At 37.1% G+C, this 72,089-nt stretch overlaps 5 protein-coding genes and 1 long non-coding RNA gene across 10 annotated transcripts; 2 read left to right on the forward strand and 4 right to left on the reverse strand.

Annotated features, from left to right (window-relative positions):
* Positions 1-7,213: 7,213 nt before the first annotated feature.
* On the reverse strand, positions 7,214-10,725 carry LOC126601124 (uncharacterized). Its single transcript, XR_007615687.1, has 6 exons — positions 10,402-10,725; positions 9,148-10,314; positions 8,946-9,068; positions 8,485-8,867; positions 7,472-8,206; positions 7,214-7,375 (listed from the first exon to the last, which is right to left on the reverse strand). It is a non-coding gene; the product is annotated as an uncharacterized LOC126601124 (long non-coding RNA).
* A 4,223-nt stretch (positions 10,726-14,948) lies between these two features.
* LOC126602081 (uncharacterized) lies at positions 14,949-18,373 on the reverse strand. Of its 4 annotated transcripts, XM_050268897.1 has the most exons (3): positions 18,116-18,373; positions 17,008-17,078; positions 14,949-16,108 (listed from the first exon to the last, which is right to left on the reverse strand). In XM_050268897.1, the coding sequence occupies exon 3, from the start codon at positions 15,922-15,924 to the stop codon at positions 15,079-15,081; it is 846 nt and encodes a 281-aa protein (XP_050124854.1). In that variant the 5' UTR covers positions 15,925-16,108; positions 17,008-17,078; positions 18,116-18,373; the 3' UTR covers positions 14,949-15,078. The 4 variants fall into 4 exon arrangements, with proteins under 4 accessions (XP_050124854.1, XP_050124851.1, XP_050124852.1 ...); XM_050268894.1 differs by lacking the exon at positions 17,008-17,078; XM_050268895.1 differs by lacking the exon at positions 17,008-17,078 and having other exon boundaries at positions 14,949-16,152.
* A 5,678-nt stretch (positions 18,374-24,051) lies between these two features.
* On the reverse strand, positions 24,052-25,942 carry LOC126605668 (60S ribosomal protein L30-like). Its single transcript, XM_050273086.1, has 4 exons — positions 25,712-25,942; positions 25,484-25,585; positions 24,400-24,468; positions 24,052-24,306 (listed from the first exon to the last, which is right to left on the reverse strand). Exons 1-4 carry the CDS (start codon positions 25,836-25,838, stop codon positions 24,266-24,268), a joined length of 339 nt encoding a protein of 112 aa, XP_050129043.1. The 5' UTR covers positions 25,839-25,942; the 3' UTR covers positions 24,052-24,265.
* A 17,296-nt stretch (positions 25,943-43,238) lies between these two features.
* Positions 43,239-48,059, forward strand: LOC126601130 (aspartic proteinase-like protein 1). 2 transcript variants are annotated; one of them, XM_050267792.1, is made up of 10 exons: positions 43,239-43,681; positions 43,805-43,943; positions 44,553-44,794; positions 44,951-45,178; positions 45,298-45,436; positions 45,525-45,595; positions 45,687-45,786; positions 46,639-46,699; positions 46,787-46,858; positions 47,608-48,059. In XM_050267792.1, the coding sequence occupies exons 1-10, from the start codon at positions 43,380-43,382 to the stop codon at positions 47,835-47,837; spliced, it is 1,584 nt and encodes a 527-aa protein (XP_050123749.1). In that variant the 5' UTR covers positions 43,239-43,379; the 3' UTR covers positions 47,838-48,059. The 2 variants fall into 2 exon arrangements, with proteins under 2 accessions (XP_050123749.1, XP_050123750.1); XM_050267793.1 differs by lacking the exon at positions 43,239-43,681 and having other exon boundaries at positions 44,519-44,794.
* A 16,546-nt stretch (positions 48,060-64,605) lies between these two features.
* LOC126602163 (uncharacterized) lies at positions 64,606-65,412 on the reverse strand. Its single transcript, XM_050268994.1, has one exon. The coding sequence runs from the start codon at positions 65,271-65,273 to the stop codon at positions 64,764-64,766; it is 510 nt and encodes a 169-aa protein (XP_050124951.1). The 5' UTR covers positions 65,274-65,412; the 3' UTR covers positions 64,606-64,763.
* A 4,526-nt stretch (positions 65,413-69,938) lies between these two features.
* Positions 69,939-71,223, forward strand: LOC126601633 (heavy metal-associated isoprenylated plant protein 24-like). Its single transcript, XM_050268367.1, has 2 exons — positions 69,939-70,463; positions 70,784-71,223. The coding sequence occupies exons 1-2, from the start codon at positions 70,307-70,309 to the stop codon at positions 71,080-71,082; spliced, it is 456 nt and encodes a 151-aa protein (XP_050124324.1). The 5' UTR covers positions 69,939-70,306; the 3' UTR covers positions 71,083-71,223.
* The last annotated feature ends 866 nt before the right edge of the window (positions 71,224-72,089 follow it).

Raw genomic sequence — 72,089 nt, forward strand, 5'->3', positions numbered from 1 at the left:
TAAAGAAGTATCACCTTGGATAGTAGACGTGAAACAAACTATCACTCAAACAATGTGATTAAGAGTATTGTATTAGAGAATAACCGTATTGCATTGTAATTGTAACTAGATAGATTCTCCAACCACTTCTACTTAGCTTGGGTAGCCATGACATACTGCTAGGTGTCACTCATGGTTTGTGGAAGCCCTGAAGATTAGCAAACACTAATCTTCATCAAAGGGAGAATTGAAATGTAGTTTCAATTCACAATCGATCATTAAAAGTAACAATCGCCCACTACCTCGCTAATTGGAACCTGATGGATTGTACACTGAGTAAGGATGAAAATGAAGAAATATAAATGAGATGGTTAAGAAATTAAATGGTTTAATTAAGAATGATCAAGATTGATTAATTAGTTAATTAATTATACGAAAGGTTCGTATTGGGCTTTCAAGTTAGTTTCGAGTATCGGGGCATAAAAGGTTTTTGGTCCACAAGACCTATTATGTTTAAGTTGTATGAAAACTAAAACAAAATGGGCAAATAGCTCAATAACTAAAGGATGGCCGGCTATAGGGTGAGTGGTAGTGAACTTAGCATAATTGCAAGTTGGCACTCAAATTTGAGGTGCTATAAAGGGAACTTTATAGCTTTACCACATAAAGGGAACTTTATATCTTCCTTCCTCTAAGTCATCCATTTCATCTTCACACCTCATCCTTGGTGTAGAGACTTAGAGACACCAAACTTTTGGTGTTCTTGGAGTTCTTCTCCTCAAATCCTCAAGTAGTAAAGGAGAAGCAAAGAAGCAACCATCCAAGGAGCAAAGGAGGTGACTTGAAGGCCCTCCACTTGGGTGAATCCCTTGTGTAAACAAGGATGAGCTTTAAGGGTAATGGAACTCAAAATCTCTATTCTTTTTAATTTGTTAAATGGTCTTTTGGTTCACCATTCACTAGGCTTTGAAAGTCATGGGTTTTAGAATTGTTTTTTAATGCATGCCTACTTTAAAGTGTTATTAGTTTTCTTATGTGTTCAAATGTTCTCACTTGTTCTTAGCTAGGACAAATTTGTTCCTTCATAAAGGACGAGTTTCCATTGCCCAGCATAGATATCATAATTGATTCAACCTCAGGGTAAGATTTAATGTCGTTCATGGATGGCTTCAGTGGGTACAACCAAATCAAGATGTCTACCAAAGATGCTGAGAAGACGGCTTTTCGCACACCATTTGGAAACTTTTACTACATATTTATGCCATTCAGACTCAAAAACGCTGATGCCACCTATCAGTGAGCAATTACAGCAGTCTTTCATGACATGATGGGGAAGAAGGTGGAAGACTATGTGGATGACCTCATTGTGAAATCCAAGACCAGGGAAGGGCAATGGGAAGTGCTAAAGAAAGTGCTGAGGAGATGCTGAGGAGATGCTGAGCATATGGGTTGAAGATGAACTCTAAGAAATGCGCCTTTAGTGTTTCCTCAAGCAAGTTTTTGGTATTCCTAGTACATCAGTATGGCATCGATGTAGATCCAGACAAGGTGTGCACCATTGGAACTCTCATGCCCCTAACTACCGTAAAGGAGCTGAAAAGCTTGATGGGGAAGTTGTCCTATATTCGCTTCATCCCAGGATTAGTAGCAGCAACATGAGCCTTCGCCCTGTTGCTCAAGAAATGGAAGGAATTAGTGTGGACCAAGGAATGCGGTGAAGTATATCAATGTGTCCAATAGCTAGTCACTAACCTTCCTACCATGAAGGCACCAGTCCTAGGCATTCCGCTCAAACTCTACATAGCCGCAACAAGCACTCTTGTAGTAGCCTTGCTTACTCAGGACAATCCACCTAAGGAAGAAGCACCAATCTACTACGTCAGCTAATAGCTAAAAGGTGCCAAAACCCATTATGAGAAGACGGAATGCCTTTGGCTAGCTCTCATCTATGCATCACAGCGACTACACCACTATTTCCTAGCCCACAAGTAGCACCTTATGGTAAAATCTGACCCGGTAAGGTATTTGTTCACTAGACCCATACTATCTGGTCGTTTAGCATATTGATTGCTCCAACTTCCGAGTTCGATATTATATGTGTGATGCCTAAGGTTATCAAAGGCCAAGCTGTGATAGACATGATAACATTATTCCCTGAAGAAGAAGAGGCCACCATCTCTAAGGAAGGTTTTGGCGTATTGCTAGAGATAGTTGTCATCGCTGTGAAATATGAGCCATGGGTCATGCATTTTGATGGTTCTTCCACAACCACAGGATGATGGGCTAGCATTGTACTTGTCAATCCATAGTGCCAAGCTACTGCTTTAGCCTTCAAGCTAAGTTTTCCATGTACAAACAATGTAGCTAAGTATGAGGCTTTCATCATGAGTCTTTCCACAAGCAGGGAAATGGGCACAAAGAAGATATGAGTTGAAAGGGACTCGAATTTGGTCCTTAGCCAGGTCCAACGAAGCTTCGCGGTGAAGGAATTAACCTTGGCACCATACCGTACTATGGCTGAGAAACTTATGGCAAGCTTCAAGCAAGTAGTGTCGGAACACATTCTCAGCACAACCAACAGATATGCGGATGCTCTAGCCACACATAGCTCTAAGATTACGTTTGTCGAAGAACAACCCAACATTGATGTAATCAAAAGGGATGCCCCAGCCATTGACGCACCATTCCCGGAGAAAGCTCCAAAAGGTGATGATTAAAGGGAAACTATCAAAATGAAACTTTCCAAGCCGAGCAGAGAGCTCAACATCAAATGCCTTAAGGAGTACATCAATGTTAATGGGAAACTCTACAAGCGTCTGCCCAGAGGATTGTTAACTTGATGCAGAGTCGACCAAGTTATGAGTCTTTACTGTCAACTTCCAAAAAAATACAAAAAAAAAAAAGCTACTAGTGGCCAGAGATAAAGCAACAAGCCACATGCATCCAAGCCGACTATTCAAAATGTAGTAGAACGTTTTCCCCATGAGAGACATTTGCAGTTTCCATCATTGATGACTGAAGGTCTCCATACCTGACCTTCTTCATCGATGAGACACTACCAAGCAATGTCAAGGATGCATGCAAATTAAAAGGGACAGCCAAGAGGTACTTCGTGGATGGGGCAACTCTATGCCGGAAAAGATTTAATAGGGAACCATTGAGATGCCTTGGGTTATCCAAGTCATCATAAGTCATGCAAGAAGTACAAGCTGGAGAATGCAGTGAGCATTCAGGAAGGAAGAAACTGCATAAGCAGCTATTAAGCCTAGGATACTATTGGCCAACTATGAGGGAAGACATGCAGAACATGGTCAAGCAATGTCATGCATGCCAAGTTCATGGAAACTTAGTCCACAAGTCTTCAATGCTAGTGCAAGGTAAAGTTTACTGGGGAAGTATTAAATTAAAGTCATTCATGTGTGCTGATTTCCTTATGATTAACTTAACAATTTCGATACTGGTTTCACCGTACTTATAATCCATCTGCGCACTCCATAACCATTCCATACTTGAAGGCTTGATTTGATATGAACAATCAACCTAACTTCTGAAGGCCACATATAGATCCTAGTAGCCACTGAGTACTTCACAAAATGGGTAGAAGCAATTCCTCTTAAGAATGCAACATAAGCAATAGTATCCAACTTCATCAAGGAATGCATCGTTTGCCAATTTGGGATACCTTACAAAATAGAAAGCAATAATGGCACACCTTTTGTGAACAAACAAGTAAGTGCCACACTTGATGGTTATGAGATCAAGCATCGTCACTCCACGCCATACTATCCTTAGGGAAAGGGTCAAGTTGAAGCCACAAACAAGACACTGTTGACAATCTTAAGAAAAATGGTACATAGCTACTCTGGGGGCTTGAGCACGCATCTTCCAGACGTCCTATGGGCTTATCACACATCTCTAAGGAACGTTACGGGTTTCTCTCCCTACTCCTTGGTGTATGGGTCCGAAGCTATTTCCTCTATGCAAATGATTATGCCTATGGCAAGAGTTTCAACATTCAACAACATTGAATGGGATGTTACAGCATGCACAAGCTAGAGTGTAAAGACCTTGAGTTACTCGAGGAAAAAGGGCAGAATCAACTAGGAAAGCAGCCCTATATCACCAGTAAGTTACCAAAGCCTACAACCGCACAGTCAAGCCATACAACCTCAAGGAAGGAGATCTCGTCCTCAGGATAGCCGAGCACATAAGAAGACAGATCTCAGGATCTTCAAAGTCCGTCCAATACTAGGAATGACCTTTTGTGATTAAGGAAGCATATAGAAACAGTTACTACTACTTGACTTCGGTTAAGGAAGGTATGATAACGGAACTGCTAGAACGTTCACGTTCATTTTAGAAGAACAAGCTCATTCTATGCAATGGTCATTTTGCTTACTCTATGAGGCCTTGTAAAGCCATGCAACGATTGATGTACCCCAAATTTTAATGAAATGAAAGAGCATTTTGTCAAAATCTTTGGTATATTCGTTTCTTTACATTGGCAAGGGTAGCTAGATGGATTTCTTCTAAGCAAGCTATAGCAGTAATCATGCCAAGGTTATAATAAAAGCCCATGCCAAGCCTATCAATGCCATGCAAGCTGCTTAATGGTTCAATGCTCATGCAACATGCCAAGCTAACACACCATGCAAAACCATTGAGTTAAGCAAATAAAGCTTTTTCAAAGCTATACTTATGCAACATGCCAAGCCTATCAATGCCATGCAAGCTACTCAATGGTTCAATGCCCATGCAAACATGCCAAGCCAACACACCATGCAAAACCATTGAGTTAAGCAAATAATGCTTTTTCAAAGCTATACTTATTCAACATGCCAAAGCCTATCAATGCCATGCAAGCTACTCAATGGTTCAATGCTCATGAAAACATGCCAAGCCAACATGCCATGCAAAACCATTGAGTCAAGCAAATAAAGCTTTTTCAAAGCCATACTTATACAACATGCCAAAGCCTATCAATGTCATGCAAGCTGCTCAATGGTTCAATGCTCATTGATGAGTCAATATTATATTATATATTTTACCTTGTTCTTAGTATAATTTGGTAATTATTTTGGTACAATTTTGATAATTTGCTTTATATTTTCAACATAGGACATTTGACTTCTTCCCAAGCGAAACGTAATCAAACAGACGAATTTTGGAGTGATTCAAATTGGAGGACGTTCGTGTGTTCCTTAGCTTGTTCTTGTCAAAATTAGCTTGTTCATGTTAAAATTTCAACAATTTCTACCAAGCGGTTATTTTCTGGCGATTAAATAAAGAAGCAATACACGTTGTTGGAAAGTGATGTTTTTGGGCTTCATTGCGATTTTTGAGCCCAAGATGACCTCTTATGGGTTCGTGGCCTTCTAGAGAAGTGTTCAGAATAGTAAAAGCTTTAAATCCAGCTTTTTGGGCCAGTTTTGGAGTTGATATGGGTCCAAAAAGTAGCTATGCAGAATTTTGGACGAATTTACCAAGTCTGTTTAGGATTATGTTTCCTAATTTATTTCAATTTATTTGGTTTCCTAGTCTTATTCTAAGATCTTTTACTAGGAGGATTTATTTAGGCCTGGTTTGGTACTAAGGTGATTCTGAAAAAAGCTGGTATCAAAAAAAGCTGGGAGCTGTTTTTGTGTTTGGTAAACATTCAGCTTCAGCTTTTTTTTCACAGTTTTGGGTGAAAAAAAGACAAAAACAAGAAGCAGCAAAACCCAGCTTTGAAAAATCGACTTTTTTTTTATATCTGTTTTACATAAAAGTTTACCAAACACTATAATACTGCTTTTTTTTTTCAAAAGCATTTTTACAAAAAAGTTTACCAAACACTCTGCTGCTTTATTTCATAGCTACTTATTCTCACAGCACAGCAGAAACAGCTTTTTTCAAAGCACAGCACAAAACCAGCCCTTAAATTAGTATAAATAAGCCTTCTTGCCGACCTTAGATTTCTTCTTCATGCAATTTTTGGGAGAAGATTTTAGGAAAAGCTTAGAGATTCCAAGACTTATATTTTCAAGGTGTTTTCATTCTTTTTCTATTTCAATAAAGACTATGTGATTTTTATTATGAATATGCGTAACTAATCCTCTTTGCTAGGGTGAGGCCATGATCTTTAGCAAGAATATGTAGTCTCTCCTTAATTTGCTTATGAATTTATGCATGCAAGTTTTGGATTGTTAATCACCGGTTTAAACTATCTATTTGTCGTAGTGATTCATGACCATTAGGATATTTAGTAAAGTAATTTGAGGCAATTTTGGTGTAAGGATGTCCCTAAAATTGACTATGGCTTCTTATGGTAACTTCTTAGGATGGACAACGCATCTTAAGGGTTATATGGTTTTTCAAAAGGTTTTCACAAAACTTAATGAGTCTTGCATGTTCACATTCGATCTGGATGCCACGAACGGGTTGCATGTTAGATATACGTTCTATGTTGGAGGTTCCAAGTAGGATATATTTTAGGAAAACCTAACTTTCAAAATATACATTCGTAATTCATAAGTAATTAAAAGAACTACATAGGATTGTTAGGGTGACGACGGAACCCTAGTACTTTCTCAGTTTGAATTCTAAAAATTGTTTCCTTTTTCCTTCTTTAAAATTGCATATCTTAGTTAACATTTTTAATCAATTTCATTTTTCTTAATTTAGGTCATTAAATAAGATTTTTGTTTTCAAATAATTAACCAAGATTTTTGTTTTGCATAAATTGTTTTAAATAATCCATGTGGAAACAACCTTGCTTAAGCTGTTTATACTACAACTACCTTGTTCTCTTGCAAGTATTTTGTGTGTTTTTATCCCTACTTTTGCTGGTGGTAAAAATCCTATCACTCATGCAAACATGCTAAGCAACAATCCATGCAAAACCATTGAGTCAAGTGACTAAAGCTTTTCAAAGCTATACTTATGCATCATGTCGAAACCTATCAATGCAAAACTAAAGTTGAGCAAGCCAAACTTTCCTGACTTGCTCTGCTTCCATATGGAAGCTACGACATCTTTTCCATCTTTCCTTAGGGAAACTCACTGGCAAAGTGCCAAGTGGAAAGATCAGCTATTTCCCCCAAAAAAGTAAGCAAAAGCTCAAGCCTATGTCTCAAAGCCTAAACATAATTTTGTACAGCAAATTCTTATGCACATGAAGTAGAAGAAAGCCAATGTCATTGCAAGGTTAAATACATCACAAGCATCATGCTAAATTTAATGTCAGCAGCCAAAGCCAAAGGCATAAGAAAAACGCAAAGCAAAGCAACCTCATGGCCATTGTTCGAAAAGTAATAAGTTAGCTATCCAAATGGAGATCACAAATAAAAAGTAAAGGTGGAGTGAGGAATGCAATCTTCTTCATAGCCTGCTACAAATACATCTTAAGGTTCATGCTCTACCAAGAAATAGAAGTCGAGGATTAAGAAAAATGCAAATAGCTATGCAAAGTGTGTAATTGTGGGAAGATGAGGAGTTAAGCTCAGAGTACCACATTTCAGAGGAACTGCTAAAGGTGTCAGCATGCAATTGATCCGCTGCGAGTTGAAGGCAAGCTGTTATTTCCTTGAAGCTCCCGCGGACCAACTTCTTCAACTTAAGCTTCTCAACCTCTAGTTCCTTACGCTGTAGTTCGAGAACACGCATCAATTTGTTGACTTTGATGAATTGCTTCAAGACACCCTTCTCTTTTTCAAGCCAAAGTCCAAACATGGTATCACGCAGCTCTCCCAGCCTCTAGACTAAAAAACCCATCGGCACATCCAAAGTAGCTACATCACTAATCATATCTTGCTAACATAGCAGCTTATGCTCAATGTGTTATAATATGGAAGTATGCTCCATACCGTAAAGTAGGGTCTCAAGTCTTCAATGATCATCTCATGCATAAAGGGAAATAAACCTATCAAGCTTACATTTGCATCATCGACACGCTCAAAGAACTTGCCAAACGCCTCAACTAGTCCAGAACGAACCTTTACACCCTTAAAGTCGACTCAGAAAGAGAAAGCCCCGCCAGAAGGAATCAGCTCCTTAATCGAACTTAGCATCCTGGCTTCTTTGGCAATACTATGCTTAAGCTTCCTAAGGGCCTCATGCCACAATGCACATTCTTCAACCGAAGCCGACTCCTCAAAGGAAAGAACCTCCTCAATAAGAGCTGTAGGCTCGGGAAAAATGCAACTTTGGGCTTAAACATCTTCTGTAGCATTTGCAACACCATCATTCACTTACAAGGAAAACAAGAAAATATGCACAAGTAAGGAAATATATCAACAAGCAGAGACACAAAGTAGCACAACCCACAGAAGCTACCCAAGGCAGAATTCCAACAAATCAACATGTTTATAATGCACATGCAAAAACATGAAGAAAACATTTTAGGTGAAGTTTAGCTACTTCCTACTTGCACAAGTAAGCTTAAGAAAAATTTAAAGACTTAAGGAGAAGGTTGACAGTAGCAAATTCACGCAAGGGCAAGCATCAACGAAGAACAAGGAAACATACCTTTGTATCTTCCGCTTCCACCTAAACATCATCATTTAAAAATCCATTGACTTCAGCAAGATCAACATCTTCTGCTGCTTTACAGTCATCCTTGCCACTTAGTTATCTGCCATTCTCTTCACCCTCTATATCCTTCCCTAAGGAAGCCTGGGGATGTCTTCCACTCCCAAGGTCAAAATCAGCACTTGTATTGCTGTTTTCCTCATCAGCCAAGCCTTTGTCAATGCCTCATCAACGTTAGTTTCCCCAGTGCTCTGCTTTTCCTCACTTGCAGTAGTAATATCAAGGAACTTAAGAGGGTTAAGAGTGCTGGAAGACGCAAATGCTCGGGCATTCTTAGTCTTACAAGCAAGGCCTGCAAAAGCTACTTCCTTGGTAGGAGTCTTAGTTGTAACAAAGTTATAATTAGCATACAACCACAAAGTGAGAGGAGCAAGAAACAAGGGAACAAGATCTATTACCAGTCTTTGGCTTCGTTACGGAACCTTCACTCTTCAATTTTTTGGGATAAGGGAAAGAGTCGTGCTTGTTACTAGGTTGATCGTCATTCACCACCCGAGGCCTAAAATGTTTCACTGCATCATCTGAGGCACAACATATAAAACACTAAGGAAAAGCATGCAAAGGTGAAAGTAGTAAGAAAAGTCAAGCCAAGAAATATACCCGAAGCCATTTTCTTCCCTTAACCTACAGGTTTTCCTTCACCAACTCCTGATGCCCTACTTTTCTTAGTGCTTCGGGAAAAATCACCCGAAGCATTGCTTTCCTCTACTGTAGTAGGGCATTAGAGCTTTGAACCAGAAGCAGCAATTATAGGTTTTAACACTAGCCTGGATGGTTGACAACGCTATAAGACAATCACGGCTGCTTGTCACCATGAAACTTGGCGATAGCAAAGAAATTCTTTAACCAATAAGTGGCATAGCCATTAGAGATGCCACCTACCCAAGTCCGGTTGGTAATGTACTAGAAATGAAGAAAACATTCTATATGTGCATACACAGAACTCTAAAACAAATTATTGAAAGAGACCTGAATTTCAACACGGAAATATATATGCACCCCTTGGTCAAAACCCAGTTAACGTTGCACCTAGAAATGAGAGTAAACTGTACTCATTTTTTCTCTATCTTTCCCCTGGAAATGGATTGAAGGATCCAGCAAAGTCAATTATTTTTTGGTAAGCGAAGGGAAATCTAGATTCTCAGATAGATGAATTGATGTCACACTTGAATCCTCACCACAAACAACATCTTTAAAAAAAACCTTCAGGGACACGTAGGGACGGAAAATAAAGCTCTTCACATCATCTAAAGCTTGACAAACCGAAATGAGCTTCTCAGGAAAATAAGAGCATGCGTTAAATAACGTAGCGGCTCTTCACTACGCCAGAGGGGTAGAGAGTTATCTTCAGACCCTTAATGCGCTCCCATAAGAAAATTTGCAAGAAACTAACACAGAGGAAACTTTTCAATGAGGCACTACTCGTGACCTGCTCCTTCAGAGTGTGAAACTGATCTAACTCATGATAAAGAAGCTCGAGAAACAACGAAGCCAACAAAACCATGTGGCCACGTGCAATCGCCATGGCCCAAGGAATCACTTGGCCACTGAAAGTATCCTTGCTATCATAGAAGACAAAGCAGTCTAGCCATAAACACAACATGGCCTCGAACCTGCAGTTTAGCTTTTGTTTATTCTGCCAAAAGTGTTTGATCCATTCGTTGAAGCGAAAAACCTTGCTCGGAGAAGTAGAAGCACCCTTCTTCAAAACATAAAAAATGTCGATGTCTACAGAATGAATGACGTAATAGAATGGATCCACATTACCTGCAATTAGAAGATGCATAATATTAGCAACATCCTCCAGAGGGGTAAACCATCCCCAAGCACAAACAAAGGTATGAGTCTCTATACCTAACCACATAGCAAAGAAATTCAGGCTCGAGGTGAACAACTTGCTTCTTGGTCATGAAAACAGTGTCCAAAACCTTGGCAGCACAATGGTTCGCAAAGCTAAGCTCAATATCCACCCAATATGCCCAGCCAATGGCCTCACCACAAGAGAACTCGAAGTGGATTAGTATGGCGAGAAACAACCCACTCTCGATGCAGCACCGAGAAATACATCTGGGATCAATAGGAGGGACCGAGTCGAAGGAAGGCTCTTCCTTCTTGAATACCTTACTTTGAGAACCAAGAGGAAAAGGCGGCTTGCCTCGTCGAAGTCTGTCCTCAGAAATGAATGACCCATCAACTGCAGTTAAACACTTTGGTGATTCCACAACCACATATATGGAAAGCAAGCGTCAAACCATAAATATCACAAACTAGTACATCATGCAAGAAGAAACATGCAGGTATACAAGGCAAAACACGATAAAGAATTTACCCTAGGAAAGTAAACAAACACGCATTGGGAAAGCAAAAGTCTAGGACTTTAACATGGGACTATTTTCCCTACATGAAATCACTCAAAACACATGCATCTTTCCCTACACATGCCATGTTATCAAAGCTTTAAAAGATCTAGCCAAGGAAAGTATGTTATACGTGTACCCAAGCAAAAATAAATTATATATGCAGTCAAGCTAATCATGCCAAGCAGATCAATGCAATCAATCAAACGATCTCACTCAAGCATGTATCAACACACAAGCAAGCTAAGCTCGATGACAATTGCACAGTATACATGAAAAGTAGGAAAGAAATCGCAAAGAGCAAACGTACATGATTTTGATGCAGCAAGACTACCCAAGAAGTGGAGTTCGATTTCCTAAAAGAATGACTCACACCCCTTATGCGTCCATGAAGAAACCCCGAAATCTTCTAAACACATAATCAAATAGGATAGATGCATTGGCTAATTTCATCACCATGGCAAACAAAGAAGATGAAAGGGAAAAGAAAATTTCAAATGATGGTCAAGGGAAGAATTTCTTTACCTGAAGAAAACCTTGTAGTGGAGCACAGAGAAGCATGAATGGGATGGCACAATCCAACGCAAAAAACAAAGAAGAATTTGGAGAGAAAAGCAGTTATGAAAAATTTGAACAAGGAATGAAAATTAAAGAATGAGAGAATGAGCAAGGACAAGTTAAATACGTGTCCTAGGGAGAAGAGCAGTTTGTAATGGTTACCAAGTGGAGGCAGGGGAATACCCAGAGTTTCTCTATATGATTGGATGTGCACGGGAAGCAAGGGAGCACAACAACAAGGAGTAATCAGTTGCCTCGCGGAAAGAGGAAGAGTCCCATCAGGAAGCTCACGTTCAAAAATATAATCCCTTGGGCCTGGGGTTGATCATTCAGCCCACTCAAAGTTTCTCATTGCCCACATAATCAAGGGGGATACCCAAAAATGTCACACACCAACCCAAACAAGTCTCAAGGCCCAATTGTCATGCAAAGCCTACATTCAAGCCCAAACACATGCCAAGGCACGGGATCGACAAGGAACATATTTACAAACATGACATGCCACGGTGATTAAGCCGAATATTCACACCATGCTCATGCCTATCCATTACGCCATGCTTCCTTAGCCACAATTCATGCTAAGCCCAAGTCACATATTTGAGGCTTGTCAAGTGGATTATGGTGTGGATGGTTACGGAAGGTTATCGGGCCTACGTGGAATTGGGGTCATAGAAGACTTTGGGCTGCTTGGGAGCCCAAAGATCCAAGCCCATACATTTTGTATTTCAAGCATGCATCATTAAGAGAGAATTAGCCTAGTTTATCCCTTTCTCTGGCAAGCCAACTCCCTTAGTTAGAATTAAACTATATTGTTGCATTAAATGGATGCTAAGCCTAGCAAGTCAGGCATTTAATGTTGACCTTCCTTTCCCAGCCTGCACAGATAACCAACGCACGAAAGCCATGAGGCGTGCTACCAGAAGTAGCGTCTACGGAAGACCAAGCCACAAAGGGAATAATATGGGGGCTAGGCAGAAATGAGAGAAAGACCAAGCCACATAGGGAGATTCCTTTGAAACCTAGAGAATAACCTTTCACTTACATAAGAGGGGAGAAGCCATCACAGAAATAGGGGATGAGAAGAACACAGAGGAAGAGATAGAGAAAACGTAGTGAGAGAGAACCACATAGGAAGAAGCCCATAAAGTTCCACTTAGCCCAGAAGCATACTCCAAGCCCCAAGCATCACCATCCATGCAACCTTAGTAATTTCCATAGCTTTGCATTAAATATCCCAGCCATTAGAAACCTTACTATCACCTTACGAAAGCCCAGATTATCCAACAAGGAATGTCATGCAACCATGCAAATCCCTTCTCTCTCATGTAAAATGATAATCTTCTAGCTTCCACACCACGCTTCACTTGAACAAGTTATTATCTTGATCATTCATGCTAACTCTTTCAAGATATCCTGGCACTTGATATGAATCTGTGCCAAAGGAGACAAGAGGACGTTCTCAAAGCCCAAGTCCACCTCGACCTAAAAGTCCCCCAACATAGGTAATATATAAATATATAGGAATAAGACATGTGGCCAAAAGATAGGTAGGTAGAAATTAACTTCAACACATGTCCTATTCGGTGGCATCTAAGTGTTTTCTCACATCTAATAATGCACAACATGGTGTTGTCGCATCAAAATACTACTTTTTACCATATATTTGTATTATCTTTCTAACAAAATTGGAATCCACGTTATTAATAAACTCTTCCTCTATTGGAAAGATGGTATAAATACTAGTACAAATATGTAATTACTATAGCATTACTCCTTTGCATGCAAATCATGGCCACATCCTGCTAAATATTCGAATGCAAAGACAACTCAAGTTAAAGATAGGAATAGGTTTATTGATGTATATATATGTATGTACTCATATAAAAATATTGAAAATTAGTTGATGAATTGGCTTGTCAACATGCACTGATTGGGATACCATGTCACAACACCTCGAATATATGTCTCCTGATTTAAAATGTTTTTGGAGAAGTGAAAAAAAAGGGCGTCATGAGAAGAAGGTTTTCTGTGAAAGATGAGGAAGTTCCATACATTCTAAGGGAAGACGGACCTAGCCCCACTAATTTTATCCCCTAGATTGTAGGCTACTAAGAATAATATTGTTTCAATATCATAACTAGTTATAATAGTACGATAGTATTCGCTTTTTAATTTTTAATTAATTATGCTTATTGAATAAGAACATGTGGCACTATGTGAATGGTCAAGAATCTTATAAAAATTTGAGTAGATATTATTAGTGGATAATAAAGCAATAATGACACGTAAAGAATAAGGCAACAAAAAATAAAAAAATATTTGTGAAAAGTAGTTGTCCTTGCCCTTTGATGGAGTGCACGACAATAAATATAGTTCCTATGTTAAATTTGATGTTTTGTGGCTTCTCATCTTTCAAAGCTATGTTTTATTAGGTGCCTAGTATCTATAACAATCTTTTCATTAAGTATTTATCTTTCCATTGTAATGTAATCTCTTTATTTAAATGACTACTTCCGTGGGTCATCATATTAGTAATATATGTATTTAGAATGGAGTTATCCATTCTCAAGCCAAAAACGCTCTTCTGTTTGACTCTATAGACCTCGGGTGCCCCAAAGCTTCTCTTTAAATTAATTCCTTTATTTTCTAAAAAAGTGTTATTTATCTTCTCGTTTTCTTGTGTCATAAACGTGAAAGGAAAAGAGAAAGCGTACAGATACTTTTATATACATGGACACTTTTGAGAATGCGTTATATTTTACAAGAGTGTTTGCCTTTGCCATCCTTATCCCTTGTGAATGAATGTGTTGATGAAGTTTTCTACAATCAAATTAGTACCTCCATTATATATTGAAAGTCTTTTTTTTTTTTAGGAAACGATATTATTTACATTAAGGGGTGAAGAAGTGGACTAAGCCTTACACTGAGCTAACCATAATAATATAATTCAAATTCACCTTTGGTGATAATTGAACCTAACAACTCTCCCTTACACGTAAAGAGGAATACTACTAGGTTGTAATACTAAATAGCTAAATCGAAAGTTTTATGAAATCAAAGAAAGATATTGTTGAATAAAGAAAATATTTTAATTTATATAAATCCTACTGCTATGCAAAACAAATACTAAAATGAAAATAAAGTTATTCCCCAATCGACTATCATTGCCTAAGTGTCAAACATTTACAAATCCATTTCTCATTCCTAAAATGGCCACAGACTACTGAAACAGAAAAAAAAATTGGATGCATTTTTAACAGTTTTCTTATACCTAGCTAATCTGAATAATATACGAGTTGATTAGTAAAACGCATCTAGTTCTAGTGTTCATGTCATTTATGAAAAATAAAACACGAAAACTGACACATCCTCAACATAGTCTCTACAGACAAGAATTACTAACAAAATCAATAAAAATGCAAAAAAATTTCCCTCCACATCAGTCCTACGTGCAATAAACCTACAGATCATGACAACCCGTGAAAATTTCACAAGACAAATAAAGACTTAATAAAGACTAGTAGTAACAACAATATTAAGCATGGACACATGAGTCACATGACATGATATAAAGAAATATAAAATAAAAGTGACATTAGTGTTGTATCATCAAAATCTAACTGTGAACATGCCTGATGGTTGACCGCACTGGCACTCCAAATATGCAGGGTGAACCTGTTCCCACGCTATTGAAACTAAAGCACTTCCCGGCTGAAGCTGCTGATGCCCCAGTCCCACTATTTTTTTTATCTTCAACCACATCATCCTCGTCATCATCTTCACAACCATTGTTGTCGTCGCGGCCACCATCACCAACATCATTATCATCATCATTCCCATTATGATTCTCGTTCTCATTCATGTTCTCGTTCTCATTCCCATTCCCATTCCCATAGCAAGCAAATGGGGAAATCAAAATCTCATCATCAAGCGGTATAAGCTGCAAAGTGAGCCTGCCATTTGACCTATGAGCCCTGAAGTACTCATGATGCCTAACCTTCTCCTCCGTGAGAATCAATCTCCCATCATCTGTGCAATGCCTCTTCAACACCCAAGGCATACGAGAGGGCAAGTTCTCAGTGCGTGCCAACAAAGGTATAGGAGGTGGAAACTCCTTATTCTTCAATGCCCATTTTTGCTCCCTCCTACTCCTTACCCTCTGACCAAAATTACCATCATGCCCATCACCACCACTACCGGTCACCTTCGGTAGCAGTTGATGATCCTCACCGTCCTTAAGCACGTCAGTCGAGCTCTCCATTCCAATGTAATCTCCACTCAAAAGAGAAGAGGAAGTTGGGGATAGCAAGTCGGAGAGCGTCATGGAGCAAGTTTTATGAGATGGGTTTTTTTTGGGGTCTAGGATTAAGGCCTTGAAACCAAATCCTAGGCGGGTTGGAGTTTGGTTTTGGCATGGGCGAGGCTCATTGGGGATCTGCATGGTGTTATTATACAAGTGCATTATGTGAGACAGATACGGACAGTGTGGCAGAGCCCTCTCAGGCTGATTTGTTTAAATGATGGTTTGGAAATTACAGAGATGTGTATATTGGATAGAGAGAGCCAGCTAATATTTGTGACATAAATATTTGGGTTTATTCAGGAAGCAAAATCTGATAAAATTGATGTGTTGCACTGTGACTTGCCTGGACAATTTCAGAACAAGAAACCAAAAGAAAATTTGTTAAGCCTGCATGTGTAAATATTTGGTAAATATTGCTAATAAGTAATAGCTGAAATAAGTAAAACCTAGAAATGATACAACAAAATAGAGGGTTGTCAAGAAAATTTTAAAAATTGTATTGTATTGTATGAAGAAAAAAAAATTAATTGCCAAACTGTGAATTTGAACAAGGCACATTCGAATTTTGCTATTTATAGACCGAGTATTTAATTATTTTTTGAAAGTTCAATGCATAACACGTCAGATTGTTAATCTAATATTATACATTCAAATTCATCAAAAATGCATGCCATGTTAGATTGTTTATCAGACTGTAGATTCAAATTCATTTGAAATTCAATGCATGACACGTTAGATTGTTAATCTAAACCGTACATTCAAAATTTATTTAAACATTCATATTCATTTGAAATTCAATGTATAACACATCATATTCTTCGTCTAAAATGTACAATCAGATTCATTTGAACATTCATTGACAATTAATATTACACGTTTTATTCTTAGTCTTCACTGCTCTTTTTACTCAAAAATAATAATAACTTTGAATTTAGTCTTACACATGGTCTGTGGATTGCAACACGTGCAATTTTGATGGCATATATGGATATATGTATGTATGAGTAATGCTAAGTAGACTAAATTTGTAAATTAAATGATGTGTCACCAATAAGAAATAAACACGTTAATCAACACTTAAGTATCCCTAGCATAATCCATGTCATTTAGTTTACAAAATTTAGTTTACAATTTTGGTCTTCCTAGCATTAGCGTGCTTATTTTCTATTGGTGACATATTATTTGGTTTGCAAAGTTGGTTTAAAATTTTGGTCTTCCTAACATTATCTTGATTGAAATTACCTAATCATGTCATGGCTCATGATCAACGGCCCAAAATGCATGACTGTATGCCATCCAACGACAAGCGTATTCTATAAAATTAGAAAACAAAACACTAAATTGGTTGTTCAAAAAAAATAAATAAATAAATTGGGAGGGAGTAGAATTCGCTCCCCCCCCCCTATTTCCATCCTCTTCTTTTTCCTCCTCTCACATATTGCTTTTTTTTGTCTTCTTTTGGCTATTAAAAATTAACACAAAACGTTGAAGTGACTTAACCGTAATCATTGAAAGATGAGGAGAGAGAAGGGAAGAGAAACTAAGAGGATAGAGAATCCTACTCGAATTGGTAGAAGCAAAAAACACAAAAGGAAACGTATTTGCGTCCGAAGAACTCGAGAGAGAAATTATGCAGGTAAACAAATCAGCATGCAAACCTGCAAAGCATCCCTACTTTCTGTTTTTTAATTTTATTGTTTGCTTCAACCATAATTTGCAAATCATTAAACATAATAAATAAATAAACTAATATCATATTAAATGTGAGACCATGATTTTGTGATGGAGGTGATGAATTTTGACAATTTTGTTTGTATTACCGATTAGCAACTAAAGGAGATGGTAATAATATTAAGATGAAATAATGTCACTTTTAAACATTAAGAAGCAGATATTAATTCCAGGAAAAAAAAACACACTGAATTCAGGCAATGTGAAAGAATAAAAAAATGACCCAGAAAAGGAAATTAACCCAACAGATAAAGCCGATATTAAAAAGATTAATTACAAGGAAATCGATTAGAGAGCTGCCAATTCAACGAATTCATATCCAAATGCACATCTATAAGCTGAATGAAAAGTTAATGTTGGCATGAACAAAGAACAAAACATTCAAGAATAAGCACACAATGCAACTAAAAAAAAAAAAAAAGAATTCGGAGTTAACAATTTTGATAAATCAAGAGTTCGATTCCTTCGTATCACATTAAAGGATAAACATATAACTGTAGAAAAATGATTCTCAATTAATGATGACGATAAGTCAAGAGCTCGATTCCATCTAATCATAAGAGAATGATAACGAATACGAAAAACTTACAGGATGAAAGAGGATTAACGAAAAACTTACAGGATGAAAGAGGATTAAGGTGTAGATGATAAGTAGGGTTGTTGTTTGTGTAGTCACAACAGGGATGTTGATAGAGGTGGTGGAGAAGACGAGGGTACGAAGCCACACAACTCATAATGATCAAAGAAAGAGAGAGTGGCCCTGTCACCAAGAGAAATTCTTTTGTTTGTGTAATAGAGACTTTTACTTAAATTTGGGATTCAAAAAACACAAAAACAAATAAAAGTGCCGTTGTTTTTGGCTGTCTTTTTAAATGTAACGGGAGTGTGTGTCTGTTAGCCTTGTCTATCCTGTCCGTCTGTGAGATGGAGGATTTGTGTGATGAGTTATAAAAATAGGCAAGTGTGTTCTAGGGATTAGCGTGATAACCGAGTATGACTCGGCGCAGTACTTGAGATGTCCAGACATTTTGGGAATTTTATTCCACACAAGTTTATATGCTTTTTTTGTTCAACTTATTATGCCCTATCGGCTTTAGAGTTTTAAAACGAGATTTTTTTAGTATGCATCCATGTATAGTACACATTGATAGTTTTATTGGTTCGAATTTTTACCGTATATTTAATCATTCATTGATCCGTTACATGTAATACATTGAAACCATAGTGGAAGTTTTGGATTTTAACATTAAAAATATTTCTAGAATTTACTAAAATGTTCCCAAAACTCATCTGTCTATGAAAAAATTGGCATTGGCAGCACCAATGTATTTTATGTGAACATGCCAAATTCGGAGATAATTATGACTTCAATATTCTTGGTTTTTCGACTAATTTTTATGTGTTGAGGATTAAATTTCAATTTCCATAAAACAAACAACAACAAAACCTTTTCCCACTAAGTGAGATCGGCTATATGAATCCTAGAACGCCATTGCGTTCAGTTCTGTGTCATATCCTCCGTTAGATCCAAGTACTCTAAGTCTTTTCTTAGAGTCTCTTCTAAAGTTTTCCTAGGTTTTCCTCTACCCCTTCGGCCCTGAACCTTTGTCATGTAGTCGCATCTTCTAACCAGAGCGTCAATAGGCCTTCTTTGCACATGTCCAAACCACCGTAACCGATTTTCTCTCATCTTTCCTTCAATTTCGGCTACTCCTACTTTACCTCAAATATCCTCATTCATAATCTTATCCTTTCTCGTGTATTGGTTCTAGGGTTCAACTATTGTGTAGGTTAGATGTTGCTGGGCACACCATGAATTTAAGTTGTAGATGGCTGGGGTACGTCTTTTTTAGATTTTAGATATAGAACTGAAACAATATGAAGGAGATTGGCATTTAGATAACGTGATAAATCTAAGGAAAAGCCAAATTTTCCTTTTTCTAAAAAGAGATGACAAAAAGAAATTTAAACATGATGGTATTGTCTCTCTTTTCTTATAAGATGAATGCTAAGAAGGCTATTTCAAAAGTGAAAATCTATAAAAATTTTGTCATTTTGTGTTTTTGCACAATTTTTTATAATATTAGCATGAAAATTATCTATCTGTATAATAAATAGACACAAATCTTAAAATTTAAATAAATCTACATAGGGTCAACATTTGAAGATAGTGAGCAATAATGCACCCTAAACTGTGAGGTAGCAAGTCCCGTTAGCAGTAATATTTTTATAAACAATTAAACATGATGACATATTGATAAATTAACTTTATCATATGATTTTGGTTGCCATCTACACTCAAATTAATGCAAGGGAGGATTGAGGAATTTGGTCTAAGGCGGGCAAGGTTAAAAAAAAGTTATTTTAGACAATGTTGAGACTCAAAAACAATCATATCCAAGTCCAATCAAGTCTCAAAGCCTAATTGTCATACAAGCTTCAAATCAAGTCTAAACATATGCAAATGTGCAAAATCGAAAAAGAAAGATATTCACTATCATGCCATGCTGTAGTAATTAAACCAGACATTTTAAAAAATCATGTCAAGCCCATGCAAATCCATGCATATTTATCATGCCACGCTTTATCACGCTAACTACTATTCACGCTAAAGTAAACCCAACTCACATGCACGGGGCTGGCCAAGTGAATTATGGTGTGAATGGTTAAGGAAGTTTGTTAGGCCTACGAGGAGTCAACATTATGGAAGACTTTGGCTACTTGTGCCTAAAGATCCAAGCCCATAATCTTTGAAGTCCACATGGGTGAGTTTGCGAGAGAACAAACTTAGTTTCCTTCTTTCCCTAGGAAGCCAACCAATCCAGTTAGGAAGAAACCAAACCCTAAGCCTTAAGTTCACGTGAAAGCCTAGCAAAGCATGCATTTAATGAAGAGAGAGGATAGCTTTCCCTTCCTAGTTCACGCAGAAGAACGATGTATGAAAGTCGGGAGATGCTTGTGGAAACTGACCCATGAAAGCAGTGTTTTGGGAAGGAGGCGCAGCGCAGTCTTCACAAGCGCAGCAGCACTCATTTGCATTATATCAATACGGAAGGTCATAGTTATGTCAAGAGAAAGAGGAAGGAAGACCTAGCCATAATTAGAGATTCCATAGGAAGTCTAGAAAAGCACCATTTACCTACAAAAAGGGAGAACTAAATACAAAAACAAGGAACAACAAAGAGTGAGAGAAAGAAGAGAACATATAACGTTAGAGGGAGATTTAAGTTTGTACTACACCACACTAGGGAAATCACTCTCTAATTGCAAACAGTCTTGGACCTTCGAGAAAACCATCTCCCTGCAACCTTAGGGCGCGTTTGTTACACTAGACTATTTCGGATTGGACTAACTTCAGGGACAAAACTTAACTGGCTTGACTTAGACTAAGCAAGATAAGTACAATGAAATGTTTGATGCAATGTTAGACTAAACTACAGACTAAATTTTTTTAAGATTCTTGATTTTTTTTTATTTTGAATTCACTTTTAAATTATAAAAATAAAATAAATATTATATTTATAAAAATATCTTCTGCATTAGCTTTTTTTATAATATCTTCTGCAGAACCCTACTATTTTATGGAAGGAGCTTCCCCTTTCTCTCTCACAACCGCTTCCTGTCACATCCTGACCCAGGCCCCCACCACATCCCGGGCTCAACTCTGTCATAACACAATATTGTCTGCTTTTGGCCCCGACCACACCCTCAAGGTTTTATTTCTGGGAACTCACACGAGAACTTCCCAATGGGTCACCCATCATGGGATTGCACTCTCGCAAACTCGCTTAACTTCGGAGTTCTGATGGAACCCGAAACCAGTAAGCTCCTAAAAGACCTCGTGCTAGGTATAGATGGGAATATACATATAAGGCTTACATGATCCATTCCCCTGGGCGATGTGGGATCTAACAATCCACCCCTCTTCAGGGCCCGACGTCTTAGTTAACACACTTCCGGCTAGGGATTGGCTCTGATACCAAATTGTCACATCTCGACCCGGGTCCCCATCACACCCTAGGCTCAACTCCGCCGTAGCACGATATTGTCCGCTTTGGGCCCCGACCACACCCTCAGGGTTTTGTTTCTGGGAACTCACACGAGAACTTCCCAGTAGGTCACCCATCTTGTGATTACTCTTTTGTGAACTCGCTTAACTTCGGAGTTTCGATGGAACCCGAAGCCAGTGAACTCCCAAAAAGCCTTGTGCTAGGTAAAGATGGGAATATACATATAAGGCTTACGGGATCCACTTCCCTGGGCGATGTGGGATCTAACATTTCCCCTTTCCTCTTTCTCACAACTTTGCAGACGACGCACCTCTCCCTCTTCACTTTCTCTCACATCTTCACTTCCTCTTTCTCCCTCTTAATGTAGAGGTATCAATGCTCATCCCACTTTTCGTCGACAAAAATTCCCCCTCTCACAACTAAGCAAAATGAACAAATCAACAAATCCTATGGCGCAATTTGGATTTTGGTGGTACTTGAACAACTAATGTGTAGCTGATGGAACGATAGATGCACAACGATTTTGTAATTGTTTTTATTTTTTGTTTCGAATTCTTGGTTGGATTTTTTTAAAATGGGTTTCAAACTACGTTATCTGGTTTTGAAAATGGTTGACCAAGTGAGGAAGAAGAAGATGGGACGGGCAAAGCGAGGAGAGACGAAGCGAAGCTCATTGGTCTTAACAGTCCACCCAAAATTGGGGGGTCTCACTAAGACCCTTTAGCGAACCCATTAGTCCATGCGAGTCCCACTTTGTCCCATTAAAGTTGGTCCCTGCTGGAACCAAACACAAGCTTACACAAAAACTTAATCTAGTATAGTCTAGTGAAACCTAGAGAGGGCAAACAAAAACACCTTTAGGGTTTTCCCTAACCTTCCCTCAACCCTTTCTATTAACAGAAGCCCTTTTAGAACCTTAGAAAACCCAGTTTACCCAACCTAGAACCCCAGGCAAACATGCAAACTCTCTATCTCCCATGCCAAAACTGATAAGCTTCTAACTGCCACACCATGCCTCACTTAAGCAAGTCATTATTTGCTTAATTGTGTTGTCTTTGAGTTATTGATCTAACCAGGATATTTCCTTAGACGTGCTAATTCTTTCGAGATACTCTGGGACTTAGTATGAAAGCGAACCAAGGGAGGCAAAAGAATACTAGCAAAGCCCAAGTTTATCTCGACCTAAAAATCACCCAAAAGACAACAAAAACCTTTAATATTAAACAACACTATTATCATTCATGAATTTGAATAAAACACATTACATTTACAAGCTACAACTATTCATAACGAGATTTCATACCATGAAAACATCACATTAAGATTTATTTATCAATATGAGCATAACAATTTCTTCTCAATTTAAACAATTAAGATGTCACTCAAATATTGATCTCTCATTCTATTACAAAGTCAATTTTGATAGCTTGATTGTGGCGCTGGAAGATTGAAAAGAAGTTTGAGATAGTAAAATTTGAGTAAAGTGCGTGAATTGTGTTTGAAATGGAAGATAAAAGCCAAAAATGTCTGCTAGTTTCAGGTACAAAAGGGATCTGCAATCCGTAAATCATTTGTTACTTCTAGATGCCAAAAAATCATCGTCTTTCCCTAAACTTTTGTACAAACAGATTGAATATTTGGAAATGATGATGATTTGTTATTTCTTGATGCCAACAAAGGCCCAAAGGGCCAACCCAGAAGCCGGATTCAGCCTCAAAAGCAAGATCCAGACTCCACCATTAGACCTAACGAGCCCAAGGTAGGACCAAGATGTAATGGACTTAGACGGAATTAGGCTTTGCCGTCAGGGACAAAATCGGAAATTTAATATTTGGGCCATTTTAATTAGACTAGTTTAGTATTGGGTTTTGTCCTAACCATTAAATAAAGTTAGTACATGATTTTTGGTTAACATTTAAAATTTTCAAATCTTTTTCATTAGCTTTCCTTTAGTTAAATCTAACCCTTACTTTTTGTGTTTTGATGTGGAGGAGAGCACTCATGGCCAACTATTGTCGCACTTACGGGTCTACTTGAGGCATAAATGTTCACCCACGACCCATCCCCATGCACTGTTTTGCACATAAACCACCATATTGATGATGTATCCCACCGTATTCTGTATAATAACTATACACTATCTATACCAATATGGTAAAAATACGTTCCCCAAATACTATGTACACCGTGCGCACAACCCAAGTGCACGGGTGAGCAAACCTCCTGCTTGGGATTGCTTTTGGAACGACTAAAAATGTTCTTTGATAATAAAAAAAAACGTTTGTATTTGGCATAAACACTTGCTAATAAAAATGATTTCTGAAAAAAATCCAGTAAAATGCTTCTTCAAGAGTAATCGCCTGAATCTTAATCAATAGATTCAATAGCACTTATGAACAAAAATGGTTTCTAAAGAAGCAAGATCCCACACCAAACTGAAACCTATCTTGTTATCCAGCATTTCATACTATGCTATTTTTTGCTTAACTACTTAGCGTAAGCATTTCAGTTCAAGGTCCGAAGCAAAAACCCCGAATGGGATATCTAATGTAACAAAATTAACTTTAATGAGTCTCAAGAAGCCATGTATCAAGTCACAACGAAGATCACCTTACACATATAGTAGAACCTAATCATTCGGAAACTTAGCAACACGACAACATTGTCAAAGAAAATCGAGAATTTCATTCAGAGAAAAGAAAGGGCAAGTCTCAAAACAAAACACTACACTCAACATAGAGGTATCATCCTACTCTCCTTCACTGACCACCAGGCAGCGTCTTGATAATATCCGAATCACCTGAAGATTATACCAAATGATAAAGTTAGCCAAATCAGTTTTTCACAGGTCGGCAAACAAATCGCTTAGAATGATATGAAAACTATGAAGTACCTGCATCAATGATGCTAAGGCAAGACACCCAGAAGTACTTTCCACATGCTGTACCGAGCTCAACATTGTCTGAAAATAGAACAAATGGTAAGCCAGATGAAAGGATGCAAGTATAGTAGGCAAACTAATTCTCATTTTATTAAAATAAAATGAATAAAAGCATAAGACTCAGCATTCTGCAGCATATATGATCATACTTATGTTATACATGGGAGCATGAAGAAAGACCCGAAATACTAATCAGTAAAGGGCATTCCTATTCCATACAGGATACAGCACTAGACGATAAATAAAAGGCATTTTATGCATGCTAGAATATCAAACATAATGAGAGTAGTGTAACCTAAGAGTAACTCAACTAGACTAAGTAACAACATTTTACCACAACAAACCAATATTTCAGGGAAGGAAGACATATGTTCCTAAATCACGCAAACACAGAACAAGATGTGAATGGAGGAACTGATGAATACCCACAAAGAAGTATACCGTCCAGTGAAAATCCAAGAGCCAATAGGGTAAGGTAAGATGACCAAGGCAATCATGCACCATGGACTAATCGACACAGTGAGATAAGTTGCAACATCTAACAGCCAAGACATATCCCATTAATCTAAACCTTCTGTGTACCAGCAATCAAAGTTTCAACGAGAGCCGGTGACACCAGAACCATCTCGATTCGTAATCAAGAGACAATAAGTAGACAAGTGAGAACAAGAATCATATTCTATAATGTTTATCCATATTCTCTTTCTATCGTCAAAGTCAGCAATTGCTGAGATTGTCCTTCATTCTTCAATCAGTGTACCCTCATTTTCCATCACTAATGAATCAACCACCTTATTACACACCTTGAATATATCACAATTTTAACATCTACTTTCGCTTCTTCAACACTTTCTAGTCGAGAAACAGCCACTTACTCTCACATAAACCCATCTCAGACTAACACAAACAATAACATACAACAAAAACAAATAAAAAACCAAATGAATAAACAAAAAATAAATCCAAATATTACTTCAAATATATGATAAATCTGATAAAAATAAAATCTCATATAAACCTTCAATAAATCACTTACTTCCATTGTAGTGGTGAACCCCAACCTTGGCAAGCATAGCATAGTACTCGATCTCTGACTTCCGCAGAGGTGGGCAATTGTTGGAAATGATAATTAGCTTCCCTGCAATTTTCCAAAAAATAAAAACAAAATCCCAAATCGCAAAACTTGAAATTGAACACAAATCGAATCACAACAATTTAGCAAATAATCAAAAGGATTAGAGATTTCAAGAGATAAGAAATGTGCCTTTGGAGTTGCGAAGGGAATCGATGACGGTCTTGTAGCCAAGAGTGTACTTGCCACTCTTCATGACGAGAGCGAGCCTGGTGTTGATGCTCTCATGGGTCTTCTTCGTCTTCTTCGGGGCCACCATTTTCGACGATTGAAGGTTCTTCGCTGCTGCTCGAAGGCTTTTTCTCTCTTTCTCTCGCTCTCTGCGACCGAAGGTGAACAGGCTTGAAAAAGTGGGGAAGGGATGGTTGCTAGGGTTTAGTATATGATGCCAATGATAGATGGGCTTGCACGTGCCAGTCGCGTGAGTTGCCCAGGTAAATTAGGGTTTCGGTTTTTTCATAATTACATTTTGCACCCTTGTGTTTAGCATACGTGACAGTTTGGTCCTTCCTACACGTTCACATATATAATATGGCAAGTTCATTGTAAGACTTAACCTACTCTCTCACCCTCTTAGTGTAGAGATTATCGTTTATTCAAAAAAAATATATCATTTTTGAATTTCAGAATTTTAGGGTCATGATATCGAATTGAAGAGAAGGATTCTTGTGTAAAGAGGAAGTGACTTGCTATATTGTAGCATTGGTTTGGTTGATATATTTGTAAGGTTAAAGTGGGCATGATGGTGGCTGGGTTTCCTATTCAGCATGGCAGCATCATCTATTCTTGCACACTTGACACAATTGAACTACTAAGGTAGAAATTTTAATTATATTGCCATGGTGGTGGCTGAGAGTAGGAACTCTTAAGATTGTGAGGGGTGGTTGTAGGTGTTGTTTATTTTATTTTATTTTTTAATTTTAATTATGAATGTATTCATAAGATTGTGGGGTGAAAAAAGAAAGTACATATGAAATTTAAAAAATGTGGAGAGCATTTACAAGATTGTGGGGTGTTAATAAAACAATTGGTGCATATTATGCGCTGATTTTTTGCTTGCACGTACAAACAGTTGTTGTTGCGTAAATTTACATTCATCATTTGATAACAAATAAGAACTTTCTTTTGAAGAAACTGTTATTCTCAATGCATCCCGCTCCGACTACATCACCTGCTCTGTCACCTCATAAAACCCTTATCCTTTGCCTCTCAATCACCCTCTCATCTTCAGAATCATCAAGTACTTGAATAAAGTCCATACCTTTTCCTCTCTCGTCTATCTGATCTCTCTCTTTCTCTTTCTCTGTTTCAAACACTTTCACCTCAACAGGCTTTGTTGGAATCAAATTCGCGCATCGTTGTCCCTGGAAGAGTGTTTGATCGGTCATCATAAGAAAGAGCAAACAAATCATGAAATCCCTAAAGTACCGATGTGGTACCAGCCAAAGGTTCTCCAATGGTCAAGTTATTTAGGGTTTATAGAACTCAAATAGTAGGCAAGAGAGCTAGGAGCAATATGAATGCATGTATCCAATATCAGAATACCTTTTGTTGATGCACAAAACCGGAGGTCTTGGAACAACGTAAATCCGACCGTGAATCTGCATGAAATGTAAATAACACAAGATGTATCGTGGTTCACCCCAAGGTTTGGGCTACGTCCACACTTATTATGTATTTATCTGAGGGAGAGAGAGCTATAAGAGTGAGAGCTTTGAGAGGGGTGAGGAGCCTTAAGAATTGGCCTCCCCTAATTGTGAAGGTGATGGGTCCTTTTATAGAATAATGACACCTCACTTATTACATATTTGCCCCTTCCTTTATCACATAATTACATTTAAGTCCCCCGAGTATTTGTACGAGATCTAAATACGAAGCCCTAAATATGGTATAAACAGTAGTCCCCCAAGTCTTCAATCAAGAGAGTCTTTTGGCTGAAGACTTGAAATTCAGTCTATGTGTGGGCCGAAGTAACTAGATGTTGTCTTGAACTGATGCTCGATATGAGGCGGTGCTCAATTTGAAATGATGCTCAACTAGAAGTAGCACATGTTGCGAAGCTGCTCGGCTCGTGACTTATGTTGCCTTGGTTAGCTCAGCTTGTGGTGTTGAAGGTGAGGGAGTCCCTTTTATAGAATAAGGGCTCGCTCCTCAATACATGAATAATGGGCTAAAGTTGATGTTCTCTAATGATGGTGAGGGAGTCCCTTTTATAGAATAAGGGCTTGCTCCTCAATACATAAATGATGGGCTAGAGTTGATGCTCGCAGCGATGCGGTTGCTCAGTAGGAGGCGATGCTCTCTAATGATGGTGAGGGAGTCCCTTTTATAGAATAAAGGCTCGCTCCTCAATACATAAGTGATGGGTTATGAGTGATGCTCGCGACAATGCGGTTGCTCAGCTGGCAGAGATGCTCTTTAATGGAGGTGAGGGTGTCCCTTTTATAAAATAAGGGATTGCTCCTCAGTACATGAATAATGGGTGCTCTCTAATGAAAGTGAGGGAGTCCTTTTTATAGAATAAGGGCTCACTCCTTAATACATAAATAATGGGCTAAGTCCCCCAAGTATTTTTTATGAAGCCTCGTTGAGGCCCAATATATGGTACATAATGTAGTCTCCCAAGTCTTCGGTCAATAAAGTCTGTTGGCTGGAGACTTCAAATTGAATCCATGTATGGGCCAAAGTGGCGATTGTTTGGATGCGGTATTTGTATACCCTGCATTGAAGCTTTGTAAGTAAAGCTTTGTAAGTGAAGCTTTGAAGCTGAAGCTCTGTAAATGAAGCTTTTGAAGCTAGAGCTTTGTAAATGATGCTTTTGAAGCTAGAGCTCTGTAAATAAGGCTTTGAAGCTAGAGCTTTTGTAAATGAAGCTTTTGAAACTGATTGACATGAGTGATGCTCATGAATGTTTATGTTGATTAACATGAGTGATGCTCATGGATGTTGTCATGAGTGATGCTCATGAATGTTAACATGAGTGATGCTCATAGATGTTGACATGAATAATGGTCATGAATGTTTATGTATGATTGTCATGAGTGATGCTCATGAATGTTTATGTATAAATGACATGAGTAATGCTCATGTATAATTTAGAGTACTGGGCGTACTTTTGATCACTTGGTTGGTGGCATGAATGAGAGTACGGGTTGTACCTTTCATCACCTGGTTGGTGGCATGAATGGCTAGTTGCCAAATGATATTAGAGTATAAATTGTACATTTTATCACCTGGTTAGTGGTAATAGCGACAGGTTGCCGAATAATTTTGGAGTACTGGGCGTACTTTTGATCACCTGGTTGGTGGTGATAGTGGCAGGTTGCCGAACAATTTTGGAGTACTGGGCGTACTTTTGATCACCTGGTTGGTGCTATTTTGGGCTTATGGGCCTTCGCTTTCCACACAACATTCCAGCCCATTTATTTTAGACTTTTCTGTTTTTTTTTTGTTTTTTTTATTACCTTCTGATGGGGTTTATACAGATATCTCCAAAAGATAAGAAAAATAAATTACATGTTTTCAGCATGTTGATGGGCATCTTCTGGTCCAACAGAAAGTGGAGACAGGGAACCTTGGTGGGCATCTTCTTATCTTTCATCATGTTATCCCGTGGGATAGTGGAGCATCTTCTTTTCGGCTTTTCCTTTTCTGCTTTCTTTTGCTTTTACTTTCTCTTTTCTGCTTTTGTTTCTTTTGATTTCCTGCTTTGCTTTTGCTTTTGGCAGATGGCAGGAATAATAATAGGCTAAGTATTGAAAAAGCTTATCTTCTTTGTGAACGTTTTTCCAGATAGTGGGATGGTGGACTCTTTGTGGCTGCTCATCTTCGCACCAAACATCCTGAAAATATATACAAGTTGCAGAATTTATACCTAAGATGGGCCCACCATCACCGACATCCCTATATTCATTCTTCTCATTGCTTGCGCTGCCCTTGGTTTTTGATAGACGGATCGAGAGGACCGTCGACGCAACATACAGCAGCAGCGATGGGGGAGAAGAAGCAGCACCAGTTGATGCAGAACCTATTCGATGATCAATATACTCCTCGTGACCAGCGAGGTTGATTTTCTCCTTGTGACGGTAGTGACACCATGCAAGCTCCGAGTCCTGAAGATACTAGCAAGAACATAGTGAAGATCATATTCCAGTCCAACTGGCTGAAAAAAGAGACCCCAATCTGCAAAATTGACCGCATCTTTAAAGTCCACAACGCCCAAGATACCATCACCAAATTCGAAGAGTATAGAGACTCCATCAAAGCAAAATCCACCAAGCTCCCCAAGAAACACCCCTGCTGCATCGCTGACGACAACGAGCTCCTCCGTTTCCACTGCACCACATTTGCCTGCTCCCTTGGCCTCAATGGCTCCTCCAACCTTTGCAACTCAATCCCACACTGCAATGTTTGCAGCATTATAAAAAAAAAACACAATCCCACGCTGAGGCAGATTCACACAAAAAACCAAAAATTAAGCAACACGACTAGCAGAGCTGGTTTATTTGGTTTCGTTGACCTTTAATTTGGGATTTAAAGAGGACGGCCATGAGGGAGGCGACTCACGCGTATTTCGGTAAGCTACGAGCAGCGTCGTTGTTGGAGATCGGCGAAGGTGTTGAAGAAGTTCCAGAAGGAGGTGTCGTCAATGACGGCGTGGTTGACAGAGCATCTAATGAAAACGGCGTCACTAAGGTCGGTGACCTGGACAGCCAGGATTGCGTTGTGGTGGCCGGAGTAGCTGAGTATCATCTTGAGGTTGCTGTCGCCGTCCACGGCGAGCCTAGATCGCTGTCGCCTCGAATATATCTTCGAGACCCACTACATCCTTCTCGATCTTGTCACAGGGTACAGTGTAGGGCGAAGAAATCAAACTTGTCGGTGTGGGTAATGGCGGTGGCCATGTCATTTTTCTGGAGAGCTCGACGTTTGCTCTCCTCCGTTTGGTGCTATGAGCGGATGGTGAGCTCGGGGATGAAGAAGTCGCATGCCTCGCATGCCTTGGTGAAGAGGACGGGGGCCTCAACGGAGATCATATGGACGTCCTCGTCGGCATTCATGATCTTTTTTATGCGGGCGAATGAAAGCTGGTGATGGTGATTTTTGTCATGTGGGAAGTGTGGGAATAGCAGCTACCAACATGATTCAATACACTTTTTTCTTCCCCATATTGATCCCGATCTCAGAAAATTTGGGGGAGAGAGAGAACTAGAGTCTGTGTGTGTTCTGGGTTTTGGGATTGAGAAATTTGGATCTGTGGTTTTTTTTTTTGGTTTGGTGTTTCTGCAGATTCATGGTGGAGGTGAAAAACAAAAGAGAATCGACATAGTTTTTTTTGTGTCGTTTCCCACAAACGGCGCCAAATGTTGATTGTCATATCCCAGCCCGGGTCCACCACATCCCGGGCCCGTTCCACCATCGTAACACGATATTGTCAGCTTTGGGCTTACCATTCCCTCACGGTTTTGTTGTTGGGAACTCACGAGCAACTTCCTAGTGGGTCACCCATCTTGGAGTGCTCTGGCCTCTTCTCGCTTAACTTCAGAGTTCCTATGGAACCCGAAGCCAGTGAGCTCCCAAAAGGCCTCGTGCTAGGTAGGGATGAGAATATACATTTAAGGATCACTCACTCCCCTGGGCGATGTGTGATGTTACATTGATGCATAAAACCGGAGGTCTTGGAACAACGTAAATCCGACCGTGAATCTGCATGAAATGTAAATAACACAAGATGTATCGTGGTTCACCCCAAGGTTTGGGCTACGTCCACACTGATTATGTATTTATCTGAGGGAGAGAAAGCTCTGAGACTGAGAGCTTTGAGAGGGGTGAGGAGCCTTAGGAATTGGTCTCCCCTAATTGTGAGGGTGATGGGTCCTTTTATAGAATAAGGACTCCTCACTTATTACATATTTGCCTCTTCCTTTATCACATAATTACATTTAAGTCCCCCGAGTATTTGTACGATATCTAAATACGAGGCCCTAAATATGGTATAAACACCTTTGATGAACCCTAGAATGGTGTATTTATGTTAGTCGAGAGAAAGACCTTTTAGGATAGTGAATTTGTCATAAACTATACTATTTCATTTTAGGATTGTGATTAGTTGTGGCTCAAGTCAATCTCTAGAGGAGTCACCAAAGATATAAGAAACTAATCTGATCCCCAGTCGGATCAGGCTTTCGTTTCTTGCGAAACAAGTAGGTCATTCTTGACAAGGCATGTGGGCCATGCCTACCATTTATGGGTCTAACAGAGTGTGGTGGCATGGTGGATTTGTTTATGCAGCACAACCCCGATTAAAGCTGTCTAGTCCATGACCAATCTATGGAGGCGCATATCATTATGCATCAATCTAGTCGGTGAGATTTATGATCCCACAAATTAACCATACTTTTCGAAGGAATGTTGTTCAAAATTGTTGATCCACGTGCAAATGTTGCCTTGTAAACTATGTTTGATTGAGGAGTCGTTTCGAATTCTAGCATGATTGCATCAAAAGATATGCATGTTGGTGCAAATTAATTGCAGACAATCATATCGATTACATTAGCTATCACAAGGTGTGTGTGCGAATGTCAAGGGTTGCTTTTTGCTGTTCCAATATGAGGCAATTGTTCCATGACACAAATCTCGAGGCATATCATTTCAGAATATGCCTCTTCACTCAGTTTCGTTTCTTCACTTTCATAAATTTTCTGTGTTTTATGCAAAAAACAAAAAAAGAAAAAGTCTTGTGATTTCAAAATTCAAAAGCACAAACCTAGACCTTCATTTTTTTGAATCTTTGAAAATATGTCTTCCTCCAACGATGCCCAAGTTTCCTAATCCAACCCACAACCTTGTATGAGCCTCCATTAGTAGAAGAGTGCGAGGTTTTTTCCTAAAAGAGAATGCATCTCTTGAATGGCTGCAGCTAGAAAGCCGGAAAGAACATTCTGGTAGGTCTTCCTGTCTCTTCTTTTCCAAACCGTTTATGTACTTGGATTCACCCATGGTATCTAGATCATGAGTTGAAATTTCTTCTTTCAGACTTCTTAGACGAGGTTTTCGTATGCTGTAAGATTATGTTGTGAAATCTTACACCTTCATCATTTCAGATCATTACCAATTTTGAGTACCTAAATGAGTGGTATGGCGTAGGGTTGGGGATCCATGAGTTTCTTGTCCTACATACCATTCAGACTAATGCCAAAGGAATATACTTCTTCTAGGCTCGGACTAGTCTTAGTTGGGATGTTTACATCACCAACTTGCAGGAGACTTGAAGAATATGTATCTAGAGTGCGTGTCCCTTATGTTCTGGTTGTGGATTCGGAAATGGACAACGATATCACCAAAGTTGATCCTTGCAGGCCACACTTGATCAACTGGCATTTAAGATGATCCTAAAGAAGCATAAGTATTGGATACGGTTGTTTAGTCCAAAGCGGGATGAGGACAATGACAAGTCCACCAATATCCTTCATTGCTCACTTAATCTGATCTAGATTGATGCAGGCAAGGCTAGGAAATGGACGCAGACTCTAGATAAGCCAAAAAGGACCGGGAAATCCAAGAAGTTTGAGGAGATAATATAGAGAAAGAAGAAGGCCATTAAGGATAGATCTTCTAAAGTGACCAAAATAAGAGCAACAAAGTCTGGATGAGTAAAAGGGAGTGAGATGATTGATCTTGAAGAATATAAGAGAGAGAGAGAGAGAGAGAGATGAGAAATGATGTGCTAAGGTGGAGGCATAAAAATATATTGAAAAACAGAAAACCATCTTGTTGGTCTAGGACTCTGCTGAAAAAGCAAAAGAGACACAAGAATCAGACTAAACCACCATTGTGGTGGTGCCGTAACAGTTGCAGCATTTAGCTAGGCTGCTATCGAGGGCGAAAAATTCTTCTAAAGTATTGATAAGGACTTGGACGATTGAAGTTGTCTTGGCAAAGCCACAAGTTGCTTCTACCCTATTAGTGGATGTTCCAATGGAGGGATTGATGCACCAAGAGTTTGCTCTTGCTAGAGCAACAAGTCTTACTTTAGGAGCAAGTTCTTCAGCTGGTGTTGCTTCGACAACTTATTATTCTAATAAGGCCTATATGGGAGCAGCAATCTTTACCTTACGAAACTCGAGGTTTGGAGAATGGACTTTTCTTAAGCCATAGTTCACCTAGGCATTTCTTTGGCTAATATGGAGAACGCATTAATGAATGAGATGTTGATCTAGACTTCATATCAACATCGATATGTTGTAAGTATCCTTCAACACTTTGTGAAATTTCTGAGATTTGTTAGTCTTCATTCCTCTGTGATAACTTGCTCATTTGGTTATTCCCATATGTGCACTGAGTTGTCATACTAGGCCAAATGGAGAAGATAAGGAGAATGGAGCAAGCTTGAAGAAGGATGGCACATCCTGAGGAGTCATTGTGAAAATGATGCCAATGCCTTCAAGGAGAAAGATGTAGAGTTGGAAAAGGCAATAGCATAACGGAACAATGCGGAGAGCGGTTAAGAGATTGTGCAAAATGGCTATCTCAGCAAGTTCTTGATCCAGAGGCAAAGTACCAGATACTCAAGAAAGAGTTTAAGGTTTGCCAAAAGTCTTCTAAAGTAAAGACGTCATCCTTAGAAAAGTCTTTGCGTGAGACAGCAAAAAGCAGCAAGTTTGACCAATGACCTTCAATCGGTTATGAGAGACGTGAATAACTTGTCCAAGTCGTCATCAAATACGGATCAACTTGCTACTCTGCGAAGTAAAGCAAAAGGAATATGAGCATTCCATTTTTGTCTGACATATCAGGATGAGAGTGAGGCAGATGTGAGAGAGGCGTGGACATCTTTCGAGGAGAAAGGAACGCCCAAGTACAAGTAGGGTTATGAGGCAGATGATGCCCCTGATGCTAATCCAAATTAGGGCGATGACCATGAGGCTATACTGTCAAGAGAGGCAAATGATGCCCTTGATGTTGATGATGTTCATTCCGAAACCTCCATTGTTCATTTTGATAGTGATGATGTCAATTTAATCCAATCCAAGTCAAGTAAAGAAGTTATAATGTTCACCAGTAACGGTGTTTAAGTTTGAGTTCTGCTAAGCGCATCCCTTTGTCTTATTTCTCCACACACTTTGAACTCATAATTTTATTGCCAAATTTATCCTTGTGTAAAATGACCTTCAAAGACCTAAAGACAAACCAATCATGTCTTGCCACATAATTACTAGTTATATAATTGAAAGTTTTAAAACCTAAAATATCAAAAATAAGAAAAAAGGAAAAAAAATAAAAATAAAAATCCCTACCCAATTAGAACCCCGATAATACCCTCAACCTCCTTCCCTCATGGCAGTGTCACCTGTCTCTCTTAGTACCCTCCATCGCCTCTACAACAATCAACCCAATAAAATCCCATTTCCTTGGATAATCCATTATTAGGGTCTAAAGATTCAATCTTTTTCCTCCAAGTTATTTAAAATCTTGCCAAGTACAAGTATTCACATACATATCATATGGATGTTACTTGAGCTAGTGGCTGGCAAAAACCAACCAAGAAGGGAGATACTTAGGAATAGACTAGTTTAGGGTTTAGGGGACTCATTGATACCGGAGCAGTTTTGGGGATGTGGTGGTGTTGATAGGAGCATATATATGCGACTTTGTTAGCTTATTTCTTTGCATTTACTTAGTTAGTTTCTATTTCTTATAGTGATTTAAGCTATTTTTGTGTGTTTCTAGGTCCAATTGGCAAAGGTGACAAAAAAGGGCAAAATGGAGCAATTTGGAGCAGTTTTGGACTTGGATTGGATAACATGCATATGGAGCATAATGGATGGACATTTTTGGTGACAAATGATGCTACAAATCTGGAAGAATTAAATTAAGACTTGGAAGACAAGGAATCAGCTGAAAACAAGGAAACCTTATCCAATCGTATCTTATCCAACCTTATCCAAACTAATCTTATCTTATCCTATCATAATCCTATCTTACCTTATCTCCAGCTGAAAGGGGGAGTCCGTGTTATGTTTTAACAATGCATATCTGATTCTTGAAGTCCTCAAATCATGCAAACAATTTAATCCATTTTCTTCTAGAATTGTGTCGTGCCCTATCCTTGTCCACCAAGGATTGGTGCCGTGAGTTTCCCTATATACACACACATTGTGCTGCAGCTTTGAGGAGGGGATTTTTCAGAGAAAGTTTAGAGAGAAAATACATCAGTGTGCACAGGTTTCTGAGAAATTTAGAGACTTGTGTCGTGCTTGCGAGAAAGGAATGAGAGAAAGAGTTTTGAGCCGTGCTGCATCGGAGGATTGTGCAATCTGCCATTGGATTGCTGGAGCGTCTTGGGTTCTTTCTATCCTTAGTTATAGTTTCGATGTTTATTTTAGATTGCTTTTCAACTATGACAAACATGTGTAACTAAATTTCTTTTTAGCTAAAGGTGAATTCGAAGCTATGATCTTATGTTTTATATAAATTGATTACATCCAGTTATTATTTCGTAGACCATGAATGTGATTTACTTATCTGTTTTATAGAGAACTTATTATGTATGTTGATTAAGGACACGTACTTAGTTTGCATGTAGGGATTTGATGCTAGAATATAAGGGAATTTCACCTAATCATTATGAACTTATATTTGCAAGTAGTAAAAGCCACTAGTCATGATTGAGTTAAGTAAATTCCTTGAGGATTATCATGTAGTTCATAGTTACGAATGCTTTGTCAATGCTTATGATTTTCACATAACTTAATGATCTTTGATATGTATCTCTATCATGTTGTTCATAGTTAGGGAACTTGAGAAGAATAATTTGGTTTCGTCACTGAGTCCAATTCAATGAACTTAGGAAAATATGAGAGTTAATTAGTGCTGGTCACAATTAATTTGGGGCATTGTCATTCGTGGTTTATAGAAATAATAACCGGAAATCAATTTGTATGCATATGTTTCATGTGTGAAGAAGAATCCTCTAGCTAGCCTTTCACCCAATTTTCGTCCAAACCTACTTTGTTTCTGCAATTTACTTATTTTAAGTCAAAATTTCGTCCAAAAACCTCCCCTCTTAGTGTTTTGTGTTAGTTTTGTCTAGTTTGCAGTTTTTAAGTCTAATTTGAGTTAATTAGCATCCCTCATAATCCTCTGCCTAGAACGATCGCTACTTACTCATACTACAATCATCTAAATTATAGGGTTTAATTTGTGTGTTAGTTTATACCACATTAAATTTTGGCGCCGTTGCCGGGGATTAGCAAAATTGATAATCTTCCCTTTGCTTATGTTTTTATTTTTCTTGTGTTTTTTATTTTGTTTTGTTTTGTTTTCTTTGTTTTAGGTGCTAGTTTATGACTAGAAGTTCTCAACCAGTTCGTAGGCATATATTAGAGTTTGACGACGATTTTGAACGAACTTTGAGAAGGAAGAGGAAGCAACTAGAACCTAATCCACCTAGTTCTAGTTCTGAATCTGAATTTGAAGAAGAGGAAGAGGAAGAGGAATAGGAACAAGACATAGTTATAGACAATCGAACAATTAAGGAATTTTCAGCCTCGGGATTGGACAATGTCATCCATCTTTGCATTCAATACCCTATAGTAGCTCAAGGCAAGACCGATGAGTTTGAATTGACGTTCAGTTTGCTGCATCACATTCCCAAATACCATGGGCTATCCGTGGAAGATCCGAACAAGAATTTGAAGGAATTTGAAGTGGTGTGCTCGAGCATGACACCAATCAACGTGGAAGGCAATATTCTGAAGATGAAAGCTTTTTCATTCTCTCTTTTGGAAAAGCCTAAGGATTGGCTCTTTGAATTAGCACTTGGAACCATCACTTTTTGGGAAAGTATGAAGAAAGCGTTCTTAGAGAAATTCTTCCCAACGTCAAGAGTCATTCTTTTGAGAAAGAGAATTAGTGGAATCCAATAAGGCCAAAGAGAATCATTTCCAGCGTATTATGATCGTTTTAAGACTTTAGTTACATCTTGTCCCCAACATCAAATGAAGGAAGAGCTTTTAATTCAATATTCTACGAATGACTACTTCCAATTGAGAGACAAATGCTAGATACCTCGGCAGGTGGTGCTTTCATTGATAAAAAACCAGTTGTTGCAAAGATCTTGATAGAAAAATCGAGCCTTGAATGCACAACAATACGAAGGAGTTGGACAAGGAAACCCCTAACGGCACAATCAAGTTAATGAGGTAAATGCTATTTCAGAACTTCAATCCCAAATGGCTAATCTCTCTGTTCTTTTATCATAGGTTGTTGAAGGATCCAAGGTGCAAGGAACAAGTGCTTGTGGGGTGTGCTCTATGCAAGGACACCCAACTGATCAATGTCCTCAATTGATATAGAATGGGGGATATGAAAGTGTCAATGCCATAGATTATCAAGGCCAAAATCAACCAAGGACTGACCCATTCTCCAACACCTACAATCCGGGCTGGATAGATCATCCAAATATGAAATGGAGGGAACCTCAAACTCAACAACAAGGCGGATATAGACAGCCACCTCCTGGGCTTTATCAAAGGCCATTTGCACAATTATAGCCTCACCTACCATCTGCCCAACCAAATTCAGGTTCGTTAATGGATAATGATAACATTCTTCAAGTACTAACTTCTTTGACGCAGGGCTTACAAAATCAAGCCAAGGAGGTGGGCGAATTGAAGAATCAAATAGGGCAGATGGCAGAATTCATGGGACAATTCAAAGAACAAGGCAAACTACCTAGTTCAACCGTTGTCAATCCAAATGAAGGCTTTGAAACCGCTAAGGCTATCATGTTAAGAAATGGCATGAAGATTGGAACCAACCCAAAATCATCCAAGCAAAGCCAAATAGAGGATGAAAAGCTGCTGTAAGAAAAAGAAGATGAGGATAAAGCTACGGCAATGGAAGAACAACCCTTGCCGCAGCCCTCTAAGAATCCCATACAATCCCACTCAGGTAAGGTTGGTTCGAATCAAATTCCTTCTAACCCTATTACACCAAATGTGCCTTTTCCTCGCAGGTTTATGCAATCTAGGAAAGAAGAGAACGAAAAAGACATCTTAGAAACCTTCAAGAAGGTACAAGTTAATATCCCACTTCTTGATGCGATAAAGCAAGTTCTAAAGTATGCTAAGTTTTTTAAGAAGCTTTGTACAACAAAGAAACGGATTCCCGAGAAGGAAGTGGTACATGTAAGTGAAAATGTCTCTGCAGTTTTGCAAAGAAAGCTGCCACCTAAATGCAAAGATCTAGGTAGTTTCACTATCCCTTGTGTTATTGGCAATACAAGGTTTGAACATACTATGCTAGATTTAGGTGCTTTCATTAATATCATGTCATATTCTATTTATACATCTATGAATCTAGGAGAGCTTAAAAATGATGGTGTCATTATTCAATTAGCTGATCGATCTAATGCATATCCAAAAGGAGTTTTGAAAGATGTTTTGGTGCAAGTAGACCATTTGATTTTTCTAGCAGATTTTTCTATGCTTGAGATGGATGATTCAGCCCACTCTACACCATTGCCAATCTTACTTGGAAGACCTTTCATAAAAACAACCCAAACCAAGATTGATGTGTCCAAGGAAGCGTTAACTATGGAGTTTGATGGCAATGTGATCAATTTTAATATTTTTGAATCCGTTAAGTATCCTAATGATGTTCATTCTTGTTTTTCCATTAATGTGATTAAAAAATCGAAAATTTTTGAGAAAAATACCAAAAAGAGTCATTTTTGTTGTTTGTTTGTGTCTTAGGGTACCTTCCAACACAGTGATGAAGATTTGGCTTTTAAGTGAATGACTGTTAAAGAAAGTTACAAACATGGGTGGAAGTTTGATATGCTTTTCGGTTAATGCTTAGTTGTAGTTGTCATTCACGAATTCACATATAATCACAAAGAAAAAAAAAATCAGTTTTTGTAACATGCTTGAAGGAAGAAACTCAAACTAACGCTACAACCCTAAGAGACTTGAGCCTATGCTTTGTTTGGAGAGTTATTAATCTGTGATATTCTTGTTTTCTAAAGTCATTGCATGATCTCATTAGTTCTTTGCTCGGTTGCTACTTAAAATGCTTTTTCATCATTTTAGATTCAAATACTAGAACTCATGCCCGTTTCATTCAAAGCATAAAATTAATTGTATAACAAATAACAAGATGAAGTTGTTTAGTTACCATCAGAGCCAAAAAGCCTTATCCCTTGCATATGTATTGTAGGTTTAACCCATTTGAGCCTTATTTAGCCTATTTTTTTGTTAGCTTGCATTATCCCTACCTAGCTAGTATAGGACTATCCATACCCTTGTTCTTAAAGAATAGTGGGAATTCCTTTTGATCTACAATATGTAGAAAAACAAGTGTGGGGGAAGAATTTGTCCTTGTGAATTGGTGAAGTGGTATGTTTTGTGAACCAACAAGAAAAGAAAAAAAAAGGAGGAAGGAAAAAAGAAAGAAAACAAGAAAAAAAGTTGGAAAGAAGTGAGAATGATTTCATAAGTGTTGGTTGTTGAAGAAGGGTCCAAAAATGTGAATCTGATCCTAAATGTTGTACGAATCTCCCTTTTGTGTTTAAAGTTGGGTACTGCAATTAAAATTTGAATTCTAAGTGTTGATTTCATTACTTTGCTTACTATCACTTTAAGAACATTTGTTTATCCTTAACCATTCTTTGTTAGCCAATACCTTAGCCCCATTACAACCCTTAGACTTTTATCTTGATTGTTATGTTATTCAATATGTGGAGTTTGAAATTGGTACAAGCATATGGAATCTCTGGTTCTTGCTTCTAAGTAATGGCATTTCATTCATGAGATCATACACATGTTATATTAATAATTCCAGAAAGTGCCTTCTTTGTTATAACATATGTGAGTGTTAGTCTATATGTTTACATCAATCTTCTCACATATACTTAGAATAGGGAGTGTAGTCAGAAATTGAGTGAATTTCTCTAAGGCATTGAGAGTATATCCAGTGAGGAATTGAGTGAATTCTCTAAGGCATGCTACTACATTCAAAATGTTGTTTTAATTGATTAAATGCGAGCTAGTGAGTGGTTACTGCGATTAAGTATAAGCTCGAGGGTAAGGATGACTAAAATCTATGGGAGTAGTGATTTTTAACGTGCCATGTTTCATTGGAAATCCCTGAGGCAATTGTTGGAAGGTTTAGGTTGTGTCTTGTTTTCTTCATTTTGCTCGAGGACTAGCAAAAGCTAAGTGTGGGGGAATTTGATAGGAGCATATTTGTGCGACTTTGTTAGCTTATTTCTTTGTATTTACTTAGTTAGTTTCTATTTATTATAGTGATTTAAACTATTTTCGTGTGTTTGTAGGTCCAATTGGCAAAGGTGACAAAAAAGGGCAAAGTGGAGCAATTTGGAGCAGTTTTGGACTTGGATTGGATAACATGCGTATGGAGCATAATGGATGGACGTTTTTGGTGAGAAATGATGCTAAAAATGTGCTACAAATCTGGAAGAATTAAATTAAGGCTTGGAAGACAAGGAATCAGCTGAAAACAAGGAGACCTTATCCAATCTTATCTTATCCATCCTATCCAACTAACATTATATTATCTTATCCTAATCCTATCTTACCTTATCTCTAGTTGAAAGGGTGAGTACTTATCATGTTTTAACAATGTATATTTGATTCTAGAAGTCCTAAAATCATGCAAACAATTTAATCCATTTTCTCCTAGAATTGTGTCGTGCCTTATCCTTGTCCTCCAAGGATTGGTGCCGTGAGTCTGCCTATATATACACACATTGTGCCGCAGCTTTGAGGAGGGGATTTTTCAGAGAGAGAGTTTTAGAGAGAAAATACATCAGTGTGCACATGCTTATGAGAATTTTATAGACTTGTGCCGTGCTTGCGAGAAAGGAAGGAGAGAAGGAGTTTTGAGCCGTGCTGCATCCGAGGATTGTGCAATATGCCATTGGATTGCTAGAGCGTCTTGGGTTCTTTCTATCCTTAGTTTTAGTTTCAATGTTTATTCTAGATTGCTTTTCAACTATGACAAACATGTGTAACTAAATTTTTTTTAGCTAGAGGTGAATTCGAAGCCATGATCATATGTTTTATATAAATTGATTACATCCAGTTATTGTTTCGTAAACCATGAATGTGATTTACTTATTTATTTTATAAAGAACTTATTCTTGTATGTTGATTAAGGACACGTACTTAGTTTGCATGTAGGGATTTGATGCTAGAATATAAGGGAATTTCACCTAATCGTTATGAACTTATATTTGCAAGTAGTAAAAGTCACTAGTCATGATTGAGTTAAGTAAATTCCTGGCAGGAGTATCATGCAGTTCATAGTTACAAATGCTTTGTCAATGCTTATGATTTTCACAGAACTTAATGATCTTTGATATGTATCTCTATCATGTTGTTCATAGTTAGGGAACTTGAGAAGAATAATTTGATTACGTCGCTGAGTCCAATTTAATGAACTTGGGAAAATCTGGCAGTTAATTAGTCCTGTTCACAATTAATTTGGGGCTTTGTCATTCGTGGTTTATAGGAATAATAACCAGAAATCAATTTGTATGCATATGTTTCATGTGTGGAGAAGAATCATCTAGCTAGCATTTCATCCAAAATTTCGTCCAAAAACCTCCCCCCTTAGTGTTTTGTGTTAGTTTTGTCTAGTTTTCAGTTTTTAAGTCTAATTTGAGTTGATTAGCATCCCTCCTAATTCCCGACCTAGAACGATCCCTACTTACTCATACTACAATCATCTAAATTATCGGGTTTAATTTGTGTGTTAGTTTATACCACATCAGGTGCTGCGAATGGTTGGTGACCAAGGCGGTGCACTGGTTATTGGTGTTGTGTGGGATTAAGAGTGTTGGTACGTTTAAGATGGGGTTTTGAGAGGTGGTGGTGTGATTGGGCTGAGGATTTCAGGGTGTTGGTGGCGGCATGGCTGGGGTTTAGGGGGTTAGTGCTACTGTTCTGGGGATTTTGGGAAGGGGTTGCTAGTGGAGATAATCATTGATTTAAGGGAACTTTAATGAAAAACTCCCGGTACTGTTCACTTTAATAGAAAACCACATTTTTACACTAAAAAGTCAATCATGGTACTATTCACTTTACCCTTTATTTTGTCCTTATCGTTAAAACTCAAAGTTTTTAAACCATTTTTATTAGTTTCCTTTGATTTAAAGGTAGTTTACTTGCTTAGTGCTTACGCTAAGAGCTTATAGAAAGAATTTACCTTGGGAGTTGTAGAATTTTGTTTAATGATAATGGTACTTTTTTAAACAAGGAAAAATTGAAGAGGGAAGATGTAGGGTTATTTTGGGAATAATGGTGGGTGAGGAAAGAGTTTATGTGTTTTTACACTCTTAGGGAGGGTGGGAATATAATGTAGATAAAGAGATAAGACAATGTAATGGACATAGTACCACTCTTAAGTTTTTGCCTAAGGATTAAAGATGAAAAACAAAATAATATAATTTCAAAGGACTCCAAAGTGTGACCGATTTTTTTTCTTGTTTCAGTTTTGATGGGCCGCAAATGTAACGGGCCTGAACAAGAGTTATATCTTCAACAAAATAGATAGAGCCCATTTACCAAAAAGAAAAGATAAAGCCCACTACTAGTAGTGCGTACTATTCACCGGCGCGTAATTTAGCACACCTTTGAGCTCCTCGTCTCTCACTCACTGCTTCGAAATCTGGAAAAAAAGACTCACGCTTTTTCCTCTCCGAAGCCTCCTTCTTCTTCCTCAGACCGAATATTCCACATTTCGAAAACCTTTAGGGTTTTCTCTTCGACTTCTCATGGAGAATCGAACTCTTATTTTACTGCTATCCTTCTGCCTCTTCGCAGAAGCTTCACTTTCCCTCACATTGTCGTCGAAGCTCGTCCACCGCTTCTCGGAGGAGGCCATGGCGGTTTGGGAGTCCAGAAGCGGCGGAAACGCGTCCCTGAAGACATGGCCTAAGAGGAACAGCTTCAACTACTTTCAGCTTCTTCTGAAAAGCGATCTAAAGCGGCACAGACTGAAGCTGGGGTCGAAACGCGATCTTCTGATTCCTTCTCAAGGAAGCCAGACATTGTTCTTCGGAAACGAGCTTGATTGGTGAGTGTACTTCAGTTCCCTGTTTGGTTACTCAGGAAACGAAGCAAAAAAATATACTTTTTCTTGAAAATTAATTGAGTTTTTATGTGTTAATTATATGAATTTTTTTTTATGGATTTTCAGGTTGCATTATGCTTGGATTGACATAGGGACACCGAATGTTTCGTTTATGGTTGCATTGGATGGTGGGAGCGATTTGCTTTGGGTTCCATGTGATTGCATACAATGTGCCCCTCTGTCTGCCTCCAATTATGATTCTTTGGTATACCTTTCCCTTCTCAAATTACTAATTATTTGGGTCGCATTTTGTAGTTTTTAATTTATTTTTGTCCGGTAAATTTATTTGTCAAGTCTACTTGTCATTTGTAATTTTGTTTATTAATTATGATGATGTTTTCGTAATTTTTTTGGAAAATTGGCCTACTGATCATTTTTGAAACCCCAATGGCTGAAATGATCAATTTTTCAATATCGTCGTTATTTGATTTTGATCAGTTTAGTAATTGAGATTGGATTTCTGATTATTTTAGCAATTTGAGAATTATGCTTTCTTGATTATTATTTGGTCTGTGAAATATCTAGTTTGTTTCTTCTGTGTTCAAGTCTGGTAATTTCCTAAAAGATAATATCTCGACGGCTAGGACTTAATGTGTAGTTCATCTCACTTAATCCTTCAACTCTTCCCACTTTTGAGCTTCCCGTGACCTCTTTGTACTGGAATACTTTCACCTTGAAGTAATATACTATCTTTTGCTTGTCAAAAAAATTGTAGACACTACAGATACTAGCTAGTAACGGTAACGGGTTTAGCAGTTAATTCCCATGATTGATTGGCAGGTGCTCCCCCATATATGGAGCATCTATGGTGCAGGATAGGGATCTGAATCAGTATAGACCATCTTTATCAAGTACCAGCAAACAACTGAGTTGCAGCCATCAGTTATGCAAATCGAGCACGAATTGCAAAGGTCCAGCAGAACCTTGCCCTTACATTGTTCAGTACAAGTCAGAAAATACTGCAAGCTCTGGATTTCTGATTGAGGATGTTTTACATTTGACATCTGCCAGCAAAAATACAGCACCTAGTTCAGTGCAGGCTCCAGTCTTCGTTGGGTGTGTTTTCATTCAATGCTCTGCCTGTCTATTTTGGTTGTGACTGACTTGCTAGTTGGTATGCATGAATATCATAAGTGATGATTTGTTTGCTAGTTGTTAGCAATGGTTGATTTTTTTTTCTCTGTTTTATACTTTATTTTTCAAACAATGCAGCTGTGGTAGGAAACAAACTGGTGGCTATTTGGAAGGAGCTGCTCCTGATGGTGTCATGGGTTTGGGACCTGGGGAGATTTCAGTTCCGAGCGTACTTGCAAAAGCAGGAATGATCCAGAATTCATTTTCACTTTGTTTTGATGCCAATGGTTCGGGGAGAATTCTCTTTGGTGACCAAGGACATCTTGCCCAACAATCTACTCCTTTCTTGCCTATGGAAGAAAAGTAGTATGTGTCTCTTTAATTGATGTTGGTTTTATTAGCTTTGTGACTTCTGGAGCTGCTCACAAATCATATTTAGATGCTCTAGCTTTAAAAGGTATAATTTCTTTGTTATCTTGCTTCAGTGTTGCGTATTCTGTTGGAGTAGAGCAATGTTGTGTTGCGCGTTCCTGTCTGAAGCAAACTGGATTCCAAGCTCTGGTTGACAGCGGCTCATCTTTTACTTATGTTCCAACTGAAGTTTATGAAAAAATTGTATTTGAGGTGCTGTTTTTATTTTTATTTTTTTACTTATGTAAAATATGAATTTTATTTTAAAGGGTCCAAAACTTTGACCATTTGATGATAACAGTTTGACAAGCTAGTGAATGCTACTAGAATTGACCTCCAACAGTCGCCTTGGAAGTACTGCTATAATGTCAGGTTTGGATTTTACCCGAGGAGCTTTCTTAAAGCCTTTTTGCTTTATCTCATTTCTGTCAAACTGAATGTCTTGTTTTCTTGTGATGCAAAGTTCATTGGAGTTGCTTAACATTCCTACTATGAAACTCATGTTCCCTCTGAACCAAAGCTTTCTAGTCAATAAGCCAATATTTTCTGAGACTCTGGATCAGGTAAAGTAATTCTACTTCTTGAGGGCATAATACTTTCAAGGCATTTCATTTAGTTAAACTTGTTTAGATGAGAATCCTTGAGCCTTGAGGCCTTAGAGATGTTTATCGACATGGTTAGCATTTATTCCTTTTACTTGTGGCTAAGTTTTCTATATTTTGAAAATTTATAGTTGTGTTCAATTCTTGGAGGAAAATATTTTATCAATTTCTGCTAATCTTTTGTGTATGGCTCTGCGAAACATATTCTTTCTTAATTGTCATAACCTGGGAAAAGACGTGAGATATTATCAGGCTTTTTGGAAAAATCTGTGCCTCGTGAATAGTTTTACCGCTGCTGTTTGAAAAATCGTTTTGCCACTGCTTTTTGGAAAATTGTTTCCATAGTGCAGATCCAATTGGCCAAACTGTTCTCAGTTTTGCTATATGTGTATGCTTCTGTATAGTATATGGTAGGGTAATTAACCTTGGGTATGTTTGAATGAGGGTTTCACAAGACTCAAGGGATTGATGTCAAGCTCCGGAGAAATGGACCATAAAATGTAACATGGAGGGGATCCCATGTGAGAGGGATTTGCAAAACCCTACTTGGGAGGTGTCATAAAAAAAAACCGTCCCACATACTTTTGTAATGCACATGGAGGGTTTCTCTAATCCCCTCCATGTTACACTTTATGGTCCATTTCTTCATAGCTTGACATAAATCCTTTGGGTCTTGTAAAACCCTCATTTGAACATACTGAACTTCCGAAGTATATCTCAGCTTCATGCACTTGTAATGTATATCTTTTAGGATTTATTCTGTTCAAAGGCTTCAATATAAAATTTATAAATACATTGGAATTTTGGGTGCAGAAATATACGATATTCTGTTTAACTTTATTGCGGACAGATGATGAGTATGGCATCATTGGACGTGAGTAGACCCCTATGCCTGTTCCACTCTCTTGCTCTCATTCACGCACACTATATTTTTATGACCTGGATAACATTTATGTTGCAGAGAACTTCATGGTGGGTTATCGCCTGGTTTTCGACAGGGAAAATCTGAAGTTTGGTTGGTCCAATGCCAATTGTAAGTACCTAAAATTTACTGCTTATGCTGACTTGAAGTTTTAATTCTTTCAGCTATACACTTTGCTTCTCATCGACTTGAACTGATTTTATGAACATGTAAAATCTTTTTTTTTTTTTTTTTTTTTTGGTCCTTCGTTCAACATGCAGAATCTGCAGATTTGTGTGAAGAATGGCTCTTTAGATATGATATTATACAGTAAAAAACTTAAAAGTAGAAAATTGTCAGAATTATGTGGATGATCCTATATTGTTAGTTAGCTTATTGCATATGTCACTCTGTCTAAACTACTTAGTTGAAATTGATGTAGAGACCTCCGGCCTGACTTTTTAAGTGCCAATTTGGGCAGGTTTTTTCCCTCCCTTTCTGTTCAAAATTTATCGACCTGCAAGCAGGACTTTGGTCCAAAAAGCGGGGCAATACCCCGCCTCCAATTCACAATAAGTAAAATAACAGTCGGATTCTATTGACCTTTTTGTTACCTAATTTTGTGCAACAAATTGATTATGGTCATGTTAACTTGATTTCTATGTATACTGATTTCTCATTTTAATTAAATGTTTAAATTCGATTTTTGTTTGAAACAAACCCTTCGGATTGGTCTTTTCATGTTTGGATCGTGGATCACCTTATTTTGAATACTACATCGCTTAGATTACAGATAAATTTCTACTTAAGGTTCTTAATATCAGTGGCGTCCAAACCCCCTCTTCTATGCATGTGGTAACACTAGTGCTTTTATTCTGCAGGTGAAAATAATAATCACGGTAAGAAAGTTAATCAGGCGCCATCAACTAACGGGTCAACAAGCCAACTCCCAGTCCCAACCAGTGAGCAACAGAACATCTCCAACCCTCACACCGTTGTACCGGCCATTGCCAGGAAGGCCAAACCCTCTGCAGCAGCATCCAGGCAAATCCCTCTTCTGCTCTGCTTGACCAGTTCTTTACTTTTGCTAATGTGTCTATTAAATCATTAATCTTACCTAGTTGAACCCTTCGCACGTGTAAACAAATTTCTTTATACTATTATCGAGCTCTCCAAAATTCAAATGGTTTTTACTATTCCTGTTGGTTTTTGTATCGATGAGCACTGGGAAGATCTTTTGTTGGTGTATCTACTTTGAGTTGGTAATTACCTTTGTTTCTGTAGTGTTGTGCTTTTTTTATGTTGCTAATGGAACACGTACCGTTGTTTATTAGCTCCTTAGATTTGATTTATCTTAATTTTTGTCATAATATTGACAAGTATCCCAACTAAATTTTGTGGTCGGCAGATTAGATTCATGGATTTAGAAAATATTTAGGAGATTCATAGACCTAATTTCCAATGAAAGTGACGGGTCCTTTTAATGTTGTATTACGTATTCAGATAGGAACATTGACAGACATTATAGTTTTTTTTGTTTTTGTTTAATGTTGTATTATTAAATAAACACTCTGAAAGTCAAGAAAATCATGGTTCCAGGATCTGGTGACTGCTTAAAATATGAGGTAATTACACTAAATAGATTGAGCTGTGTCGGAATTTCAATCCCATGGTGGAATCTGGATTCCGATCTTGATATATTTATTGTTTGAGGATAAAAATGATTGTGATTGCTACGCGGCGAGTTCTTTAAAGAAAAAGATGATCAGATGGATGAGTTGTTATTCTGTAGTCTTTTTCTTTGCTACTTGCTGGTTGTTTTCACACACATATTTTAGCGACTGTGACACATTGATTGTATAAATCTCACATCGTGAACTCGACACTTTTATTAGAAAATCTCATGAACTGAGACTCAAAATTAATTAACCGTGATGATTGGTAAATCTCGTATCATGAGGCTCACGTATAACTAATGAGTAATTGTGACAAATTCATATATCTCATATTGTGAGTTTTGCTCCGATTTACGAATTTGCATGTGGATAGTTGAGGTTAAGATTTATACTTATTTATAGTTATACTATTATTTTTGTTACAAGATTTTTCATTTCTACCAAACCCGTTTTTGGCTAGGGCAAGTAGGTTGCCCCTCTTGCAAGAAGCCTACTCATATGTTTCTTGTAATCTTGTGGTCAAATTATTTTTCTTAATATTGGCTACTAGCTGCATCTAATGTCTTGTTCCCTTCACATATTTGTTTGTATAACTAAAAATACATTTTATTCTTTATGTTAATATGATTTAGGATTTGGAATATTCACTTTTGACACACATTTTGACATCAGTTTTTGTGGGGCTCACTCTGTAATATATTTCAATGATTCAACTGTTTATTTTTTGTCTTATCTCAAAAATCATGCCTATAAAAAATTACCAAAATTTGAAACTATTTGACCATTGGATTAAGTTTAGCGTTTCTTTGTAGAACCGTATTCATCTATGTTTTTACTACAAATGAATATTTTAATAGTTTTAAATTTGTCTAATTTTTTGCAAGGATGATCTATGAATAATATATTAAAATATAAACGATTTAGATTTTTGAAATACACAACAAAGTAAGCCCTATAAGACGTGTGTCAAAAACGTGTATTTTCGAAACCCATACATATATATATATATATATATATATATATATATATTGTCAATAGTTAGGTGGGGTTTGAGGAGGTACAGAAAAAAAATAGCGAGGAAGCCTCAAATTCGGTTGAGGAGGGTCACAAGAGTGCTTGAATTTCACTAAGGACTGGCCCTGCTCATGCTTTATATAATTGGTGTCTTGTTTTTTGCGTGGGGGCCTCACCACTAAGATTGGGCATCTTCCACAGTACCCAAAAACCATCCTCGAAATGAACTTTGCAGAAAGGGGTAACAAATAAACCATAGACGACGGAGGTATAGGTCATGACCCGTACGTGTGAAGCCATGCATGCATGCGTGCAAGCACCAATTATGAAGCCAACACTGAATAATGCGTGTTCCTTCGATATTTATATACCTACCAGAATAAAGGTGCCACCTGATGTTTGAGTTTTTAAAATAAAAGCTCATAATAATTGGTCGACAAAGCTTAATAATTGGTTTATAAAATTTGGTGACGAGGGCACCAATTTATAGAGATATAGCACAGAGTCCATTAGCTAGCTAGGCATGACGGTAAGGGACATAGTTATGGAAATTATATGAATATGGCATCATTGGACGCTTTCATTGGCAGGCCCCGATGTCTGTGGCTTTACACTTTCTTCCCTAGTGATAAGTATTTATATGTAGGGGTGGGCACTTAGAACCGAAAATCGAAACTGAAACACGAACCAAATCAAACCGCACCGAACGATTTGGTTTTGTGATTTTGAAACCGAACCGCAACATAGAAAATGGTTTGGTTTCGGTTTTGGCTTTTGAAAACCTCACCGAAACTGAACCGCACCGTAAATATTAATAAACATTTAATTAAATGTCCATATTAGATTTCATGTTTTAATTGGTTGCTTATTAGAATCTATACACTTAGTATGGACTCAACCACACTAGAATATCATCATTCACCACTTTTTTTCGTTCATTAACTTGAAGGACCTTTGTTATTTTATATCATCATACACACACACACATATATGTACAAGGGTGGACTAATCATGTTATCAAGAGTTGAACAATGATCTAATGAAGCACTCATTTGAAGTATGATATTACATATTATAGTATGAAAGTTTCACTCATATTTAATGAATTCAAAGTTATTCAACTTGTTTTATGTTATACATTGTACGGGACACCCTTTTGTTGCACAAACCATATTTTAACATCACAACTGCATGCAACATGCTCATTGTTTACATAACAAATGTCTTTTTCCTATTGCTACTGGGAAATGTTTATTAATATGTTAAATTGCAAATTGTACATTTTTTCTTAAAAACCAAACGGAAACCGTTTGAAACCGCACCGAACCGGATCAAATGGTTTGGTTTCATTTCGGTTTTGGCTTCAAAACCGCACCGAACCGAACTGCAAAAAATTTTGGTTTTGGTTTCGGTTTCACTCAAAACCGCACCGAACCAAACCATGCCCACCCCTTTATATGAGTTCGTTGAACGAAAGAGGAAGTGAATGGTGTTTCATTTGGAGAGGATTATAAGAAAGATTAGACTCCCCTATAATCCTACCATTTTAAGGAGGATTTGAATGGATAATTTTATCATTTTTCTCTTTAACATAATTGGGAGTCAGAAGATCCATAGTACCTGCAGCCCCACGAACTTCATATTCATCATTTTTTAAGGCGGCGGTGGCAGTGACGGTAGGGTGAAGGGGGGGGAAGGGATCTCTTTTCTGCAACAAAAAAAAAAAAACAGAGCAAATTTTACTTGACACAACCTAACGATTCATCCAACACCAATGATCTGTGCCTGGAATGCATTGCTAGTATATTTATTTTAATATTATATATTTCGGTCTCACTATTAGAAATAAGGCGTTGTCTTACGAATTTTGTCTGATGAACCACTTTTCGTCAGGTAAAAGGACTTTACTCAACGATTTTTTTCAGTTGGTAAGACAAAGTTGGTCAACATTTAGTGTTTACTCAAAATCTTTACGATGGAAGACAGTTGTAGGGTAAGGTGAAATTCAATGGGTAACTTTTTGGCACCAAAAAGAAAAAATGGGGCATAATATCTGAAGAATATCTGAAGTTTGCTTGATGAAACTGAGATTCGTTGGTTAGATTTACGTTGCCCAACAGCCCAGTTCGTGGGCACAAGTGTTAGGTCGTTAGGAAAATACCTACAATGACGTGTAAAAAAATCCACCAACACAAACTTTGCTTGACGATTTCCTTGTGGTTGCTCGATGGAATGGTTCATCTGGCAAACCCCTATTCATCATAAAGGTATGTGCCTTCTTCTTTTTATTTGTTGAATAAAGTTTTATTGAATGTGTGATTAATTAATTTTAAATATTGTAGGTTTGTGATTTGATTGGAAAAAAAAAATTAACGGAAAGGTATGTATTTGTCTCTAAACTATAAATTAGTAAGTTTGAGTTTGTTTAATTGTGGGTTATGTGAAATTTTGAGTTTGCGTGTTACTGAAAATATGTAGCTTAGGCAATCATTAGTCTAGGAAATCATGGTGTAAAATTTGTTAAAATTGTGTTCGTTTATATAAAATTAATTATGTTCATTAACTTCGTATAATAAATTCAAAAAAACCTTAGAACTATTTGAGACTCTGTTGGATGCGTGTGTAGATGGAATATGTGGCTTCGCGATCTAACTGATTCTTGAATTGTCCATTTTCGACAATTTGGGAGTGCACTAGTATGTGTTTAGTGTTTGTGGTAAAAGTGGCTAAGTTTCGTTTGTAGAAAGTTCGGTTGTATCTATCTAATGTTCTTCGAGTGCATACTACCCGAAACCTTTTCGAAGTACAGAGCAACCACATTGTTCATCCACCTTTCAAGATGTCAGGTGTCTCCATGTCAAATTATCAGAGAGATGCGCCAAAGGCCGCTTCCAACAATATCGATATTGCCTCTAACTTATTAACTACCACCTACACAGTTCAACAGGTGTAGGGTTTTATCAAAAGGCTTCAGTATTAGTTGGAGTGGAGTTGTGATATTTAAATTCTTCTTTTTTTAGAGATACGGTTGATGTGGGATATTTCAACACACCCTTTCACGTAGGACCCAATTAGTGGGTCACAAGTGAGAGATCCACACATTAACAATCACGTGGAGCTAAAGCGACTAATCCTACACGTAGGGCCAAGAGACCCACCATCATTGTGTGGGGCCAAGGGAACCCACCTATCACATGGCAGTATGGGCCTGCTACCTTCCATGAGCTAAATGGTCAAATTATCAGAGAGACGGGCCAAAGACCCACTTCTAACAACACCAATATTGTTCAAAATCTTTGTTTTAAGACCATTTAGCTCACCTCTCATAACTAGGATATGCTCAAATTTGTTGTAACAAACAATCTCTCAATGACCTCTCCAAATTTGCTACTAGTTGTAGATGAGACATATTGAGACTCAAAAACCTTTAAATTATTTATCCTCTTTTGTTTACATAACGCAATATCATGACTATTTGCTCTTTAGTTAAAACATCAAGTGATTCATCAACCAAAAGAGAAAAAAAATGCACCTTCAATATCTTTATTGATTGCATCAATAGTTTCAATGGCATAAGCATGGACAAGATATTTTTTGAATATCGGAAGAAATATAATTCATATTTTTTAGAGCATTCTCAAACACAACATTTCTAATGATCACTAGTTCCAGATAATTCCCCTATTTCTTTATTTCAACGATTCATCATGGCCACGAAAGGAAGACCTTGTCACAACAACCATCTAGTGCAATCAAGTGTGCCACTCAATAAAATGTGATAATTAATGTGAGCTTATTGGGTTTCTTGATCAAAAAGGCAAAATGCAACATCATTTGTTATACCATACTCCAATCACTCAGATAAATCAAATCAATGGGTGATAATGAAGGAAAAAGTTTGTCCTAGCTAAGAACATGTGAGAATATTTGAACACATATGCAAACTATTAACACATTAAAGTAGGCATGCATTAAAAAACAATTCTAAAACCCATGACTTTCAAAGCCTAGTGAATGGTGAACCACAAGACTCTTTAACAACATTAAAGAGAAAGAAGGTTTTAGAGATTCATTACCCTTGAAGCTCATCCTTGTTTACACAAGGGATTCACCCAAGTGGAGGGCCTTCAAGTCACCTCCTAGCTCCTTGGATCTTCCTTGTGATTTTCTTCCTTTTGATGCTCCTTTGCTCCTTGAGGATGTGAGGAAAATGATCTCCAAAAACACCAAAGATTTGGTGTCTCTAAGTCTCCACACCAAGGATGAGGTGTGAAGATGAAAATGGATGACTTAGAGAAGAAAAGATTGCTAGCTATATCTTCTCTAAGTGGCCGGCCTCCTTTAGAGAAAAGGAGAGAAAATGTTTCTCATCTTTGCCTCAAGAAAACCCTAATGAGGTAAAAGCTATAAAGATGCTTTTATATCTCTTTTCTTAGGTGAGTGGCATACTTTCAATTAAGCAAAACTTACCACTCCCTCACTATGGCCGGCCTCTTTTAAGTGATTGGGCTATTTGCCCATATTTGTTTTAGTTGTCATACAACTTAAACATAATGGGCCTAGTGGACTAAACCCTTTTGGACCCCGAAGCCCAAAACTAACTTAAAAGCTCAATACGAACCTTTCGTATAATTAATTAACTAATTAATTAACCTTGACCATATTTCAATTAAACCATTTAATTGCTTATCCATTTCATTTTTATTTCTTCACTTTCATCCTTACTCGATGTACGATCCATTAGGTTCCAATTAGCGAGGCAGTGGGCGATTGTTACTCTTAACGATCGATTGTGAATTGAAACTACATTTCAATTCTCCCTTTGATTAAGATTAGTGTTTGCTAATCTTTAGGGCTTCCACAAACCATGAGTGACACCTAGCAACATGTCATGGCTACCCAAGCTAAATAGAATTGGTTGGAGAACCTATCCAGTAACAATTACAATGCAATACGGTTCTTCTCTAATACAATACTCTTAATCACATTGTTTGAGTGATAGTTTGTATCATGTCTACTATCCAATGTGATACTTCTCTATATGATTCAATTGAATATGATTTGGAACATACTTCCTAAGTCATATTCGTATGCTTTGGCCAAAGACTCCCGAATCATATCTTAGAGTATTCTACTTTCACCATGGAAGGTTAGAGATTCCTTGTTATGCATTCATATGCCTACATGACTAGATAGCTTGACCCCAACAATGCCGTGGACACTCTCGATGGAATGCCTTTGACATGATCAAAGATCAAGGACCTAACCATTAGACATCTATGATGCCTCAGGTCAAAGGACTACTTTGCATATTGCAACTTACGAGTTCTTACATGACATATATGTTTGAACTCTCTTTTGATCGTTGTTCAGTGTACTCGATTACTCTTTCAAGCACCTATGTGTTTGTCTTAGTGTCCAACACTAAATGACTTGAGACTAGTCATACTCACGCTTGAGTTGACATAACACATACTAACTTTAGCAGATTGTCAATGCCCAATTGGCAATCCTATGGCTAGAAACGTTTTAGGAATGAACATAAGAGAAAGGTCTCGTTAATCTAACTTATTTAAATCACTTCTCTCTTAGATCAAATACATTCCTTGGATTCCCTTATTGTTTAAACACATGATACAATAAATAGTGATTAACAATAAGCTTTGCCCTTCATTAAACATATAATAGTTTAATACAATAAGTATTCCAAAAACTATTACATCAAATGAGTGGCTTTGTGGGCATACTTCCAACAGATAAAACATCAATTGTCCCTTCCTTATAACTTTTCTTGGCATTTTGTGGGTTTAGGTTGACAAGGACCCTTTTGTAGATAATGTCTATGGATTGCTTTGCGATAAGAAGATTAGCCAATATTTCATCCAACTCAGTGACCTCACTTTGTTGTGAACTACTCAAAATATTTAAAGGAAGATTTTGGACTAACCGGACCATTCGAAGGAGGATTACCCAGAATATTCGAAAGAGGATTTATGCATTGTTTCTTATAATATCATTTTATTACGTAATTGTATGAGAAAAATGGTCTTAGATTCTTAGTCCTACAATCTAATATGACTAATAACTAATTAAACAACAATTCAATTAATCAAATAATCAATAATCATATAAATTACCCATTATTCAATAATCAACAATTCAATTAATCAACAAGCATATCAAATAATCAATGACCATATTAAACTATATCAATTAAACAAAATTTCATATTAAATTATCAATTAGGGATTTAAATTTGAATTTTTTTTTATAGAGATTTACCTCAAAATTGGCGATTCTTGGTGGTGGGACTGACGAGTGACGACTACGTGGTGGGCGATGGCCCGTGAAGAGGGCGTCGGCACATGGCTAAGAGGTGGTGGCCTATTGCTTGGAAGTTGGGCCAATACTGCCAGATAGGGGTGGGTTCAAATAACCGAAAACCAAAAAAAACCGAAAACCAAACCGAACTGAGGCCGAAAAAAACCGAACCGAAACTGTCAAACCGAACCGAACCGAATCTGGCTGGTTCGGTTTCGGTTTTTGAGGTCTGGAAACCGAACCGGACTGAACCGAACCGAAAAAAAAATATATATATAAATACTAAAAAACCTGTTGTCGTCAAGGTTTGAACCCCTGACCTGCAGGTTGGGTTTAGGTGCTGCAAGCCAACTTGACAGTAGGCTTTATGTTGTTATAATTGTACCAGTATATTATTTATAGGTTTCTTATATTGAATGCTTTATAAAATTTCTTAAGCTTAAAACCCTAGCCGTCTCAGTGTCCCACTCTCATTTCATTTTCAGATCTCAAAGTTTGAGACTCAAATACTCGCTCTCTCTCCCCGCCGCTGCTTCCTTTCTGCCTTGCTTCCTCAGTCTCTCTCTCTCTCTCTCTCTCCCTCTCCTTCCTCTCTTCCTCCAAATCACTCTCTCTCCAGTGTTCTCTTGTCCTCCTCGCGGATTCTTTCTTCCAAACAATGATTTTCCCTTGCCCCTTTCGAGACCCGACGAAAAGAGGAATTGTAAGAGCTTGCGACAATCACTGCGATGTCGCTGCAGCAAAGGTTGTGGGTTTTATTTATTTTTCAGTTTATGGGTTTTTAATTTTATGGTTACCCATTTGAAATTTATGTAATTTAAGGTGGAAAAGTTTGTATTTTTCTCTGAATATGTTTTTTATTTTTCTAGATCTATTGTGGACTTGACTATGAATTTGAATGTGGGCACTGGGCATGCGATATTGGAGTCCGATTATGGCATTTAGATGAACTCATTTGCTTTTTTTTTTGTTTCGATCTGCATCAGTTAATTTGTTGAATTATTTCATGATTTTGCAAATTTTAAAGTTTTAGAATTTCGAATCCTGTACATTTCCTTGAAGAATATATGTTTCTGTATTTGCTTAAGTTTTGAAATTTTGAATTCGATCTGCTTGATCATAAGTAGTTGAAATGCTTGAATATATTCAGGATTTTGAGGCTCTCACTTCGCTGATATATGAGAACTGGGAGGTTGATAGTTTTTGAGAAAAAAAAAAAACCGAAAAAACCGAAACCCGAACCGGAAAAAACCGAAACCGAAAAAAACCGAACCGTGAAGAGGGCATTGGCACATGGCTAAGAGGTGGTGGCATATTGCTTGGAAGTTGGGCCAATACTGCCAGAAGCTCCTGTCTTTTTTTTTTTTGGAGTCTATATCCAACTCACCAATTGGTTGTATAATGGGGGACGAGTAGCCCCTTGTTATGTTATATTTATTTTACAAAGGAAACAATGCCGTTTCAAGTTTCAACTTTATCAGTTTTTTTTTTTTTTTCTCGAGTCTAAAATGACGTTGCTTTGGGTTGGGTGTTTAAAAAAAAAAGGAATAGCAGCAGGGAAGATTGCAGGTTTTTCGTGCAGGTTCAGAGGAATTAAAAGGTGGATTATTGCTTTTAGGGTTGATTTCCGACGACAGAAGGTGTAACCGCGCCTTCTTATGCCTCTGTATAGCTTTGTTGGTAAATGTAGTCAACCCAACTCTTTTTTTATACCTAATTATATGTAGTTATTGACCCTAAAAACTACTTAGCCTATGTGGCGCGCATGATGAGTAACTAAGGAGCTAACTACGTCATTCGGTTGAATGCGAGACGTGTCAACTTGTTAGTCGAGTTCGGCCGGGGAGTAAAATGAATGTTGATGCGGTGTTGGGTATGCTACTGACTTCTTGATCTCGCGACTGTGGCCGAGGAAGGAACATGTCTCGGCCTTCGAGTTCGAGAGTCTGAAGACAAGGTTGCTAGTTTTGCGAAGTTCAATATCAAATTCGATTTTCAGTGTGCCGAATGTAATAACCTGGTAACACCTCACATCGCCGAGAAGGTTGATGAGATAACCTCTTCCAACAAGGACTCGAAAATCCTTGTCGACAGAGACTTGGATAAATAACCAGTCGGTCTCGAGCAGTTTATCCAAACTTAAGGTGTTCCTCGGTCGGCTAGTTTTACGGCTCCAGTGCTGTTTGTCTAAGCTGATGATGTTGCCGGTTGCCTGCACAATGCTGTTTATCCAAATTAAAGATGTGTTGGCGGGGAAAAAGAAAATAAAAATCTCAAGATGTTTGACAGGTTTGCGTAGGACAGTTGTGTGTTGAATTGGAGAGGCTTTGAATGATGCATCCCTCCTCTCTATTTATAGTAGCGATTTCCCAAATACCGAACTAGAACTTCACTCGGACGGAAGTCCTCATCCCAGTCCAACTTGGCCTCGACCAATCCTAACCTCTATAGGACTCTAAACCAAGCTCTTTAATCGTTTAAATTCATCCATTGAATTTCGGCATCTTTTCAGATCTAGAAGCTTTTAACCTCTAAAGAATCCCTCTTGTATTACGATTCGACCATCTTACCTTTATCCAAGCGGAAATCATATTCTGATAGGACTCAACCGAACTCAAATGGGCTCGACCCATGGTAAGATATTCTCGATACTTCTTAGAGCACCTCCAGCGGGGGAGGTTGCTCGGGGGCTGTGGATCAAACAGTAGGAAATTGCTGGGGGGATGAGCTCCAACGTATGGAAGCCCGAGCAACAGGCGAGGCCCGAGGATCAGGCCCGTCGAGGATTGCCAGCCCGAGAGCCCGAGGGCTGCGTCAGGCGCGTGCGTTTCACGCGCGCGTCGGCGCGAGTCGTCTGACAAAAAAACAGGGTTGGGGCCCGCGATTTCAGTTTTGAAAAGTAACCGTGGCTTCCCCATGTCTGTTCGATTGAAACGGTCATATTTTATGGACCGTTGGATTTCCAACGGTAAAAAACATTTAAAAATCTCATTTAATTTCATCCGTTTGATCTAAGATCAACGGTTCACGTTATTAGGCTTTGTAAATTATATAAAAAAAAGAAAAAACTGTTTAAAAATCTAAAATGTTACCGTTGTGACACGTGGCACAATCTGGAGTGTTGGAATTTAAATTTTTTTAAATCCAACGGCAGAGATTAATTAGGTGAATAAAAATTTAAAAAAATGTAAAAAAATTCTTAAAAATCCGAAAAAAAATTATGAAAAATTATAAAAAATTTTGATTTTACTTTTCTATAAATACCTTCTCATTATCTTCTACCCTACACCACAATTTCATATTTTCTCAACTACTTTCAACCACATTCCTATCTTTCTTTCAAAGTTTCAATCCAATTTTTTTCCAACAAAATGACTACTCAACCAGGTACAAATTGGACGCTTCTTGAAGATGTTGCGTTGTGTACTAGTTGGGTTCAAGTTACTCATGATTCGATTACGGGTAATGAGATGCAGTTGCGAGAAATGTGGAGTCTTATTCATACCAATTATCTTGAGAAAATGGGTGGGCAAAGAACTAAAGAATCGATGTCCAGTCATTGGAAATTACTTAGTCAATCGTTTAGTACGTGGAGAGATGCCTTGGCACAAGCTAGTGGTAATCTTCGAAGTGGGGAAAATTTAACGGATCAGGTAACAATATATTATTTATTTGTTAGCTACTTTCATTATATTTATTTGTTTGTATTATTTATTTGTTATCTTCTTTCATTATAATTATTTGTTAGCTACTTTCATTATATTTATTTGTTTGTATTATTTGTTACCTACTTTCATTATAATTATTTGTTTGTATTATTTATTTGTTACCTACTTTCATTATAATTATTTGGTTGTATTATTTATTTGTTACCTACTTTCATTATAATTATTTGTTAGCTACTTTCATTATATTTATTTGTTTGTATTATTTGTTACCTACTTTCATTATAATTATTTGTTAGCTACTTTCATTTATAATTATTTGTTTGTATTATTTATTTGTTACATACTTTCATTATAATTATTTATTTGTTACCTATTCTCATTATAATTATTTGTTTGTGTAGGAACTTCAAGCACAAGCTTGGTATGGTGCCAAAACCAACAGCAAAAACAAAACATTCACCTGGTTTGAATGTTGGAATATTGTCAAAGATTGTCCTAAATTTAGAGTTGTGCATGTCGGTCCAAAAGTTTTCATGAACAGCACCCCTCTACACTCTACACCTGAGCATGCCTCGCATGATCATGATGAAGATGATTATGAAGAAGTGCCTGAAACGCCCCCCGTTGAACAAGCGTCGGGGTCGACCCGTTTTCCAATTAGGCCTCAAGGTAAGAAGGCTTCAAAGAGAAAAGGTAATGCTTCCAAGAATGATTATGCAAAGTATATGGAAGATCTTGCCCGCCAAGGTGAATTGAATTTGGCCCGGGAAATGGCTAAATTTGAGGCTGATAAGGCTAGAGAAGATGCAAAAGCTGCAGCTTTTGAGAGAAAATTTGAGGCTGATGAGAGAGAAAGAGAACTACTTCGGCAAGAAAGGGAACATAGAAGAGAAGAAAGAATGGCTGAACGAGATCGTGACATTATGAAGGAGCCTTTAGAAGGGAAGTCTCCAGACTCTAAATATTTTTGGAAGTCAGAGAAAGCGGACGTGGTGCGAAGGAGGCGTGCAAGAGAAGCGAGAGCAAGAGGAGATGGTCCTAGCTAGGCCTGGCAATTCCTGACACGACCCGATAACCCAACACGACACGACACGAAATTAACAGGTGTTCGGGTCGACACGATAACGAAACGGGTCGTTATCGGGTAACCCGATAAGCACCTGTTAAGATAACGGGTTTGTTCGGGTATACACGTGGGTAACACGATACACGATAAGCAGAATATTAATTTAATAATTTATAACCCTAAAAAAATACTATAATAATTATATATATATTAATTTAACAATTTTATACCCCTAAAAACTATAATAATTATATATATATATATATATTAAATTAACTATAATAATTATAATAATTATATATACTATAATAATTATACCAAAATATTAACTTTAATAATTATATATATATATATATATTAAATTTTATACCCCTAAAAACTATAATAATTATACATACAAAATAAATATATTTAAATCTACTTAATAAATAAATATATATATATACACACACACACCATTGAACTTCATGGGATACGAATTATACGAAACTAATTTCAAAGATCCAACCGTCAAACATGTTTGTATATACTTCGAGATCGCATACGCCAAATATTGCAAAAAACAAACATTTAGAAAGCAAGTAACGGGACAAAACTTTTTGACGGTTATAAACGAAAAATCACGATTTAACGGTCATTTTAACTCCGATTTTGATGATTTTTTACAACCACACTCCTTGACCCTATATGAATACAATGATTGAATTCGATCTTCAATTTAAAATATTTACACTAGTGGATACCACAAAATCTTATGTTATACTTAATAAAAGTATGAATAAACTCTTAAGTATTAGTGAATCTATTGTTTTGATGGGATACTCATTCTACAAAACTAGTTTCAATGATCCAACCGTCAAACATGTTTGTATATACTTCGAGATCGCATACGCCTAACATTGCAAAAAACAAACATTCAAAGATCAAGTAATGGGACAAAAGTTTTCGACGGTTATAAACGAAAAATCACGATTTAACGGTTATTTTAACTCCGATTTTGATGATTTTTTACAACTACACTCCTTGACCCTATATGAATACAAGTAATGAATTCGATCTTCAATTTAAAATATTTACACTAGTGGATATCACAAAATCTTATGTTATACTTAATAAAAGTATGAATAAACTATTAAGTATTAGTGAATCTATTGTTTTGATGGGATACTCATTCTACGAAACTAGTTTCAAAGATCCAACCGTCAAACATGTTTGTATATACTTCGAGATCGCATACGTCAAAAATTACAAAAAACAAACATTCAGAGATCAATTAACGGGACAAAACTTTTCGACGGTTATAAAAAGAAAAATCACGATTTAACGGTCATTTTAACTCTGATTTTGATGATTTTTTGCAGCTACACTCCTTGACCTTATATGAATACAATGATTGAATTCGATCTTCAATTTAAAATATTTACACTAGTGGATACCACAAAATCTTATATTATACTTAATAAAAGTATGAATAAACTATTAAGTATTAGTGAATCTATTGTTTTGATGGGATACTCATTCTACGAAACTAGTTTCAATGATCCAACCGTCAAACATGTTTATATATACTTCGAGATCGCATACGCCAAAAATTGCAAAAAAAAAACATTCAGAGATCAAGTAACGGGACAAAACATTTCAACGGTTATAAACGAAAAATCACGATTTAACGGTCATTTTAACTCCGATTTTGATGATTGTTTACAACTACACTCCTTGACCCTATATGAATACAATGATTGAATTCAATCTTCAATTTAAAATATTTACACTAGTGGATACCACAAAATCTTATGTTATACTTAATAAAAGTATGAATAAACTATTAAGTATTAGTGAATCTATTGTTTTGATGGGATACTCATTCTACGAAACTAGTTTCAAAGATCCAACCGTCAAACATGTTTGTATATACTTCGAGATCGCATACGTCAAAAATTACAAAAAACAAAAATTCAAAGATTATTAAAGGGACAAAACTTTTCGACGGTTATAAAAAGAAAAATCACGATTTAACGGTCATTTTAACTCTGATTTTGATGAATTTTTGCAGTTACACTCCTTGACCTTATATGAATACAATGATTGAATTCGATCTTCAATTTAAAATATTTACACTAGTGGATACCACAAAATCTTATATTATACTTAATAAAAGTATGAATAAACTATTAAGTATTAGTGAATCTATTGTTTTGATGGGATACTCATTCTACGAAACTAGTTTCAATGATCCAACCGTCAAACATGTTTATATATACTTCGAGATCGCATACGCCAAAAATTGCAAAAAAAAAACATTCAGAGATCAAGTAACGGGACAAAACATTTCAACGGTTATAAACGAAAAATCACGATTTAACGGTCATTTTAACTCCGATTTTGATGATTGTTTACAACTACACTCCTTGACCCTATATGAATACAATGATTGAATTCGATCTTCAATTTAAAATATTTACACTAGTGGATACCACAAAATCTTATGTTATACTTAATAAAAGTATGAATAAACTCTTAAGTATTAGTGAATCTATTGTTTTGATGGGATACTCATTCTACGAAACTAGTTTCAATGATCCAACCATCAAACATGTTTATATATACTTCGAGATCGCATACGCCAAAAATTGCAAAAAACAAACATTCAGAGATCAAGTAACGGAACAAAACATTTCAACGGTTATAAACGAAAAATCACGATTTAACGGTCATTTTAACTCCGATTTTGATGATTGTTTACAACTACACTCCTTGACCCTATATGAATACAATGATTGAATTCGATCTTCAATTTAAAATATTTACACTAGTGGAAACCACAAAATCTTATGTTATACTTAATAAAAGTATGAATAAACTCTTAAGTATTAGTGAATCTATTGTTTTGATGGGATACTCATTCTACGAAACTAGTTTCAATGATCCAACCGTCAAACATGTTTGTATATATTTCGAGATCGCATACGCCAAAAATTGCAAAAAACAAACATTCAGAGAGCACGTAACGGGACAAAAGTTTTCGACGGTTATAAACGAAAAATCACGATTTAACGGTTAATTTAACTCCGATTTTGATGATTTTTTACAACTACACTCCTTGACCTTATATGAATACAATGATTGAATTCGATCTTCAATTTAAAATATTTACACTAGTGGATACCACAAAATCTTATGTTTATACTTAATAAAAGTATGGTATAGTACTATTGTTTTATTTTTTTTCATAATTATTTTGGTAAACTTCTCATAATTTGAATGATTTTTAATGTTTGGTTTTTTCTATGCTTAGTTTATGTAGAAGATAGTTATGACCTGGAAAACCTTACTGAAAACATCATCAACATAACTCTTGAAGGCAATAGATCAAGCCAAAGTTCCAATGCAATTTCATGATGATCGATGTAAATCGAGGATTTTGTAAATTGAGGTTTAAACTTTTGAGAAAGATTTCACAACCTTGAAAACAAAAACTGTTTCATTTTGCATATCCTTGCACATTTAAAATTTGTAATAAATTAGTAGTGTATGTATTATTTTTTTATTAGGCTCTTATTTTCGAGTGTAGATGTAGTACTTAAACGACAAATGTGTTTTAATGTTTTGAAGTAATATTTATGTGGCAATGTGTGGTATGTGCAAATTTAAGAAAAAAAATATATTTTTCTTAACGGGTCATAACGGGTCGGGTCACTTTACCCGTTGGGTAAAGTGACACGACCTGTTAAGGATCCGTTAAGATAACGGGTGTGACACGACACGACCCGTTAAGATAACAGGTGTTACACGAAAACGACACGAACACGACTGACACGACCCGTTTGCCAGGCCTAGTCCTAGCACCACAAGAGAAGATTATCCTAGCACGACAAGAGAAGATCATCCTAGCACCACAAATTGGTTAGGTGATGGTTATCATCCATTCACGAACCCATAATTTTCCAATCAATTCGGGTTGTAATTTCTTATTCATTGAATAGAGTACTTTATGTTGTTTCCAATTTATTGAACTTAGTACTTTATTCAAAACACATTTAAACACACCAAATAAAATAACATCAACACACCAAAAAAACACACCAAATAAAAACAAACACCAAATAAAATAAAATAACATTTCAACTCACTAAATGAACTAAAAAAACACACCACATAAAATAAAATAAACACACCAAATAAAAACAAACACCAAATAAAATAAAATTACATTTCAACTCACTAAATGAACTAAAAAAACACACCACATAAAATAAAATAAACACACCAAATAAAAACAAACACTAATGAACTTAAGTATCGTCAGCACCCCTCAATTCCCACTGGTGCTCTATCAAGTCAAGTTGGCGGGCATTGTGCATATATGACCTTTGAAGTGCAGTATATCGTTGGATGATCCTTTCATTGTAACGTCCATCCCTTTCTAATGGCTCATGTTGCACGGGCTCATCGGTGGCGTCATGAGCACAATATATACGTGTTCTTGAATTGTTCATCGTGTCTGGCTCATATTCATCAACGGCTTCATAATCGTACTCATCTTCCACAATCATGTTGTGAAGAATGATGCACGTCATCATGATGGATCGAAGCGACTCTACATCAAACAATCTGGCAGCACCCCTGATGATCGCCCAGCGAGCTTGGAGGATACCGAAACAACGCTCCACATCCTTCCTGCACCCTTCTTGACATCTTGCAAAGTGTTTTTCCTTTGCACTGCGCGGACGTGGCACTGTTTTGACAAATGTTGACCACCTTGGGTAAATGCCATCAGCTAGGTAGTATGGCCCGTCGTACATACGTCCATTGACCTCATACGTGACTTTTGGTGCCTTTCCTTGTAGGACATCGTTGAACACTGGGGATTGGGCAAGGACGTTGAGGTCATTTTGAGCTCCCGGAACCCCGAAAAAGGCGTGCCAAATCCATGTATCAAAAGATGCCACCGCCTCCAAAATGATACTTTTTGATCATTTTCTATCCCCATAAGCACCTTGCCATGCACTTGGACAGTTTTTCCAAGTCTAGTGCATACAATCAATGCTTCCAATCATCCCTGGAAAACCTCGCATCTCGCCTTTCTTCATAAGCCTTTGTAAGTCCATATGAGTAGGTTTCCGGAGGTACTCTGCGGTGTAGATAGATTCGATTACCGAACAAAACCTCATCAGGGACTCAAGAATGGTTGATTTTCCCATCCTCGTTATCTCATCCACTTGGTCTGCAGCTGCTCCATATGCAAGCATCCGCAAGGCAGCAGTAATTTTTTGTTCAGGCAGGAGACCCATAGCACCAAAAGCATCCGTCTTTTGCACAAAGTAAGAATCATGGTTGCAAACAGCGCCCATGATTTTGTTGAACAAATGTCGTTCCATTCTAAAACGACGTCGGAAGTATGTATCAGGGAATGCACTGTTACGGACAAAATAATCGTCCAAGAGCTCCTGACCTCGTCGTTGCCTGTTTCTATCAATGTTTACAGCACGGTTGGGCCTGCAGATATGAGCCACAGTTTGGACGACTCGACGGGATTGTGAGGCTCTTGCCATTCTTGATTCGTCATCTCTTCGTCTACGCTCGTCATCCTCTTCCATCTCATTTTGGGCCCAATCCCCAACATTGAACATTCCTTCTGATTGGTTAAACAATTCTTCCTCTTCTTGCTCGATTTCCCACATCATCTTTGAAGACGAAGAAGAAGACATTGTAAGAAGGAAACAGAAATTATGAATAATGATATGGATTTTGGTGAAGAAGGAAGCAAAAACTATGAATAATGATAGGGATTTTGGTGAAGAAGGAACCAGAAACTATGAATATTGATAGGGATTTTGGCGAAGAAGGAAGTAGAAAATATGAATAATGATAGAGATCTTGAGAAAATTGGTGTGAGATTTATGAGGATGGATGGTGGATTATATGGAGGATTTAGAAAGGATTACGTTGTAGATAATGCCACGTGACATGCCGTCATTCGTTAAAAATCTGGTGGAAATCTATCCTCAAAGATTGTAATCGGATTGTGACACGTGGCACGACGTGATTGGTTACAAATCTTATCAGAAATCCATCATCAATAATTGTCTTTTCAGATAATGACACGTGCCTTGACACAACGATTAAAAATCTTATCGGAAATCCATCACCAATAATTGTCTTTGCGGATAATGACACGTGGCGCAACGAGAACGATTAAATATCTTATCCGAAATAACAAATAAAATTCTTTTGAATTATTTTATAAATACAAAAATACAAAAAATTTATTGCTATTGGCTTTTCGGATAATGACACGTGGCGCAACGAGAACGATTAAAAATCTTATCCGAAATTACAAATAAAATTATTAGGGTTATGTATTATTTTATAAATAAAAAAGTAATAATATTTTATTGCCAATTGCCAGGGCTATTCAATGCAGGGGTGGAGATGTAAAAGACAATTGCCAGGGGAATGCACTGTTCATTAAGGGCAATTACTGTTCACTATGTGGATTAAATAGTGAATAGCCTGGGGGGAGGGCTCCTACACTGGAGTTGCTCTTATTGGATCGAGAACTCCAGGTTCGACCCAAAATACCATTTTGGGCCCAAACAGTAGTATATTCATTCAACAGAAAAGAAATCTTAAGATATACCTCTAACATCGATCTGCTTAAGATATATTCATTCAACTTAAATAACTTCATATGTCATGCAGTATGCATACCTAATTAATTTGGCTTTTGATTACAAAACCAAAATTGACTTCCATTGCATTAGGACGAGAAAATTCGACCATGCAATATTTTACTTTATCCATCCAAAAGGTTTTTCTTTTTCCCCTTATTTTCAACGTAGCTAGATTTCTAGAGCAAACCGACCAATTTAATTTAATCAAAGGACATAAATCTAATCTAAAAAAATCCCAAACTGTTGGCGTGATTTAAGAAGAGCAAACTCCTAATTAATTAAAAAGAAAACTAATGAAAAGAGTTTGAAAACTTTGAGTTTTAACGAAAATGACAAAATAAAAGGTAAAATGAATAGTACCAGGATTGACTTTTTAGTGTAACAATATAGTTTTTCGTTAAAGTAAACAGTACCGGGAACTTTTTGTTAAAATTCCCTTTAAATTGCCAAGCCAATCCCTTCTCTCTGCCAAAGGGAACAGATTGATGGAGGAGCATAATTAAACCTTAATTAGATTTAGTTTCATGGTGGTTTCAAAGGACAATGTTACAAAGATCCAATTTTTTAAAACCAAATTTGTAAATCAAATGATGTGATTGTTGATGATTGGATTATTATTTAAGTGTTGATTAACGTACTTATTTACTATTGGTGACATATAATTTGATTTGCAAATTTGATTTACTAGATAATGCTAGGGAGACTTGAATTTTAAACCAAATGATGTGTCACCAATAGGAAATAAGCACGTTAATTAACGCTTAAGTAATAATCTAATCATCAACCACCACCTCATTTAATTTGTAAATTTAACTTAAAAATTTTAGTCTCTCTAATATTATCTTTAAAATTTTGATATTCCTAACATTACTCCTTCTCAATGCTCATAATTAGAGGACTCACAATCCTTGCTGCCACCTGGCAAAGCAGTCATGCACGTTTGCGGCTTTAAATTTCATTTTTTTTATTCTTTATCTACTTTCTCTTTTTTTTTTTTTTTTTTTTTTTTTCAAACAGTCGCACCGCCTAATCACCGATACACGTTCACAAGTGGACAGTTTGCTAGTGAACAAGTATGGTGTAACCACCAGCTCCATTTTGGAGGTGATTCTGCCACCTGGCTGATATGCAGCCGTTGATATCTGTGTGGACCACCAAGATCTCTAACGTGGTGGCCGTGATGCCTTTGATTATTTGTTAACGTGGTAGCCGGTGATGCCTTTGATTATTTTGTGGAATATTTTTGTTATGAAATCATGCGTGTTACTGAGAGATTCAAAGTTTCGACAAAGCGTTACTCTCAAACTTTAAATGTGTTGTTTACCTTTACTCCTTTCGTGTACCCTAAGCATTGAAAACTTTCAACACCTAATTTGCTGGAGAAACTAGATAGCTAGGGGCAGACCCATTCATGAATTCAGGTGGTCTGGGGATAACTAATAAGTTTTGAAGAAGCGCCTATGAGGATTTTTGAGAATCACCCTATTGTCTGGCCAAGTGATGGAAGAGAGAAGACCGGCACGACTATGCATATGTTGTGCAACATAAGATTTGAACCAAGAACAAGAACTAATTTCAAATGAAGAGGAACAAGGAGAAGCCAATTGTGGTTCTTCTGTTTTTGGACCTTGGTTCCAACAAAGAAGAAAGACTTTATCTCTTCATTTCCCAAGTAACCAACTCCCTATTTTTTTTATTCTGATTTTTTTTAATTATTGTTCAATCATGTTGTGCCACCTAGCATTTTAATTAATAAAGGAATGGTGTATTACTCAATCAATACTTTTTATATCATATGTTTGACACGTTATTTTTATTTAATTTCACTATAAATTCATATGATATCTGAAAAATATTTCGTAAAGTATTACGAACTCGTAATCACTTGAACTTTCATCTCATACCATCAAATTCACTAAAATACTATTTTTGTATGTTATATGTTAAATAATAAACCTAATTAAAATATAACCCAAATTCTCAATACAAGTATAGTCTTATTTAAGTGTAAACAGACACTTATTCATATGATAATAAACTTACTTAAATCCGCCTAGGCCCCATCTTGACGCTAGGCCTCAGCTCGCTGCCTGATTAGCACCTAACATACCTTGATTGGGATTACTTGATGTTAGAATCCTGGATCAGCCATTGACAAGGTTTACTTAATTAATTCAAATATGCACCAATTTAGCCAAATTATACTCGAAGTACTGTTGTTATAGAAAATGACTTACACGAAATAAGTTCACTGTCAAGTGGCTTTCTATTCTAATAATGCATTGTTATGCATACGCTTCTTTCTACATAACCATGTATTTTTACAACGGAATATCACAATAACTCTGAATCTATTTCATGTTAATTAGTCTCATTTTCATGGCCACATAATTAATTCAAAAATGTTATTCTTACTATCTATTTGTATCATCTCTATAATATACATGAGACATACATACGTTGGTGGACTCTACCTTGATTAGAAAGATTGTGAAAATAATGATATAAATAGATATTCAGTGTAATACTACTCTACTATATTCCAATTTAAGAAGATATCGATTAATTATAACGATAGGTTAAAAGGAATATTTTCTTTTGAGCTCTCATCCTCCTTAGAGAAAGGGAATCCACATGGATTATATGAAGGTCAGTTTCCTATAGTTTCTAGAGCAGCTAGCTAGGCTTGCTTTTTAAATTATTTACTTGTGTTATTTTATTAATTTCTCGTGGACATTATTTTCTATCAGCCATCTGTTCAACTCACTATAAAATCCAAAGAATAGAAGCTAGCAAGAGGCAACACCAAGTACCGGTGTCCTCCTCTTTCTAGTCACCCATTCACCTTTTCTATTGCCTCTATAGCCCTCTTCTTTCCTTTCATGCACTTATTGGAAAAGAATAAACTAGACACGATTTTGTGGTATATATATGTAGTACTCTTCTTTATCAACACCCATCTCTTGCTTTTCTCTAGTAAGTTAGCTCCTGAGTCCTTACATCTTCAAGTCTTCATCGTTTATTTTTTAGAGGAGGGTTTCGAACTCTGGATCTTTAGCTATATATAAATATTTTCATCAGTAGCTAGCTAATATACATATATAAGCTTGTCCAAGACCAACGATCAACCATTCTAGCGTTTTGCACAATAAGCTGAAAAAATGGGAATTCAAGGAACTTTGGAGTACTTATCAGATGTACTAAGCAGTGCCAAAAAAGGCAAGAAGAAGAAGCAAATGCAAACGGTAGCCATAAAAATCAGGATGGACTGTGAAGGTTGTGCCCGCAAGGTCAAGAGTGTCCTCTCCGGCGTAAAAGGTGGGATTAATAAATTCATATTTTTGGCAATGTTTGCTTATTAGACTGGTAATCTGAAACTTTAGACGAAAATTAATATGATCAATGATCTTATTTAAGTTCTAATATATATATATATATATCAATATGATTAATAGGCTATCCTAGCCGTGTTTTAGGGAGCACGTTGAGTGTTGTCCACATCAAAAGAGCATCTTTGCCATAGTGATTTAAATAATTTTGGGCATCTCTCACCCTCCTATTCACAATTAGTTCTAGCGTGGAAACTAAACTTCCTCTGGTTTTGGTGTGAATTAATTCACTTTGATGATTGTTTGTAGGTGCTAAATCTGTGGACATCGACTTGAAGCAGCAGAAGGCAACTGTGACTGGATATAACGTTGAGGCAAAGAAAGTGTTGAAGGCTGCTCAGTCAACAAAGAAGAAATGTGAGTTGTGGCCTTATGTTCCGTACAATTTGGTTGCTCATCCTTATATTTCTCAGGCATATGACAAGAAGGCACCTCCTAATATGGTCAGGAAAGTTGCCGACACTTCAAACATCACTGAGACTGCCATGGACGACCGCTACACAGTCATGTTCAGCGATGACAACCCTAATGCCTGCTCTATCATGTAGCTAGATTATTAATATATAAAATCAATATATCTAAAATAATCATATTATAAATAGTGGCTCAATTAACGAAATAGTGTGGTATGTGGGGTTGATATACGTGGGTTTTGTTCAAGGAGTTTAATTATTCAAGCTGTTGATTTATCTCTTTGGCTAAAGCTGTCATATTTGCGTGGAGCCTTTTGTGATTCAAGAGTAATATTACTCTTTTTTTTTTCATCTCTAGCAATATTGTAGAGATATCGAAAAGTGATTATAATTTAAGACATAAGCCCACATGTAGCTGGACTGAATATACAAAGAACCTGCCCCTTTCATCCCAACACAAAAAGAAAAAAAAAAAAACGAGGATAGTGTTACAGAAAAGAAAAATGTTCTTTCACATAAATATAAATATAAATTATTTAATACTGTTCAAATGAGTGATTCAAATTTATAGTTTGACAATATAAAAATGTCTAACAAAATAAATCACTTTTTAGTTATGCGCTATAGATTAATTAATTAATTTGGTCATAGAGATTGAGCATGCAAGACGTTTATGATTTCTTTAGACGAATGTTCATATGTGCATGGAGCTTTCAATGATAGTTACTAGAATAATGTTACACACATCTATGAGAAATTTTTTATTGTGACTGGAAAACTGATGGTATATCACGTGTTTTTATATAAATAGTGAAAAATTGTATTTTTCAAGTTATTAATTTTTTAACACACATATCTCAGAATTTGTTTAATGACACGTAATGTATTATCCCGTGTTCCGATTACATTTAAAAATCTCTTTACATTTATGATCTATGCAAACGCGAATAATTTCTGAACTTTTGAATCTCAAAACCGTGTTTTATTTGTTTGAATTCCGACACTTTGAAGTTTGAACCTTTCATTTTTTTGTGACTTGGGAAAAAAAGACCTTTCTAACTAAAGAAAACAACATCATCTCATATTTGCATCCAACATATTCGTGAATTATGTTTGTTCATAGTTTATTATGCGGTCATTTT

This window comes from Malus sylvestris, chromosome 15 (genome assembly GCF_916048215.2).
Source record: "Malus sylvestris chromosome 15, drMalSylv7.2, whole genome shotgun sequence".
NCBI lineage: Eukaryota > Viridiplantae > Streptophyta > Magnoliopsida > Rosales > Rosaceae > Malus > Malus sylvestris.

Bases quoted from the DNA above. Each gene is read 5' to 3' on its own strand.
- LOC126602081 (XM_050268894.1), bottom strand. From the start codon at position 15,924: ATGCACTTGTATAATAACACCATGCAGATCCCCAATGAGCCTCGCCCA.
- LOC126605668 (XM_050273086.1), bottom strand. From the start codon at position 25,838: ATGGTGGCCCCGAAGAAGACGAAGAAGACCCATGAGAGCATCAACACC. The intron at 25,586-25,711 runs GCACATTTCTTA...GGAAAATTGCAG, and splicing joins TTCCCTTCGCAACTCCAAAG to GGAAGCTAATTATCATTTCC. The intron at 24,469-25,483 runs GTAAGTGATTTA...TTCTATTTTCAG, and splicing joins GGTTCACCACTACAATGGAA to ACAATGTTGAGCTCGGTACA.
- LOC126601130 (XM_050267792.1), top strand. From the start codon at position 43,380: ATGGAGAATCGAACTCTTATTTTACTGCTATCCTTCTGCCTCTTCGCA. The intron at 43,944-44,552 runs GTATACCTTTCC...TCTATGGTGCAG, and splicing joins CCTCCAATTATGATTCTTTG to GATAGGGATCTGAATCAGTA. The intron at 46,700-46,786 runs GTGAGTAGACCC...TTTATGTTGCAG, and splicing joins TGAGTATGGCATCATTGGAC to AGAACTTCATGGTGGGTTAT.
- LOC126602163 (XM_050268994.1), bottom strand. From the start codon at position 65,273: ATGTACGACGGGCCATACTACCTAGCTGATGGCATTTACCCAAGGTGG.
- LOC126601633 (XM_050268367.1), top strand. From the start codon at position 70,307: ATGGGAATTCAAGGAACTTTGGAGTACTTATCAGATGTACTAAGCAGT. The intron at 70,464-70,783 runs GTGGGATTAATA...GATTGTTTGTAG, and splicing joins TGTCCTCTCCGGCGTAAAAG to GTGCTAAATCTGTGGACATC.